Below are 56,910 nucleotides of genomic sequence, written 5' to 3'. Positions count from 1 at the left end.
AGAGGCAAACCGCTGATCATCTCCACTGTGGGGTTTCTGAGACCAAGGATGCAGACCCGGGGGTAGGGGGTGTTGCGTGGCCGCCCCTGACAGCCATAGGCCATGGGGAGGGTCGCCCTGACCCTGCAGTTCTCACCTGACCACAGGACAACGTGCAGGGCTGGTTGGCTGCTCTGCTCCGAGACTCAGTGCCAGCTACCAGGGGCTGGGCCCGCCGGCTCTGAACAGGGCGCTGGCTGAGCTTGCAGTCACTGCAGCCAGAGGGGCGTTCGTGGAAAAGGATGGACGTCGGCATTTGAAAGTCAACACCTGGGGGGCCTGGGAAGCCCCCCACCCTGGAGCGAGCAGTTCCCGCGCTGGTGGAAAGTCAGGAATTCCCTCCCATGGCCCTGCCCTTGATCCCAACAGGCTCCAGGCAGTGACCCTGAGAGGAGCCTGGGGACAGATCGCTTCCCCAGAGAGAGAGGAAGGAAGTCATGGTTTACATCCTAAACATTCTGGGGGATATTTGTGGACACTCAGCCGAGGCCCTGCCCTCTGGACGATGAGCTGACCTTGATCTGCCTGGCACCCCAGGGAGCACCAGGTAAACCCTGACCCCACCTGGCACCCTGCAGGCCAGTCCACTGAATGCCCTCCGAGTGGGGGGCAGGGAGTGGTTGGCCCCGGGTCCCCGCCTCTGCGACTCTACTCCCGGCTGGAACCTGGCTCTGCCGCCCAAGGGTGCAAGTCTGTCTCTATCTGGACGTGAGTCCTCAGGGCCCCCAGCCCTGCCTCACACCTGTTCCTCCTGGGCCTTTGCCTCTGACGCCCTGGGAGGGGTCAGCCGGGGTGACTCCGGGGGCCCAGGGCTCTGTCCTGTCTGGGGCCAGTGGGCCGGGCCGCAGGGCCGCCGTGTGCAGGGGGGCAGGGCCAGTGCCACAGGTGGCAGCGGTGCCTCCTCCCGCCCCTTACTCATTAGCCAGGCTGCATGGGGACCCGGGCCAGCTGGGCGAGGCTGGCAGTGCGGGTGCTCAGGCGTGCAGGGTGGCTGCTGGCCGGGGCTGGGAATGGATGGCCCCCAGGACACGGTCTCCCCAGGCCCAGGGAGCCGCTGCCCTGCCCTCCGCAGGCTGGTCCCCATTGGCTTTGGGTCTGAGGCGCGGACTCTCTTTGTCCTTTCCGGACCCCTGGTAAGGAGGCGGGGGTGGGGTGGCCGGCGAGGTGGGGGAAGCTGCCGTCCAGGCGTGACGTGGTGGAGACGGGGGTTGCTCATGGCCTTCCCCAGAAACCGCCCGTGTTGACAGTATCCAGGTGGCACCAGGGGCTGCTGCCCAGAGCCTGGTGGGGGTCTGACAGCAGCAGGCAACCCCCACCGTGCCCCCGTCAGAAGGGGCAGGTGTGTCCTCCTCTGAGAAGGCTGGGCTGAAAGGCCTGAGGTCCCCTGCTGTGGGGAGCCTGGGGGCGTCCTCCCACGGGCAGCATTTGCAGGGGGAGAGGGGCCTCTGCCTGTTTTATTTCCTAAGGGAAAATGGTTGCAGATACATTCTTTTCTGACCGTAAAGACTAATAAATATGTGCTCCCTCAAAGATGAGATTCAGGTGAAAAGTTACAAGAAACTCCTTTCTAATCCCACCGGCTGGACAGAGCCATTCCTAAGGTTTTGGTGTCTTTATTTTATTTTTTTAATTAATTAAATTTTTATTTGTTGGCTGCATTGGGTCTTCGTTGCGATGCACAGGCTTCTCATTGCTGTGGCTTCTCTTGTTGCGGAGCAAGGCCTCTAGCTGCGCAGGCTTCAGTAGTTGTGGCACGTGGGCTCAGTAGTTGTGGCTTGCAGGCTCTAGCGCACAGGATCAGCAGCTGTGGCACACGGGCCCAGTTGCTCCGCGGCATGTGGGATGTGCCTGGACAAGGGTTACAACCTGTGTCCCCTGCGTTAGCAGGCGAATTCTTAACCGCTGTGCCACCAGGGTAGCCTTGAGGTTTTGGTGTCTTTCCTTCCACTTCTCTGTCTGTGGCCTCATGAGGTGGTGACGACAGCATCCCCAGTGGTGTCTGCTGCAGCCCCCAGAGCTCAGGTTAACGCTGTCGCCCAGTGGGGTTGGGGCAGGACCCGGGCCTCCTGCCGCCCAGCCTGGCTGCTGCAGCGGCCCTGGCCACACGCGCGTCCCCTGCTGGGGACGACTTGCCCAGTGGCCTCGGGGGGCTTTTACAGGTCTTAGCTCGGCCCTACAGGGCCTGAGGAGCCTCTCGCATGGGGCTGGGCTGCGAGGGGTCAGCAGGTCTGAACAAGGGCCCTTGACCCTGGCCGCATTCTCCAGTTCCTCTTCCAGATGCTGAACTTCATGATCTACGTCGTGAGCACAGTGTTCTGTGGACACCTGGGCAAGGTGGAGCTGGCGGCAGTGACCCTCTCGGTGGCTGTGAGTACAGCCAGGCCTGCAGGGACCTTCTCCCCTGGGCTTGGGGAGAAGATATGGCCTGAGGGCACAGCTGGACCTCAGGGCCTGGCCCGAGGCACGCTGCACGCGCAGGCAGGGCCCCCCAGGTGCAGGGTCCCCCCGGGCTCAGCCTGACAGCCTGTGTTCTTTCCTGTGTGGCTCCAGTTTGTCAACGTCTGTGGAGTTTCCATCGGATTCGGCTTGTCCTCGGCCTGTGACACCTTGATGTCCCAGGTAGGTGGGCCTCCGGGAGCTGGGCAGGGACAGAGCCAGTCCCACAGCTGCTGCAGAGACGGTGGGGCTGGGGGCCCACTGGAGGCCCCCTTGGTGCCCCCCGGGCCTGAGAGCCTGTCAGACAGGCCTGGGGGGTGGGGTGGAGGGCAGCTGTCCCCCCGCACACCCACCCCCAAGGACCACGTGCTGTCAGGGACCCTCCCCTTGAAGAGAGTTTGGACAGCTGGACGAGAGAGTCCAGGGGGCAGAGGCAGTCCTTTGACCTTGAGGGTACACAGAGGGGACCTCCTGCCCTCGGGGGGGTCCCACAGCCCAGCAGGGCTCAGGTGGCCCAGCTGCGGCGTACCCCCAGGGAGACTTGGCAGCCTCTCTAGAGCTGGGGGGTCGGGGGGGGATGGGGAGGAGCAATGCCTCCCCCGTGAGGTGCTGTGGGAGGACTGGGCACGAGGGGCAGACAGAGGCCGGTGCTGAGCACACAGCCACTGCCGTCCCCGGGTGAGCAGGCTGACCCCCCAGCCCCACCGCCCGCAAAGGAGGCCCCAGAGCGGAGAGGGCTGCCCCGCCCCCAGGCCTTGCCCGTGTCTGTGGTGGCGGCCCATGCCCAGCCCTGGCGGGGCTGGTGGGGTGCAGGGTGGGGGCGCTGACCCCCTGTGTTTCAGAGCTTCGGCAGCCCCAACAAGAAGCACATGGGGGTCGTCCTGCAGCGGGGCACGCTGGTGCTGCTGCTGTGCTGCCTCCCCTGCTGGGCGCTCTTCCTCAACACCCAGCACCTCCTGCTGCTGTGCAGGCAGGACCCGGCCGTGGCCAGGTACCCCCGGGGGGCGGGGGGGCCGGGGAAGCCCACCCCAGACCCCCTGCTCCTCTGGGTCCCGAGCTGGCGTGAGCCGGCGCCTCCGGGCACATTCAGGGCTGGGGGCAGGTGGGCGGCCGGCTTCAACGGAGGAGAAAGAGAAGGGTTTGCGCGGTGTTTGCATTTGTGCCCCGCGTGTGGTTGGAGCTTTTGAAGAAGTGACGTGTGCACCACCCCATGTTCCAAATAGTGGAAACAGGACCAAACCCAATTTCTGATGAATAACGCAGTGTTATTAGTTTATAGAGATTCCTTGTGGGAGTACCTTGCTCGTTTTATGTTATGTGCACTTCATTTGGTTACTTCTTGATGTGATAGAACCTTTTCTCTGCCTTACAAGCCACACATCACCCTGAATTTAAGCTTTCCAGCCCTGGCTCCCGCGGTTGGGTCCTTGGGCCCCACCTCCTGCACTTTCCTAGCCCGTGGTGGCAACCCGCCCCCCACCACACTAAGGTTCCACCTGTCCTGGGGGTCCTGTCTTGGGGGTAAAGGCTGCTAAAGCCCCTCCCTGCACCTGGGGGTGCAGGCCGCTCAGCTCAGAGCCCTGGTTCTCCCGCAGGCTGGCCCAGGAGTACGTGCAGGCGTATATCCCAGCTCTCCCGGTGAGTCTTCTGCTGGGCTGGAGGAGGGTGGGCCCAACACTCCCTGAGATTCCGGCTTCTTGCCTGTCCCCCCATCAGCCGGGGAGGCCATCAGCCCTTGTGCTGGCAGCTGAAGGGGCCAGAGAAAAGTTCTCATTTCAGTGGCTGCAGATTGAACTTTTAAAAAGTAACACAGGGACTTCCCTGGTGGTCCAGGGCTTAAGATGCCACAGTTCCATTGCAGAGGGCCTGGGTTCGGTCCCTGGTTGGAAACTATGTTCCCAAATGTTGCCCAGCAGCGGTCCAAAAAAAAAGTTGGTACAATATTATTTTTTTTAAAAAGTAGCACAACATGTTTTTCTGATTAGAAAATCATTTATGGGAGAAATTCTGGAAAGCCTGAGGAGGAAGAATTTCAAATCTATAACCCTGCCACCCAGAGAGAATGCAGGTGAACGTCTCTCTCCAGGATGACTTCTCTTTGTGGGTGTGTGTTTGTGTTCAAACACACAGACACACGTGTGGTGTGAAACGGGGCCAGCGTGTGTGTGCTGTATCATAACCTGCTTTTTCCCTTTCAGACATGTCGTTAGTTTCTTGGTGTGGTTAACCTTCCACAGTATCCATTTCAGCGGGCACAGCATACCCCTGCCACGATTTATTAACCAGGCTTCTGTGCTAGGTGTTTAGGTTGTTTGCAGTGGGCAGTATTATTATAAGTTAGATGGCGATGAACATTCTTATAGAAAACTCTTTGTGAACATGTGGAATGATTTCCTGAAGGTGTGTTATTGGCATTGGAGTTGCTCTTCCGATGGCTTTTGATACCAGTTTGTACCAGTTCTGTCCCCAAGAGCAATATTCTCATCAGCGCAGAGTATTACTAAAGCTTTTCTCCAGTTAGAAATGAGTTGTTTTCACGTGCATTTTCTTGCTGATGGAGGTGAGTGACTTCCACGTATTTATGGGTCATTTGCTCTCCTTCTGTGAATTGCCCACATTGTTCACTTAGTTTAGTGGGTTAATCTTTTTTTAAATTATTTTAACTCCTGTTAAATAATGTTTTAACCTTTTGTCATGTCACAAACATGTTTCAGTTTTTCACTTCTAATTTTTTTATACTTTTGACTTAGAGTTTTTAATGTGTACATAACAGTCCCTCCAACCCCGCCCTTTATGATGTCTGTCTTTGATAGGCTTAAAAACAGTTAACCCATTAAAAGATCATAGGAAGGCGTCGCTGGTGGCGCAGGGGTTAAGAATCTGCCTGTCAATGCAGGGGACATGGGTTCGAGCCCTGGTCCGGGAATTTTCCACATGCTGTGGAGCAGCTAAGCCCGTGAGCCACAACTACTGAGCCCACGTGCTGCAACTACTGAAGCCCACGCACCTAGAGCCTGTGCTCTGCAATGAAAGCCTGCACACTGCAAGTAAGAGTTAGCAGCCCCCATTCTCCACAGCTAGAGAAAGCCCGCACACAGCAACAAAGACCCAACACAGTCAAAAATAAAGTAATAAATAAATTAAAAAAAAACAATTATAGGAGCATTTGCCTGTATTTTTTTTTTTCTTACGAACTGTTTTATTTATTGGCTGTGTTGGGTCTTCATTGCTGCACACAGCCTTTGTCTAGTTGACGTGAGCAGGGGCTACTCTATGTTGTGGTGCACGGGCTTCGCATTGTGGTGGCTTCTTTTGTGGAGCACAGGCTCTAGGCGTGCTAGCTTTAGTAGTTGTGGCACGTGGGCTTCAGTAGTTGTGGCTTGTGGGCTCTAGAGCGCAGTCTCAGTAGTTGTGATGCACGGGCTTAGTTGCTCCGCGGCATGTGGGATCTTCCTGGACCAGGAATGGAACCCGTGTCCCCTACATTGGCACGCGGATTCTTAACCACTGCACCACGTGGGAAGCCCCTGTCTGTGTTTTCTCTGAACCCTCTCATGATTTCTCTTTTACATTTAGGACTATAATCTTTCTAACAGAATTTTTCTAAGGCTTATTATTGAATATGCTCTCCTTTCTTTGTTAACTTATTAAATACTAAGTAAGCAGTCCATCCACTCAGTTAATGAGATTCAAGCCCTGCCTGGTGGTCCATGTGTCCACCCAGAATCCTCTGCCGCAGTTTGATTTGCTGTGGTTTGGTGCACGTGTCACCACGTGGCAGTGCCGTGTGGGGGTGGCCTTACCAGCTGGAGTCTGTCTCCCTGTCTCCACCCCCCTTATCCTCCTCGGCATCAGAACCGCGGATGGAGCTCTCGAGGAGGGGCTGGGAAGGGGTGGGTTGGGGTGAATGCGGGGTGCCCGTAGGGGATGCCAGGCCTGGCAGGGAGTCCCAGCCACACCCTCCTGTCTGGAGGGCCAGTGCCATTGACCCCTTTGGGGACTGGCCAGCTGCCGATTTCTTCTGTATCATGGAAACCGCCTGCGAAGTCTGGTCTTTCTCCTCCCAGCCTTTGGCTCTTTAGATCAAATGGAGGTATCTTGTCAAAAGGGGCACTGGGCTGGGTCAGGGGACACATCACGTTATCACTGTGGCAGCAAAGTGATAAACAAAGTCCCTCCCATACCATGGTGCTGCAAAATTTTAGCTACCTATGTAATAATAATGACTCTTAATGTTTACATAATGCTTATTTAACTCTTGGAACACTTAAATGTGCCAAATACTGTTTTGTAAGCACTTTGCAGTGTTAACTTTGCCTATAAATATGTGAGTAAATATTGAGGACTCACAGGCACATTGTTGTCCCCTTTATAGGTGAGGAAACTGAGGCACAGAGAGGTTAAGTAACCTGCCTAAGGCCACACAGCTCACGAGAGGCAGAGCTAGTATCTGAACCCAGCTCCACGTTCTTGCTGACTGTGCAGTGCTGAAGAGAGGTGGCGGGCTGCGGGGGCGGCAGGGGGTGCAGGCCCTGGGCCAGGCTTTGACAAAGGACAGGAGGGACAGGGCAGCGCCCCCGACACACACCCTGACACACAGGCCCTCTGTGTCCTCCAGACAAGGAAGGGCCCACCTTCTGCTCTGCGGGGCTACTGGTGGCTTACACCCCTCAGAGCCCCCCGCTCTCTTGGTCCAAGGCCTCTCCCTCCAGGTTCTTGTCTGTGGCGCCAGAGCCAGGCCCTGGGGTGGTTCCAACCTGTGGGTTTGGGCTCTGGTGACCCTTCTGTGAGCAGTCCTGGGTCTCCTTCCCCAGTGGATGGAAGGCCCGGCTGGCAGCCTGCTGGTCCTGTGCCCAGGGGCCTGCTCCCCGCAGGCCGGGCTCAAGCACAGGTCAGCTCGCAGCCCGCCTGCAGGGTCCCGGACGTGCTGTGGTGACGCAGTTGCCCAGACTCATCTAAGTGTCTGTAATGTTCATCTGGTGGTGTTTCGGTAGTTGCTTACTTTGTGTGTGTGTGTTTGTTTTACACAGGCGAATTTTATTTATGGCTTGCTGGCAAGATATTTGCACAATCAGGTAGAGGTCCCTGCCCCCCTCCCCCGCGCTGCCGTGTTCCATGGGAAGGGGTGCCCGGGGTGCCCATGCTGACCTCCGCACAGGGGCCCGCAAGGAGCTGCGTGTCCACCCCCCTGGGCCCACCCCCACTTAGCGAGGCCGCGTCTCACCTATTTCAGGGCATCGTGTGGCCCCAAGTCCTCAGTGGTGTCGCGGGCAACTGCGTCAATGGCCTGGCCAACTACATCCTGGTTTCCGTGCTGGGTCTGGGGGTCAGGTGAGTACCTGGTCGGAACCCTCCCCACGGAGAGCCACCGCTGATGGGGCAGGCCCGTCCCTGTCACGACGAGAACTGTGAAGGCTGCCGGGGCGGGGGGGATTGTGGGGAACTGGGGACTGCTGGTCCCTCGCATTCTGGGGACCCCCCACCAAGGAGATGGTGCAAGGAGCCACGGCCCACCCCTGCCCGGTCTGCCGGGAGAGGCCGAGAGGGGGGCCCTGGCCGGGGTGGGGCGCCCAGGACACTGGTGGCTCCCGGGTGAGGCCCATCCCGGGATGGCGCTGTGGGCGGCACCAGGCCTGTGGCCCGCCTCCCTCCCCTCCGTGGGCCGGAGCCGGCCGTTGCCCTAGCCCCGCCCGCCCTCCTCTGTCAGGGGCTCTGCCTTCGCCAACACGGTCTCCCAGTTCCTGCAGGCCGTCGTTCTCCTGCTCTGCATCACGCTGAAGAAGCTGCACCTGCAGACATGGGCAGGTGTGGGGGCCACCCTGCCTGGGGGCTGAGCGGGCGGGAGGTGGGAGGGCAGGGTCCCAGCTGGAGCCCGTTGGAGGAGCCCTGTCCTGGGCCTGCCCCCATGTCTCTCGTGGTCCCCTCCCCTTGGCCCGCACCCCCACCCCAGACTCCCGGGCTCCCCCATCCAGTGCGTCGCGGGGCGGAGCCCTGCTGGAGACAGGCCCAGGGAGCTTTCTGCCGGCTCCCTGGTCTCGGGATGGAGATTGGAGGAGCAACACAGGTGGAATCCTGGTGGCGGCAGCTGTGCCCACATTCTGCGGTTAAGCTTCAGGAAACCTCACCAGCCCCATTTATTTACGTGGAGGAAGTTGGTGCCGAGAGAGTTTATGTCGTTTGCCCCAAATACCAGAGGTGGTTCAGAGTGAGACCTGGACTCGAACCTGCTCCCAGGCCTCGGGTTCCGAGCTTTTAGCCCCTGAAACCCACCATGTAGACCGTGGGCTCCTCTCCCAGGTGCTTCAGGAACAGCTGAAGAATGTTCAGCTGGGCCCTGGGCCTTGTCCCTGGTGCCTGCACAGCCCCGTCTGCCTTGCGAAACCTTCCAGCACCTTGGTGGTGTGCTCCCCTCCTGACAGCCCTGCAGGGAGGCAGGACAAAGATAAAGACTGACATTTTCATTCGGGGGAACGGCCCAGAAAGGGCAGGCCGGTTACCCAAGACCCTGTGGTGTCACAGGCTCCCAAGCCGAACCTCCGGGGCGCCAGCCAGGCCGCCTCCTCCCGCCCGCGGCAGCGCTGGAGCTGCTGGTCGCCCCCTGCAAGACAAGTACCCGGGCCTGCTGCGCGGAGCCGAAGGCCGAGGCCTTGGGCCATGGGTGGGGTGGGCGGGCTGCGGGGCGGACCTCGGCTCAGCTGGCGGGCTTGTGCTCCTAGGCTGGTCCAGCCAGTGCCTGCAGGACTGGGGCCCCTTCTTCTCTCTGGCCGTGCCCAGCATGTTCATGACTTGCGTCGAGTGGTGGGCCTACGAGATCGGGAGCCTCCTCGTGGGTATGTGGATGGCAGGGCGTGGGCAGCCCCCAGCTCAGGAGCCCCCTACCCCGGATGGGCGGTGCACCAGCCGGGCCTGTCTCCCCGCCAGGCCGCGAGCTCCCAGAAGGCAGGCCTGGGCCGCAGCACTGCCCAGCGGAGGCCCGGCACTGCGTGACGCCCGTGGTGGTGGTCAGTCGGCCAGGGAGGAACAGTGAAGGGGCTGGTGCCCGAACGGGGGGGGGGGGGGGGCGTCACCTGGCACATCGCGTGCCGTCCACAGACTCAGGACAGAGTCCAGACAGCCAGGCTGGAGCGGCCCTGAGAGATCTTCCAGTCTACCCAACCCCGTTTACAGGTGGGAAAATTGAGCCCCGAGAGTAAGAGAGGCTGTCCGGAGCTCCCAGCAGGGTGGAGAGCTGAACTCAGGCTTCCCGACCCTGATCCGGTTTTTCTCTCCCTCGTCATGCCTCGTACACAGGAGAGACCTTGACCCTGACCCTGACCGTGTTACACCTGGGCAGGGGTCTCCTGGAAGGCTGGAGGCTGAGCGGGCACGTGTTTTGCTGCGTCTGCCCTTGGAAACCCCTTGGCCCCCAGAGCGAGGGGTGTGCTGTCAGCCCAGGGCTGGCGGCTGGCCGGATGCTCACTGTGTGCCCCTCCCCATCCCCCCAGGCCTGCTCAGCGTGCTCGACCTCTCTGCCCAGGCCGTCATCTACGAGGTGGCCACGGTCGCCTACATGGTAAGGCTCCCTGGGCGCACTTCACCACCTTCACCATGCCCTGCCCCTGGACCCGCCCCCCAGGAGCCTGGGAGTGTCAGAGGAGGAGGGGGAGGCTGTCCCCCCAAAGGCTGTCTCTGTCTCCTGGAGATCCTCCAGACCTCCTGTGCCCACGAGGCCCAGGCCCTGCCAGACGCGCACGTGGCCCATGGCCACTCCACCAAGGGTGGTGCGGAACTCACCATGTTGGAGCTGTTTTGAATTAGCACCACTTGAAATTGGGAGATGTCACGTCACAGTCTGGATTTTTGCATTTTCTTGAAGAGTGGGACATGCCCTTTAGCAGCGAGCCCAGGTTCCTGCACACCCCAGCTGGTGGGCCTGGGGGGCAGTGGCCTCCATGGGGACATTTCCTTGCATCCACTGTGGCCCCCCCAGCTCCTTCCTCTCCCCGGACACGTGGGTTGTCCCGTGTCGCTCGTGCAGCATCCACCAGCCTCCTGGGGCACGCAGCCTGTGACCCCAGCTTTAATTGAGGGCGTTGCTAAAGTCTACACGTTACAAATCTAGTTGATAAGGTGATTCTTATTTTCACAGATGGTTTCTGTTGAATCTTTTTTTTCCTACTGGAAACTTCTCTGAGTTACTTGAGACCACAGTCACCTCCTTGAAGTGTGTTTACTCATGAGTGTGTGGTGTTGACTTTGGTTGCCTGTAATGTCTGATGGCGTGACAGGGGTAGGGGAGGGGGGTTACCTGGCTGGCTCAGGGTGCCCCCATCTCCCAGCCTCAGATCACAGACTGTCACCAGCAACCGCGAGTGCCCTGCCTCCCTGGGATCCTTCCTGCCTTCCTCCCTCTTGGGAGGGGGCTCCGCCAACGGCACCTTCTTGTCTCTGGTCCCAGATTCCCATGGGACTCAGCATCGCGGTCTGTGTCCGAGTGGGGACGGCCCTGGGAGCTGCAGACACCGCGCAGGCCAAGCGATCGGCCGTCTCTGGCACCCTCTGCACAGGTGGGTGGGGCCGGGGCCTGGGCCAGGGAGGGCCTGGGAGCCAACGGTTCACCTTCCAGATCTGCTACCCCTGCCGCGTGGCCGAGAGCAGCACCTCTGACGAGCAGGGGGTGTGCTGTGCCCCTTCCTGCTCCGTCCCTGCCGCCGGGACGTCCCTTCCTCCCCAGGCTTCCTCCTCCGGCCCTTGGGTCTCCCTGCAAGCTTGCCTTCCTGGCAGCCCCAGGAGCCGGGGACCTGCCCACCCAGCCCTCAGAATGGCCTGTGTCCACCCTGCCTCTGCCGGATTCAGATCGGCTCTGCGTGGAGAGCGGCAGTTCTCAGGCTTCAGCCTGGGGTGGGGGGGTTGGGGGCGGGCAGTGTCACAGCACAGAGCCCCCCCGGCAGCATTTCTGATTCAGTAGGTCGGAGGCGGGGATCTGAGACGCCGCACCCCTAACCAGCGACGGTGCTGCCGCTGCTGCTGGTCCAGGGACCCCACTTCAAGAACCACAGGCGCAAAAGCTTCGTACATGGGGTCCTCCTTACGGGGCCGCAAACAACAGTCTTGGCGCAGATGAATGTGGGGCTGGGCTGGGTTGCGGAGGCTGGGCTTCCCCGTGGCTGGGGTCAGCCTCTCTGTGCCCTCGGTCTCTTGCAGTCGGCACCACGCTGGTCGTGGGCACCCTGTTGAGCCTCCTGAGAAATAAACTGGGCCACATCTTCACCAGTGATGAGTAGGTAACCAGTTCTCTCACGCCTTTCTGGGGCTGCCAGGTGCTCCCCAGCCGGTCCCCAGAGACCACATGGGCCGTGGTCTCCACCGCTCACCCGTCCACAGACAAGGCGCCAACTGAAGGGCAGGGCAGAGTTGTGGGGGCCCCTCGGGGGGTTAAGATGTGCCCCCCAAGACACAGGGAGACTCAGAGACAGGCGTGTCCGCTATCTGGTGTGGGGTAACCACCTGTGCTCGGAAAATTTGGGGGAGGGGTGGAACAGAAGGGACTCAAATGGAACCCTAAGGGCGTGGGCACGTCTTGCTCCCGTTTCTCCTGCAGAGAAGTGGTCGCCCTGGTCAACAAGGTCCTGCCGCTTTACATCGTCTTCTACCTGTTTGAGGCCATCTGTGTGAGTCCCGCTCTGACCCCCCGCATTCTGAACCCTCCCTGAGGCCGGCCAGGGCCGTGAGCTTACCTCACAGACAGGGCTGCCCAGAGAGTAAGTGGGCACAGCTCACATTGGTTCTATTAGTATTCAAAATAAGCCCCCCTCCCCTTGTTTTCTGCAATCCCAGCACTCCCAGACACGTGCAGATTAGCAAAATACTGAACACTCGCCCCGAGTAAATTCGCAAATCCTTTCCTTCCTGATTCCCCAGGATCAGGTCCCACCTGGCTGGGAGCAGCCGCACCATGCCGGAGCAAAGGGACGTTTCTGAGGAGTGAGTCAGCCCAGGGTACAGGGGCCTGACTTTCTGCTCCTTTGAACACTAAAGGGCAGGTCCCATTTAGTGCAGGTTTACGTGAATTTTTAGAAGTGTGGCATAAGAAAAGAAACCACTAAAGTCTTATTTGACAAGCAGAACTTGAAATTCTGTGTTTTCCACCTTACACCTTGGTCACATGAGTTCCTCAGGAAGGTGTCCCGAGCATAAAATCCACCTCTCTGCCTGGAGTGTGTGCTTAGCTAGCAGCACAGAACACGGGGCAAACGCCCGCACAAGAGTTGTTATCAACTCTCACGGAAGAAAATAACCTTGGGAGAAACCGTATTTGTGGAGGACTTTTCCAGACGCCCCGGTGCTCTCTGCCCCTTTCCCCGGGTGTTGCAGGCCTGGGCTGAGTTTAGCCGCACACACGTTTGGAGCACGTTTCTGACCGCAGCAGGACTGCTTGCTCTGGGCTGGGTTTTGTCATCAGATCTGTAGCTTTTACTGCAAAACATTAAGAGAAACTGTCTCATGGATTCTGTTATTGCTTTTGGCATGGGATAGAGTTAAGGACACTGTTATTACTTTTTCTCTAGGTCTGAGGTGAGGCCACAGCTGAGAAATTCCTTCTGCAATGTGAGGTCAGGTAGAGCTCTGCGTTTCTGAGTGCTCGGAAGGCAGCACCTCTCCATTTCGCCCACCAGGGAACCTGAAGCAGATTTACAGCTAGCAGTTGTGACAGGCCTTGTAGCTTGTGTGTCTGCATCTGCCATCTTTTCTCCCAGCGAGATCTTTTTTATTTTATCATTTTTTGACTGTGTTGGGTCTCTGTTGCTGTGCGCAGGCTTTCTCTAGTTGTGGTGAACGGGGGCTACTCTTCATTGTGGTGCATGGGCTTCTCAGTGCTGAGGCTTCTCTTGTTGCTGAGCACAGGTTCTAGGTGCGCATGGGCTTCAGCAGTTGCAGCACGAGGGCTTCAGTAGTTGTGACTCATGGGCTCTAGAGCTCAGGCTCAGTAGTTGTGGCGCACAGGCTTAGTTGCTCCACGGCATGTGAGATCTTCCCAGACCTGAGATTGAACCTATGTCACCTGCATTGGCAGGCAGATTCTTAACCACTGTGTCACCAGGGAAGTACTCTGTTATTCTTAATTTTTGTTTTCCATGGGCCTAATTTTTATTTTATGTTTTTATAACTTTCTTGAGTTATAATTTATATACTATAAATTCATGCATTTTAAGTGCACAAGTCAATCCTTTAAAATAAATTTACATTTGTGCAACCAGCACTGCAATCCAGTTTTAGAATATTTTTATCACCCTCCCCCCCAAAATTCCTGGGGCCTGTTTTGAAGTTATTCCCTGCTCCCACGGCCAGCCCCAGGCAATCCACTGACTCGCTTTCTGTCTCTGTGAACTTGCCTTTTCTGAATATTTCGTGGATATGAAATCATACCGTATGTAGTCTTTCATGTCTGGTTTCGTTCACAGTGAAATGTTTTTGAGGTTTGTCCACGTTGTAGCATTTTTCTGGACTTCATTCCTTTTTGTGGCCAAATGGTAGACCATTGTGTGGCTGTAACACGTTTGCCCTCCATTCATCAGGTGAGGGACATCTGGGTTGTTTTTAGTGCTGGCTGTTGTGACTGAGGCTGCCGGGAACATTCACGTTCAAGTCATTGTGTGGGCATATGTTTTCATTCCTCTCGGTAGAGTCCTAGGAGTTGAATTGTTAGGTTGAAGCATAAATTTATGTTTAACTTTCTAAGAAACCATTAAGCTGTTTTCCAAAGCAGCTGTGCCATTTTACATTCCCATCAGCAATATACGAGGATTCCAGTACCTCCCCCTCCTTGCCAGTTCTTGGTCTTGTTTCTCTTAAAACCTTAAAAGTAGGTTTTATTTTTAAGAGCAATTTTAGGTTTACAGGAAAATTGAGAAAATACAGAGTTCCCATAAACCCTTCCCTCTCTTCCTTTCCACTTTTATTTACCTCTTATATTAGTGGGGACGTTTGTTTAGTTGATGAAAGAATATCGATACGTTGTTATTAACGTCCGCAGTTCATATTAGGGTTCATGGTTGGTGATGTACATTCTGTGGTTTTGACAAATGTGTAATGACATGTACCCACTATTATAGAATCATACGAGATACAACTACTATATATAAAATACAAAGTGTATAAAATAGGTAAGCGACAAGGTCCTCCTGTATGGCACAGGGAACTGTATTCAATATTCTGTAATAAACCATAATGCAAAAGAATAAGAAAAAGAATATGTGTGTGTGGATAACTGAATCACTTTGCTGTACAGCAGAAACTAACACAACATTGTAAATCAACTATATACCTCAACTTAAAAAAGGAATCATGGGAGTTCCCTGGTGGTCTAGTGGTGAGAATTCAGTGCTTCCACTGCTGTGGCCTGGGTTCAGTCCCTGGTCTGGGAACTGAAATCCCGCAAGCTGCACAGTAGGGCCAAAAAGGAAAAAAAGAAAAGAATCATATACATAATTTCACGGCCATAAAAATCCTCTCTGCTCCTCCTCTTCTCCCGGTGTCGCTGTCCCCTACCCCCTGGGCATCACTGACTGTTTTAGTGTCTCTGTAGTTTTGTCTTCTCCAAAATCTTATAGTTGGAGTTAACATGTGGGCTCTTCAGACTGGCTTCTTTCACTTAGTCATATGCACGTAAGGTGCCTCCGCCGGGTCTTTTCATGGCCTGATGGCTCATTTCTCTTTAGTGCTGATGCTTCATTTTCTGGACGGACCACTTTGGAGGCCACTGTGGTTGCGTCCAAGTTTGGGCAGTTGTGAACAAAGCTATGAACATCAGTGTGCAGGTTTTTGGGTGGACATAGTTTTCAACTCTTTCTGCAGATACCTGGGCGTGCGATGGCTGAATAGCGTGATAATCTTGTTTAGCTTTGTAAGAAACTGCCCAACTGCCTTCCAAAGTGGCTGCATCGTTGTGCGTTCCCATCAGCAGTCAACGAGAATTCCTGTTTCTCCACATCCTCACCAGAATTTGGTGTTGTCAGTGTTTCGATTTTAGTCCTTCTAATAGATGTGTGATGGTATCTTGTTGCTGTTTAGTTCGTAACATCTGAATGACACAAAACGTGGAGCATCTTTTCATGTGCTTATTTGCCATCAGTATACCTTCTTTGGTGCGGTGTCTGTTTAAAATTGGCTTGTTTTCTTATTGTTTTGTTTTAAGAGCTTTTGTATATTTTGGGGTTTTTTTGTTTTTAGCTTTTGTTTTTATTGGAGTATAGTCGATTTACAGTGTTGTGTTAGTTTCAGGTGTACAGCAAAGTGATTCAGTTATACAGATGTATATCTAAAAATATATTCTTTTCCATTGTGGTTTATCTCCGGATATTGAATATAGTCCCCTGTGCTATAGGGCCTTGTTGTCTATCCTTCCTGTAGATAATAGTTTGCATCTGCTAACCCCAAACTCCCAATCTGTCCTCCCTTCCTCCAAGAATTCTTTATGTGTTCTACATACAAGTCCTTTATCAGATATATGATTCGCAAGCCCGGTCTGTGGCTTGACTTTTTATTTTCTTATCTTTTGAGCTGCAAAAGTTTGCACTTTTAACATAGTCCAGTTTCTCATTTCTTTTCTTTTATGGTTCACGGCTTTCACTGTCATGTACGAGAGTGAGTCAAAAATGCTCCGCACTCCGCTTATGTTAAAACTTGTGTTGGCCGCACTGTCTCATCAGTGCTTTCTGTTCAAGGCTACTGTCTCCCCAGTCACTGCTGTGCAGGTGGGAACGTGTTACATCAGTTCATGTGTAACTGCGGTGCGAGCAAAAATAGATGCCCCGTTGTGTGATTTGCATGAGAGAAGAGCAGTGTGCATTGGTTCGTTTTTTTGTGGTCTGAGGGTGTACCTGGTGCCGTTATTTATCGAAGACTTTGTGTGCAGTATGGAGAAAGTGTTTTGTCATGAAGAAGTGTATATGAATGGATAGAGAAGGTCAAGGAAGGTCTCACAAGTGTTAGCCATCAAGAAGGAGCCGGAGTCACTTCTGAGGAAGAAGTGAAGACAGCGGTGCATTCGTAGCTTGCAGCTCAGCCTAAAACATTTTTTAATGAGGGAACACGGAAGCTTGTTGACAGATAGACAAAGTGTATTGAAAAGCAAGGAGATTGTGTTGAAAAATGATGTATTTGTCTTTTCTAAAAGTTAATTAAAATAAATTCTACAGCCAGAGTGCAGATAATTTTTGACTCACCCTCGTATAAGAAATCTGTGCTTAACCCAAGGTCACAAAGATTTTCTCCTATGAATTCTTCTAGACGTTTTGTAGTTTTAGGTCCTACACTTATGTTATGCCTCATTTTGGGCTCGGTTTGTGTGTAGTGCGAGGGAAGGGTCTGTGTGGTGCTCACCTGTCCCAGCGCCATTCTTGGTATGTGAGAGGCTGTTCCCTCCCCAGTGAATTTTCTTGGTACTTTGGTCAAAAATCAGTTGATTATAAACGTAGTGGTTTATTTATAGAATTCACAATTCCATTCCATTAATCGATATGCCCATCCTGTGCCAATACTACACTGTCTTAATTACTGTAGCTTTATAGTGAGCTTTGAAATCAGTTAGTATAAATCTTCCAACCTTGTTCTCTTTTTAAATTGCTCTTGTTCTTCTAGATCCTTTGTATTTCCATATATATTTTAGAACCAGCTTGTTAATTTCTACTAAAAAGCCTGCTGGGATTTTGAAAGGAATTGTGTTAAATCTATAGAGCAATTATGGGAGAATTGTCATCTTAACAGTATTGTTAAAACGGACATGGAATGTCTCTCCAACTATTTAGATCTTCTTTAATTTACCCCAGCAATGTGTTGTAGTCTTCAACGGACAAATCTTGCACTACTTTTGTTAAATTTATCCCCAAATATTTTGTTCTTTTTGATGCTGTTGTGAATGGAACTCTTAATTTCATTTTTAGGTTGTTCATTGCTAGCTTATAGAAAGATAATTGACCTTTGTTTATTGATCTTTTATCCTGTGGCCTTGTTAAACTCATTTTAGTACTTTCTGGTGTGCGGAGGCCTTAAGATTTTCTACATATAGGATCATGTCATCTGTGAACAAAGAGTTTTACTTCTCCCTTTCCATCTGGCTGGAACCTCCAGTACGACGTTGACTAGAAGAGGCAGGAGCATATACCTGTGTCGTATTCCTGATGTTAAGGGGGAAGTATTTAGCCTTTCAGCATTAAATATGTTATCTGTAGAATTTTTACAAATGCACCTTATGAGGTTGAGAACGAGCCCTTCTCCTAGTTTGCTGAAACATTTTCTCATGAATGGGTGCTGGATTTTGTAGAGTGCATAATCATATTGTTTTTGTCTTTTGTTAATATGGTATAATTACATTAATTGTTTTTCAGATGTTATACCTTGTATTCCTGGGATAAACCCCTCCTGATCATGGCATATATCTTTTCTAACATATGTCACTGAATTTGGTTTGCTAATATTTTGTTAAAGATTTTGAGTGTGTGTTCATGAGGGAGATTGGCCTGTGATTTTTATCTTTTCCTTGTAATAGCTTGATCTGGCTTTGGTATCAGCATATCATTGGCCTCACAGAATGATTTTGAAAGGATTGGCATTATTTCTTCTTTAAACATGTGATAGACTTCACCAGTGAAGCCATCTGGGCCTGGGCTTTTGTCGGCAGATTTTAAATTAATTCAGTTTATTTACTTGTTATAGGTCTATTCACTTTCTATATCTTAAGTTTGTTTTAATAATGTGTGTCTTCCTAGGAATTTATTCACTTCAACTAAATTGTCTAAATCTTTGGCATGAAGTTGATCATAATATTCCCTTACAATCCTTTTCTTCATGGTCAGTAGTAATGTCTCTCCTTTCATTCCTGATATTGGTATTTCGTGTGTTCACTTTCCAGTTTTCTTGGTCTTATTTTACCAAGGCAAATCCTTAGTGTTTGTCGGTTTTGTGGATCTTATCAAAGAACTAGAATTTTTGGTTTTTCATTGCTGTTTTCTGTTGTCAATTTCAGTGATTTCCACTGCAGTCCTTAGTATTCTCATCTTTCTCCTTTATTTAGGCATAATTTGCTCTTCCCTGGTTCCTATGGTGGAATACTAAGCAACTGATTTGAGATCTTTCTTTTCTAAAATGGGCATTTAAAGCTATACATTTCCCTCAGAGTATTGCTTTAGCTGCATCTAATAAATTTTTTTTTTTTAGGTCCTCTTTTTTTTTTTTTTTTTTTTGGGGGGGGGGGGGTACACCAGGTTCAATCATCTGTTTGCACCTAATAAATTTTTTTTTCATTCAAAATATTTTAAAATTTCTCTCGTGATTTATTTTTTGACCCACGGCTTGAGAAGTGTGTTGTTTACTTTCCAAATATTTGGGGGTTGTTTCCAGATTTCTCTCTGGTAGGCATCTCTAATTTAATTCCATTGCGATCAGAGAACACATTTTTTATGAATTCAGTCTTTCTAAATGTATTGAGACCTGTTGGGTGACCTAGCATAGGCCCATCCCAGAGAGTGCCCTTTTCTCAAGGACTGCTGTTTTGTTTGTTTGGTAACTTGCCTGGACTATTTGTATGAATCCTGCCTCCTCCACAGACTGCAGCTGCTGTCTCTCCTCAGTTCTGTGTTTTGTTTTTTTCTTGTTTTTATTTTTAAGCGTAGCTCCCTAGGGGTCACCCCTATGTCTGCATAGCTCAATCTTCAGCTAGTTACTGTTTAGAGGGGATGCTCAGGCACCTCTGACAGCTGGGAGGGCTTCCATTCTCTGCCGAAGGATCTGAGTGTCGGCAGGGCACATGCAGAGTTCAGGCCGTTTTCAAGTCTGCCCCAGCTTTTACTTTCTTCCGGGGCCTCTTGTGTCTCTTCTGTCCATGTGCATGGGCTCCACAGTCCAGGATGTGTGGGAGGCTTGGGCCTGCTCCAGCCTCAGCTCCATGCATGCTCAGCCACTGGTCCACTTGGGATAGAGAACTTACCAGGCATCCCGGCCCTGGCTGTTCCGTCTCATTGGAGCTCCCTGTGAAGTCCCTCATCCCCTGGTCCACTGCTTCTTACACACAGCCCGCAGCCTTAGGCTGGTGGGGCCGCCAAAATTGTGGCTGTAATCCACAGTGCTCTGAAGGGCTGCTCAGCCTTGGCACTGCTGACATATTAGGACGGGTAATTCTTGGTTGTGAGGGGGCCGCCCTGTGCATCCTAGGATGTGTAGCAGCATCTCTGGCCTCAGCCCGCTAGATGCCAATGCACGCCCCCACCCCCCACCCCGAGTTGTGACAACCAAAACCAGCTCCAGACGTTTCAAGATGTCTCTGGGAGGGCAAAACCACTCCCCAGATTGAGAAATACTGGCCCAGAACACATCAATAGTAATTTCGGAGAAGTCTTTTTTTTTTTTTATCTAAGAACTTTTATTGAGATACAACTGACATACAATAAACAGCATATATTTAAAGTGTACAATTTGATATTTTTTTATTAGTAATGTATATATGGCAATCCCAATCTCCCAATTCATTCCTCTCCCCCCCGCCGCTTTCCCCAATTGGTGTCCATATGTTTGTTCTCTACATCTGTGTCTCTATTTCTACCTTGCAAACTGGTTGATTTGTAACATTTTTCTATATTCCACACATATGTGTTAATATACGATATTTGTTTTTTTATTTCTAACTCACTTCACTCTGTATGACAGTCTCTAGGTCCATCCACCTCCCTACAAATAACTCCATTTCATTCCTTTTTATGGCTGATTAATATTCCATTGTATATATGTATCACATCTTTTTTATCCATTCATCTGTTGATGGACATTTAGGTTGCTTCCATGTCCTGGCTATTGTAAATAGTGCTGCAATGAACACTGGAGTGCATGTGTCTTTTTGAATTATGGTGTTCTCTGGATATGTGCCCAGGAGTAGGATTGCTGGGTCATATGGGAGTTCTGTTTTTAGTTTTGCAAGGAACCTCTGTACTGTTCTCCATAGTGGCTGTATCAATTTACATTCCCACCAACAGTGCAAGAGCATTCCCTTTTCTCCACACCCTCTCCAGCATTTACTGTTTGTAGATTTTCTGATGATGCCCATTCTCATCGGTGTGAGGTGATACCTCATTGTAGTTTTGATTTGCATTTCTCTAATAATTAGTGATGTTGAGCAGCTTTTCATGTGCCTCTTATGTCTCCTTTGGAGAAATGCCTATTTAGGTCTTCTGCCCATTTTTTGATTGGGTGGTTTGTTTTTTTGATATTGAGCTGCATGAACTATTTATATAATTTAGAGATTAATCCTTTGTTGATTCATTTGCAAATATTTTCTCCCATTCTGAGGGTTGTCTTTTCGTCTTGCTTATAGTTTCCTTTGCTGTGTAGAAGCTTTGAAGTTTCATTAGGTCCCACTTATTTATTTTTGTTTTTATTTCCGTTACTCTAGGAGGTGGGTCAAGAAAGATCTTACTGTGATTTATGTCAAAGAGTGTTCTTCCTATGTTTTCCTCCAGGAGTTTTATAGTGTGTGGCGTTACATTTAGATCTTTAATCTATTTTGAGTTTATTTTTGTGTATGGTGTTAGGAAGTGTTCTAATTTCATTCTTTTACACGCAGCTGTCCAGTTTTCCCAGCACCACTTATTGAAGAGGCTGCCTTTGGGAGAAGTCTTTTTTTAACCAAAAAGGATCATCTTTATAATAATATATATATATATATATAATATATATTCCTGAGAAACATGTCTGCCATATTTTAAAGTTCAAGAGGCACACATCTACCCCCAATGCATTTACCTCTTTGCTCAAATGTGGAAAAGCAAACCACACAATACTCTGCCTCCCTCGTCTTTAACAAAGTAAAAGTCACTATTGATTGATAGTCCTAACCAAGCGTGCCCTAGGCCCGCAGCTCTTCCGCTCATGTGGTCTGGGCTCCAGCTGGGAGGGTGAGACAAGGAAAGACAGGTCTCACGGGAGCGTCATCACAGGGGCGGCGGGAAGGCTGCCTCTCCCACGTGGAACCGGACGCCTTCACCCACCGGCGTGGGAGGCTGATCCCCAGACCTGTGGGCGTCACGTGCCCAAAGGGGCCTTTGCAGATGTGGTTAGGCCGAGGGTCTTGAGGTGGGGAGACAGTCCTGGATTACCCAGGCGGCTCAGAGTTTTCACAAAGGTCCTCAGAAGTGAGAGAAGGAGGCAGGGTCAGAGGAGACATGATGAGGAAGCAGAGGTCAGAGTGACGTCTTTGCCTTCTGGGGCCCCTTAGGCAGGAAGGCAGGTGCCTCCAGAAGCTGGAAAAGGCAAAGAAGCAGATTCTCCCTACGGCCTCGAGGAGGAACCAGCCCAACCTTAGCACAGTGGGACTATTTCGGCCTTCTGATCTCAGCAACTGTAAATAATCCATGTGTCTTGTTTTAAGCCACTGCTTGTGGTAACTCGGTGCAGCAGCAGGAGACCTACACACACTCTGTGTGCAGTGAGTCCCATTCCCAGGCTGTGGTGGTCGGTCACCAACCTTATCCTCCCCCTCCAGGGAGGCAGTCACGCTGCAGAGATGGAGACTGGGGCCCTGGAGTTGTGTCCGAAGCGCAGCGGCTTCTGTGGACCCCGGGCAGGTCCCCCGGGAAGGAAGGGGGACAAGGGACCTAAAAGAGGCCGTGCCCTGTAGGTCCCTGAGGAAGCTCCCGCTGCTGAGACCCCCGTCGGCCTCAGCGTCGCCAGCCCTGCCCCCCTGCCTCCCCACAGTGTCTCTACGGCGGGGTCCTCCGGGGGACCGGCAGGCAGGCCTTCGGGGCCGTCGTGAATGCTGTCATGTACTACGTCGTCGGCCTCCCGCTGGGCATCGTGCTGATATTCGTGGTGGGGCTGGGGGTTGCGGGTAAGTGTGCGGGGGGAGGCGGGGAGAGGCCCGGGGGTCGTCGGACGCTCCCACTGTCCCGTGTCCTGCAGGCCTGTGGCTGGGCATGCTGGCCTGTGTCATCCTGGCCGCCACGGCCTTCATCACCTACACCGCCCGGATGGACTGGACGCGGGCTGCAGAGGAGGTGAGAGCTGCTCCCCTAAAAGGCCAGGGGTGCGCCCAGCCCCAGCAGTGCCCTGTGCTAGGACTGGGGGCGTCAGAGGGGCTCCCAGCCTCAGTATCTACCGTCACTGCGATCGGACCCCAGAGGGTACAGGGCCAGCGGCGCCCCTCCAGTTCCCTAAGGAAGCCACACCAAACACACACAGGAAACCTCAGCAGCCCGGCTGCCAAAGGCCAGACTAGAGCAGAGGGCTCAGGCAAGCTCGTCTGAACCCAGATGAGCCCCAACGGTGCTGTGACCTTGGAAGAGGTGATGGCAGCACCCTGTCACCATCCCCTTGGAAGAACTGAAACAGGGCAGACTGGCATTTGCTCGTTGGAGCATTAAAGCCACAGCTCAGGCTGCAGGCTGAGCGCGGAGGGTGCTCTCAGGGCCCAGGTCCGGCAGGGTGTGGGCTCGCCTGTGTGTGTGGGTCCTGGCCTCCTGAGGTCGGAGACAACAGATTAACACAGACCTCAGGCAGCACCACTGCACAGTCCCCCAGAGCTCTGACCACGGCAGACCTCGCCTTATTACCCTTCACAGATGCTGCGGTTTTTACCAGGTGAAGGTCTGGGGTGACCCTGCATTGAGCACGTCTATTGGTGCCATTTTCCCAACAGCATTTGCTCCCTTTGTCTGTGTCACATTTTGCTAATTCTCACCATATTTCAAACTTTCTCATTATCTCCTTAATGATGAGGTGTGATCACTGACCTCTGATGTCACTATTGCGAAAAGATGGAGACCCGCCGAAGGCCCAGATGATGGTTAGTGTTTTTTAGCAAGGAGGTATTTTTAAACTGCAGTAAGGACAAGGTTTTTCAGACATGATGGTATTGCACGCTTCACCGACTCCAGTATCGTGCACATGTAACTTCAGTGTGCACGGGGAAGCCACAGACACCTGTGACTGGCCTCGTGGCGACACTTGCTTTACTGCAGTGTCTGGAGCTCCGAGATGCCTGTGTGTGAACCTGTCCCCTGCGCGGCCCAGCCGAGGCTGGGGGGTGGGGGGTGGGAGGCTGACCAGGCGACCTCTTTCTCCTCCAGGCGCAGAAACACACGGGGCTGCCGCCGCAGAGCACTGCAAGCACGGCCCCCAGACCCAGACCCGGGCCCGAGAAAGCCGTGGTATCTTCAGGTAACTCTGCCCCACGTGCTCAGGTGAGCGGGAGCAGCACAAGCACTGGCTGCCTTTCTTCCTCCTGACGCCAGGAGGGCGACCCTAGCATCCACTGTCTAAGAGGCCCCGACAGCAGGCCCCATCCCCCCCAGCTTGGCAGGGAGCAAGCCCCGCTCCTGTGTCAGATGAGGAGGCAGGTGAACACGTAGGTCTCTTTCCCGCCTGCAACGGCAAAGGCCAGGGATTTGGTTGGACCCTAGAGCACACTGTCCACGCTCACCTCCAGCCCAGGGCCGGAGGCCTGTGGCCATGGGTCGGGCAGGTCAGCCTGGCTTGACTACCCAGCGTGGGGGGCACTTCCTGCCCACCCCCTGCACCATCAGACGGCAGCTCTGTGCCCCAGGGCTGGTGTGCCTATCATAGCCCCAAGCCCTGGCATCCCAATGCCCGCGACCTGGGCTGGGCCTCAGAGGGTGCGGTGGGCAACCAGCCAGACTCCAGGGCTCCAGCTGTCACAAGGGAACATGGAACGGCAGCTCGGCTGAGCATTTCACGCGTGCCCTGAGGTCACTGGTGAAAGGTACGTGTCACGCGGGCTCAGGCACACGCGTGGGATCTCAGCAACAGCCTGGTCTGTGCACATTTACAGGGTGCTTTCCCACAGAATCCCCTCCTCTGGTTGTGCCTTAAGCATGGCGGTGGAGGCGGGGGGGTGAATCCCGCAGCTCCAAGGCCCCCACCCCCCCGGTGCTGAGCTGGCCCGTTTGCCTCTGCAGTGGCCACGGGCAGCTCCCCTGGCGTGACCCTGATGACGTTCTCAAGGCCCGAGGGCCGCCTGCACCTCTGCAGGACTCCGGATGCAGCCCAAGCCCTGCCAGCTGCCCCTGGCAGACTGTCAGCCAAACAACTGGCCATCCGCCGGGGGGCTGCGCTGGGGGCGGCAGTGGGCACACTGGTGGTGGGGCTTGCCCTCAGGGTCCTGACCGCCAGGCCCTAGCAGGACAGTGGAGACGGAAAGGAAGTCGAGAGTGGCCCCCACCCCACGGCCGGTGCAGACGGGCACCTTGGACCACTCCTCAAAAACAGACCTTCAGCTGGTGCCTCGTGGGATGTGATGGGTCTGAATGGTGGTGAACGGCTCTTCAGAAGACCTCAGCCGACCAGACAGTGAGGCTTCTGGGGTTGCTACCATTACTCAATAATGTAAACTGGAGATTTCAAATCGAAACAAAATGGCAAACGCCACTGTTATATTAAAAAGTATGTATTTCTGGATCGAGTCTGCTCCCCAGGTCTGTTTACAGAGCTTTCGGAAGCTCTGGAAAGAGCCAGTGGGCCCTGTGCCGCAGCCCCGTTCGCCGAGACCCCCGTCTGCGTCCTGCACACGTGCCCCCGCAGGTGCAGGTGCAGGTGCTGTGAGGCCCCGACCAGGGCAGGGCTGGTCGCCTGTCCTCCCTCCTCCCGCGGCGTCTGCATGTTCACTTACCACAGACCTCGAGAAACACCTTTCTTACCGTAGCGGTAAGACATGAGCCAGGGCAGCAGAGCCCAGGTTGGACTCTGGTGCTGACCCAGACTCGGGGATGCTCTGGAGGCTGGGCCCTGGTGACCACTTCTGGCTCCAGGCTGCGGGGGCAGCCTGGCCTCCATCATCAGTAGCTATAAACACACCCACAGACAAACAGATGTATTGATCAAGGTCAACAGGAAAAAAGGATGCAGAGTGCAAAGCCCGGTGCCGAGTCAACACGTGTGGGCCCCCGCTCCAGCCTCCTGCCCACAGGCAGGCGGCAGCCTGCATCCTCACCTGTGACATGGAGACTCAGGGAGCATCTGCACCCAAACAAAGCCACGAGGTGCAGCGCACAGGAAAGTCGCTTCACTTGCCCTAAGGTTGAGAGGTACTGAGAAGAAAGGACTCCATGCTCAAGTGAGTTTGGGAAACCACACACGCCCGCACCGCCGAGGCAGCGCGGGCCTGCGATCTCTGTGAGGCTGATGTGGTTCACACACCCCTGCTGCACTGGATTGGCAGGGGGGCCGGTCTCGGTGTAAAATCTCATGGGATTGGTGTCTCCTGAATGTGCTTACAGAAATACTTGTTTCAGGCCAGCAAGTGGGGAAGGGCGATATAGTTGGGAAAAAAATCTATTTACTATATAGATGATTTTAAAAACACACAAATGACAAAGTAAAACTTGAGAAAACCTTTTTGGCTGAGAATTTAAAATGAGAAAGAATCAAAGAAAGCTGACCACCACCACCTCTGATAAGGCAAAAAGTGGATCTATAGTTGGAGAAAACTCATGTTCAAAGAATTGTCTCCAACAGGCCATATCTGAAAACTAAGACTATTATTACAATTCATGGCAATTTTATCAAATATAATGTATTTATTTTGAAGCAGAATATACTAGTAGGCAAGCCAATTTTAATTAGAAAGTATAATGTACAATATAGCAAATGAAAACTCCATACTGAAATTGAGATATTTTATGACTGATAATTAAAGCCATGGTTTAAGCAGCTGTCTCCTAACCTAGCCTCAACCCCTCACCCTGTGATGAGGACGTAACGCATTGCAGACAGCCTAAAGGAGCAGACCCATTCAACGGAGGAGCCTGTGTTCTAGAGAGTCTTCCCAGATGTGGGGGCCCCCCGCAGCTGGGAGCCCCCGCCCCCGGCCGTGCTCGGGAGTCCCCTCCCTGTGTCTTCTGCCTCTTCTGTGGACCAGCCTCTGTGCTTCAGAGCGTCGTCCTCCAGGTGACCCCTCGCCAGCCCCCGAGGCTCTCAGGCTGCACAGTCCTGAACACCAAGGCCTCCTGTCCAGGACAGGAAGTGGTCCCCACGTTAAGTTCTATGGACCAAATCCATTCAGAAAGGCCTCTCTCTCAAGTTTATAAGAGAGACATTTACTTGCCTGTGCTACAGGAGTAATTACAAACACTAAAGATTCATCCTTGAAGAGCCACTAACTTGCAACCTGAAGTTCCTACCTGAGGGTAAGTAGTTACGAGCACTTTCATGACAGCAGCAAAAAAATGCCGCTTGGGTTTTGTAAGACACAGAACTAACTCCTACACCCTACCAATGACAAATGATACTTGCATGAAATTGGCGACCGTCTTCCAGGAAGCCCTAGGATTTACAAGGTGCTCTGAGTGATCAGTCACAAAGCCACGTGTGGACGGCCACAACGGACTGTCACGAACCAAGCGCAAGACAGGATGGAGAGTGGATGAGAAAGGAGGGCCGGCTCCCGGAGGTCAGGTCTTCAAGTCCCAACGGGTGAGGGGCAGGGACCCCCCATGCCCGTTCTGGTGCCTCGAGCCCTGGAGGGGTGGCTGGGAGACCTCGCCTCCCTTCTCTGGACTGCGACCTGGAAACCTGGGTGGGGCCAGGCCCTGGAAGGTGTCACGGGGGGATGCCCGAGGGGGTGGGGGCAGGGTGTTCTGCGTCCCTGGAGCAGGGAGTGGAGGAGTCACTGAGCAGGTTCTGGGAACTTGGGTTCACCCCGCGTGCTCTCCCCTCCCCTGGCCCAGAGCTCAAGGCAGGAGGGTTCCCTGAGTGTCCTCAGTACTGGGTGGGGAGTACTGGGCTTTGGCTGAAACACGAGTTTTATTAGTGGCGAGTGGCAATGACTTTTAGTTTCGATGATGGTGCATTTGCATATTTTCTTACAATTTTTGGTAGGTTTTAAAAGTTACTGGTTCATTAACTCTTGAGTAGAAGGATAACTGAGTAGAGAGGAGGCGGTGGCTGCACGGGGTCATTCTTCAGTGGTAGCAGGCCTGGGGGAGGAGAAACGAGTCCAGGTTACCCGCGGTTTAGAGCCCCCCGCCAGCCCTGGAACCCAGGCAGGGATCAGGCCATGACAAGCCCCTCCTGTCCTACGCGCCTCTCAGTGCCCGTGTCAGCAAGGCCCATAGAGTCTAAGTGCGGCTGGGCTGAGGACAAGAGGGCCGCCCTCCCCCCAAAACAACAGCAACAACGCAGGTGGTGCTGGAGGCGGTACTCTGTCCAATGTCAAGGAGGCAAGAGCAGAGACACGCATTGCAAGTACTCACTTCCCATCCTGGCTCTGCAAGGAGGAAGCTGACTTCCCCCATGAACCCTGAAAGCTGGTGGACAGCTCTGCTTCCCCAGTTCCAGGGCAGGGACGGATTTCCATCATTGCCCGCTTAAGGCTCAAAGCCCATGGCTGTGACCGCACAGTTCAAACATCGGGTTTAATTTTCAACAGCCTGATGACATTGATTAATTTTACCCTTTTATATTCCTCGACTTTTAAAAACCCCTACAATGCTTTCCGTGGCTTATGTTAAGCTTTTTTGGAACTTTACTTTGTGTAACATGTGTGGGAAGACATTCGGGAACCTTTCTGAAACCTTGAAAATGTTAAAGTATGTGGGCCGAGCGATGGGATTCAGAATGTCCTGCTTGAGCAGTGGAGGAGCTGAGGGTGCGGGGCGTGGAGACTAATATCACCCTGTTTGGCCCTGAAGGATGGCTGGTTAGCCAAAGACGGGTAAGATTCCTCAGAGGAGGAACAACCTAAGACAGGCACAGCCGCAGAGGGGCCAACAGGGGTGGTGCATAGAGCCTTCCTTATATCACCGTGTTTGGCCCTGGAGGATGACTGGTTAGCCAGAGACGGGTAAGATTCCTCAAGGGAGGAACAACCTAAGACAGGCACAGTCGCAGAGGGGCCAACAGGGGTGGGGCACAGACCCCCAATATCTGAGAGAGGTCTCCTGCCCCCAGGGCTGTTTTGCTCTCCAGGCCCAGCTCAAATCTACACCTGCTCAACTCGGACCCAGGAAGCAAACAAAGATAATTGCCTCAGTCATGTGAGGCCTTTGATTGTTTATGGGTGTAACCTGAGAATGTTAGCCGAAGAACTCAATAAAAGCAACCTGGGACGAGTCAGCAGGGCTCTTGATCCCAGAGGTCTTGAGCCCCCCCAGGTCCCACTTTTCTCTTCAGTCTGTGTCTGTGTCTTCTTCAAGCTTGCGGCACCCGTCACTCACCTCGAGTCGCCGAGCTGGTCTCGGCAAACATGCACATAAAAAACTCCCCCACTCTGAGACCCTGACACGCTCCTTTTACATTGATAATTGCGGCTTTCCATTCCCTATTTTAAAATGTTCCAAATATTCTAATTCTGGTAAATTATTAAAATCATATCCAAGCCCATAACAAAATAACTACTAAGTGCAAAAAAGCAATTTCAGAAAAATGTTTGCACTTGCCACCAATAGATTCCTCAAATAGATGGACAATTTAGGCTCAGAGTCCTTTGTTTAAAATAAAAGGTGATTTGATAAAAAGCAGGTAAAAGCTCAGAGAGAAGAGCAGAGAATCAGCAAAGGGGGACGATCCCCCCAGATCTTTACCCAATCTCACTCTGAATCCAAAATGATCGGGAAAATGAACAGGGCAGCTCCCGGGAAGGAGAGCAGAGCTGTGGGGCTGGAAGCAGCTTGGACCTCTGGGGGCCCACGCCCGCGCCCTGCACGCCCAGGAACGGCCTCACCTGAAGTCATAATTAAGTCGCTCTCAGAGCCCTAAGTTGAAACCATACTTTCTCGTTCTGGCTAAATAAGCGTTTTTATACACGGGTGCTTTTCTAGTCCCTACCAGAGAAAGGTTTGTCTGCCAGACCCTTTCGGGAACTCTGAGTGTGCTACCTGGCCGGTCCCAGCCTGTCTGGCATGGGCGATGCACCTGGGAACCCTCCTGAGAATACGGGAGCCCCCTGGGGCGTAGTCAGCCTGCACCTCTGAATTTTCCACAAGGCCAAGAAGAAACTCCATCCCGACCAAGAAGACAGCTGTCAGGCTGGGGACCCACGTCTTGGGAAAAGAGAGAGTGACCAGAGGCCCAAGCACACCTAACCTCAGGAAGATGCAGAAGGAAAAACACAGTTCTACGCCCCATGATATGTTTTGATTCACTAAGTTTACTACGTGAATTCTAAAGTCGAACTTTAAAAAAAAAAAAACGGGAATAACTCAAAACCAAAACAAATAGTCACCTCCAGCTTCTTGTAAGATTTTTCTCAAATTCTGGAACAAAGAGTGGTGATCAGGTCAGAATGGGTCAGTGGGCACGTCCCCCTGGACAGCTGAGTGCACGTGCCTGTCCTTTTCTGGAAAAGATGAGTGCTTCATCCAGACCTAGCTAAGCCACGGCCTCTAATCCTAAGGGTCTAGCAACCCTACCTCACCCTTGAAAACCTGCAGCTAAGTTAGGTTCTAACACTCTGATGCTCTGGGCTAAGGTCCACAATGTCTGGAACAAATAAGTTAATGTTCTTTTTTGCAATATAACATAGGCCTCCAAGTGCAGAAAAACAAATGAATGGAAGAGAACACATCCCTAGCAGACCCACTTTACAGAAAGGAAGGAAACAGCCCTACCTGCTCTCAACAGACAGAGCTCGGCTCTGTGCGCTGCTCACGGGACAGCAGTCTGTGAATCCCCAGAAAAATCACCAGGGCCTTTCTCCTCAGCACAGCCTGGTATTTCTGAGAAAACCCAAATGATTTCAAATGCAACTGACATCTCCAATTCCACCAAAGCCATGACACCATAAGGTAAGCGGACCCCCTTTTGACATTTAGATACAGATGTGAACACAGCTGTGTCCACTACATGCTTGAATCTGGCTTTGCCCCAAGGATACGACTGTCCTGGGAAGCCAGCTGTCATGAGAGCCTCTTAGCAAGTCCATGTCTGCAACGACCAGTCACCAGAGACAGATGCTACAGGTGACCTCTCAGTCAAGCTTCCTCCACCAAAGCTGCTTCCCTGCCAACCCTGCCACCACAGCCCTCTCCTCCACCTGCAGGCACGCCGGCCTCACGCACATCCAGGAACCAGACTGACACCGAAGCACCAGCAGCAAGAGGATCAGGGAGCTGGGCGCCCTGGACGTCCGCAAGCACGCTCTGCGGGGCTTTAAGCGCCCAGACCAGGGGCCAGCACACGCCTCCCGTCAGGGCTGAGGCCTGTGGGCCAGACAGTCCCGGCCACGCGAGCACAGAGGCAGCCACGGATGCTCAGAAAAGCAGGGGCCGCCCAGCAGCCTGTAGGTCCCTGACCCTTAGAGCCTTCGACGCTGAAAGTCAACATGAGAGAGAGCTGGTTATGAGATCAGAGGCGCTCCCGAGACACGAGAGATGCAGCTGTGGCCATCGGGCGCCCGAGCCCCGGGGACTCACCTTGATGAGCACGGCCACCACGACGCCCAGGAGGGCGAGCAGCAGCAGGCTGAGCTTTCCCCTGCTGAACCGTTTCAGGACGAGAAGCTTTGCCCAGTCCACCTTCGACTGGCTGTTGGGAGGATATCGGAGTTTGTTGACACTTTCTCCCCTCAGGCTTTTTAACAGACAGGGACGTTGATGAGAAAAAGTATCAAAACTGTATTTTCCGTGATACGCCCCCATCCCACTGGACCCTGAAACAAAGGAACAGATGAAACCGGCTGTGCTGTGGTGACAGCGCTCCTTCTGTGCGCACACGGCATCCCCACCGCCCCTCCACAGTGGACCCCCAGCACGGGACCCTCGCCGGGAGCAGGGCAGCGACTGGCAGCTCCCGGGTGCTGGCTGTCACTGATCCCAGGGACCAAGCTCATTCTCAGCACAGCCTCACCCCCCGCGATGGAAAGGGGGCTGGGCAGGGCCTTCGCGGTGAGCCATGGGCGCCCCTCCCCACTGTGGCACGTGGCTGAGCCCCTGCTTCCTCCAGGCTCCTGGGAAGTAATGATGGCCTGGATGGCAGGGTCACGCGGCTGGGGAACGACGCGCCCGCGGACACCTCTGCCCTCTTAGCCCTGTGCTCACGTCTCTACTCGGTCACGTGGGCTGGGCAGACATGCGTGCGGCATGAGGCACCAGGCACGGGTGACCGGGAGCTGGGCCGCTGGGGCATCACTTAGGTGACAGATGAAGATGCAGGGAGATTTTGCAATATGTACCAAAAGACGTGTATTTTAAAGAAAAAAAATCTAAACTACAAGCCAAAATATTAACAGTGTTCATGCCTGGGAGGTTACTACACTTTCCCTTATAACTTTCTATAGTGTTTTGTTTGGTTTTGCCCCTTTTCCCCAAAAAAGCAAAAGGACCTTCAAGCCATCGGCTGCTGTCTGCTTCTGGTGCTGTGAGCCCGCCACACACTACCTCATTCGATAAAGGACACAGCGTGCTTATCAGTTCTACTGAGACCTGATTTTTGGCCCAAGAAATGCCCCGAGGGCTTCCCTGGTGGCACAGTGGTTAAGAATCCGCCTGCCAATGCAGGGGACACGGGTTCGAGCCCTGCTCTGGGAAGATCCCACATGCTGTGGAGCAACTAAGCCCGTGTGCCACAACTACTGAAGCCCGCATCCCTAGAGCCCGTGCCCTGCAACAAGAGAAGCCACGGCAATCAGAAGCCCTCGCACCATAAGGAGGAGTGGCCCCCACTTGCCGCAACTAGAGAAAGCCCTCGCAGAGCAATGAACACCCAACAAAGCCAACATGAATAGATTAAAAAAAAAAAGACAGAAAAAAAAAGAAATGCCCCAAATCTGGGAGAAGCATGAACCAGTGAGGCAACAGTCGTTACAGACAGAGAGGGAGCGGGCAGCGGCCTGCAAAGCCGTGACCAGGAGGGCCTCACCCACGCCGCCGAAGGGCAGGGAGCTGAGCGTGAAGTGCATGATGACGTCGTTGCCCACGACGCCCCCGCTGGACGTGCCGTCGATCATCTGCTTGATGAGCTGAGGACAGAAGGAGCAGAGGCTCTGGGTCAGCCCCCCACCTGGGCCCCACGTCCTCCTCGAGGCTGGGGGCCGCGAGCCCCCCGAGACTGCAGTCAGGGCCCTTCTTACAGGGACGGTTCCGGCTCGAGTCCAGTTTTAAAAACTGTTAGTATTTCTTTACCTCTGCTCTAAATGACAGTGTGCGATTAACAGATATCACTTCGTGTTTATGAAATGCAAAAAACACTCAAGATTTCAGAGGCAGCATCCTAAGACTGAAGGAAACGGCTGGCTGGCCCAGGACCCAAATGGGCACCATGAACTTGACTGGGAGACGTCACCTCCCCTGGCTGCCAACCCGCCAAGTCCTCTGTTGCAAAGGTCATAACTGACCGTGGGACCGAGCCTGACCCACCACCCCATGCCCAGGCCACAGACCTCAGCTTCCACTCCGTCCACCCCTGCCTGTGGTCATCTCAACCGCCAGACTGCTGTGTGCTGCTAACCCGTTCCTGAGCCCCACACAGCCCGTCTCTCTGGACGGTGTGTAGAGGTCGGTGCCCGGACAGCAGCGCCAGAGTCCCGGGGCGCCCTGCCCAGCCCCAGCAGAGGCTCTGCAGAGAACACGTGCCTTGGGAATTCCTCTGTCTCACCTGGCTGCACCCTCCCCTCCGAGCTTCCCCCTTTCTTCAGAGGCTCCTGGCCTCAAGGTCCCTTAGCAGCCAGTCACCACAAGGTGTGGACAGACGGGCTGCACAGAGAGTGGCGGCAGGGCTGCCGGGCCTGGAGTGACGCAACGTGACCTGCCAGCCCGGCTGGGACGGCAACACGGCTCCAACCACAAAGTCACGTCGCTGCAGAGACCCGAGTCCGAGGTTTCCCAGCCGCTGCCTCAGCAGCCCCAGAGACCCACCCCGTCAGGCCATGTGGGCACGGACACTGCGTGGGTGAGGGGGGCTCCGCCGCGGGAGCCCCACAGGCACAGCACAGGAGCTTCTGATGCTGGTGTGTGAAAGCCTCCCGGTGACAAGGCAGGAGTTTGTGAGTCACCGGATGGGTGACACCCGCCCCAGAGACTCAGCTCTGGCCCCAGGGAGTGAGGGGAAGGTCACAGCAGTGACCCTGGGGCCTCATTACCCAAGAGAGCAGCCTGTGAGAAGAGCCTCCCCAGGGGCCCCGGCACCAGATGGAACAACTCCCACCTGCTTCCCAGCAGAGGTGGAGCACGGCTTCCGTGAGCGGGCTGCGTGCCATGAGGCCTACCTTACTGTTACGGGAAAACACGTAGAGAGTCAGGGGCTTCTCGCGCTCATTTATGAACCGGGTGGCTGCCTCTGCACTCTGCACGGGCACGATTGGGAGAATTGGTCCAAAAATTTCTTCTTGCATCACCTTGGTTTCAGGATCCACATCAGTGAGTATTGTCGGGGCTGAGGAAGAAATAAGCAGGATGAAACCCTCCAGCAAAGACGGAAACGCCCACTCTCAGCCACGCTGGGCTCACTGGGTCTCCCACACCCTTCCCCTCCCACCAGAGGGTCACCTGCTAAGACAAGTCCCGCGTACATGGATGAACTGTGAAATTACTACACGTCTCCACATGTGTGTGTCAGGGATCCTTGTGCAAACCCAGGGGAGATACAGGCTCGAGTCAGCCCTCCGCCTGTCTACCCCGCCCAGCACCACGTGCCTGCGTCTGTCTGTGGACAGGCAGGCTTCCCGGGAGCGCAGACGGCCCCGTCTGAGGGTGGATCAAAGCAGCACCGCTTAATTCAAGTGCGTTCCTGCCTGTGATTCTTTGACCTCGATGTCAACCGCGTTAGGTTCAGAAAACGTCATGAAATGTGGGGATTCCCTAAGCCTTAGCTCAGCGCCCCGTCCACTCTGGGGAAGGATGCAGAGAGGACAATTATGTGGATTCTGAAGAGCTCTGTGGGGCGTCCGGCATCCACATCATCGAGTCCCCAAGCCGCCGCGCTTGGGGAGACCCTGTGGACAGGCTGGAGGGTCGACTCAGGGAGAAGAGCCGGGACAGAACAAGCAGCTCGCCCCTCTGCCCACGCGCCCCACCAGGTTGTTCGGCCGTGAGGCGGGGCCGGCGCTCCCCTGCACGCCCCCCAGGTACCGTAGCGGCTGCCCCAGCGCCCCTGCCTGCGGCTTCCCTGCCCACCCCCACTGCAGAGCCCCACACTCAGCAAGGTGACCCTGCCCAGGTCAGGGGAGTTCCTAACTCATCTGAGCTCACCATGGCCGACTTGCCTCCCACTGCTGCGGGCTACAGGTGGGCCGTCGCCGTGCTGGGCGGCAGGACCCAGAGACGAACCCCCGGGGGCTCTGGGGGCGTCCCTGAGCTGCTGAACGAATGGGCCGAGAGCACACGTTTCCCCGTACTGTTTAAGTCCTTTTAGTTCTGGTTTTGAAAAGCTGGGATTTTTAGGTGATGGGCAGCATCCTCTGATAAGAGGAGACAGGTGCAAAGACGTAGAGCAGCTTTTTCACCAACTTCATGCGTAATTCTTCTCTCACCTTAGGTGCTAGTTTAGATAAATGTGTTTACAATTCAAAAGTGATGCACAGTCATGGCGAAAAACAAAGAATGTGAAAAGACAGTAAACAGATCACGAGGTCGAGCACAACAGGTGGAAAGCTCTTTCTGAGGGCCCTGCACCGGCTGGCTGCAGAACTGGGGCTGAGCTGTTTCCTCCTCTGGGCCATTTTCCCAGCCTTAAACTGGAAACAATCACAGAGAGTTTGGTTCTGCTTCTCAAGGTTGCCAGGAAGAAAAAAATTAAAATATGTGTGTAAATACTAACAGCTAGGTAGAGTTATTCAACATATATATAAAATCATCTTTAAGTGGTTTGTGACAAAGCCATATAGCAGAAGCAGTATTTAAGTTTCTCAAACACCCGAACCCTAAAAGTCTATTCAGGGTCAGTAAACAGTGCTAGTAAAAGCGGTTAAGCTGCCCCTCCCCGCAGGGCAAGGCGAGGCTCGTTACCTATGTACCGTGTAGCCTCATCCATTTCTCCACCAAAAGCTATCTTCTGTCCTTCAAGCAAACCTCGTAGCCTCTTAAAATGACGAAGATTGATGATCCTTTCATAGTCAGGGGATTCTTTTATATTTTCTCCATAAAATTCCTGTTTAAAACAATAGAATTCACTTGTCACCAAACACCCACATTTTAATTTAATAATTAAAAAATTCACTCATGCCCCCGGATCTGGTTTTATATCCTCACAGAATCACAGCCCGCAGCCCTCAAGCACTTCATCGGTAGTAAGGTTAAGCTCTCTGACAGGTCAAGGATGGGAATTAAAGCACATACATAAATCTCCCATTTTCCAAGGTTTCGGGGGTTGGCACGGGGCCCTCCTGGGGGTGGAGTCTGAGGAAGTATGGGGGTCTTGCCCGTATCAGGGCCTACTGGCGCTGGCCACTCTCCCTCTGCGAGGAGCTGGGCGGTGGCGGGGGCAGAGGCCCTGTGGCCTGCAAAGCCTGAGGTACAGACGGTGTACCCCTTTACAGAAAGAGTTTGCTGAGTTTCGTGCTATGTCTTCTTCGTGTTGTATCTTCTCTGGACTGAAATTTCCACTAGTCACAGATAACCGTGAAACCACTCAAAAGATCAAAACACTTTTGATAAATCAAGCAGAGTAAGAGACCCTCGGAAACCAGGCAGTCAGCCCCGTGGGAGCCCTCCGTCAGCTCTCCAGCAGGCACAAGCACTGTCCAGCCTCAAGTCTGGGTGGGAAGCAGGTCCTGGGCAGCTCGCTGACATGCAAGCTGGGCCCGAACGCCGGAGCCACGAGCGCGGTTTTCAGTGCTGGCTGCGCCTCAGAATCACCTGCAGACCCCAGCCCACCTGAACCACGTCTCCGGAGAGCGAGGACTGGAAACTTCCCTCACACAGCTCCCAGTGAACCTCAGTGGAGAACCACGGTGACGAGAGAACGGATGCCCCCGGAAACCCGGCTCATCACCACACTCACCGAGCACATCTCGTGCAGCCCCAGCCTCTTCCCGGAGTCAGGCCACGTCCCCTTCCACGCTCCCCTCGTCTGGCCCCATCGCGGTCCCACCATGGAGTCCAGCTTCCACATCAAGACCCCCAGCACCCCCTGCTCACGTACGTCGCTCCTGGGTGTTCCGGAGCCTTCCTTTCTGGGTTCGGTCAGCACCCAGGGAGTGAACAATAGCTGTTCCAGTAACTCCTCCAGCTGGGGGGGGGCTTCACGACCCGCTCCCACCCCCGAACGGTCACAGCTTCACCCCATCCTTTCTCCCGTCCAAGTCCTACATTCCTTCTGGCTCAGCTCAGGACACCAGCATGCAGCCTTCCTTGGTCCCCTTGCTAGAGATCGCCACCTGAAACGCCCTCAAAGACTGATGGCCACATCAAGAGTGCACCACAAAGAGGCGTGGATTCACTGGCTCCTTGAAACCACAGGCCTCTCTAAACCTCCTGCACAGCCAAGATAACCTTGATCGGCCGCGGCCACGTGCCAGGGGCCTTGACTGCACTGCAGAGGCCTGGCAACTGCCCCCCAAACCACGGAATAGCTACTGGGCTACACCTAACCCGCTGGTGCCACCAACAGATCACACAGACAGTGTCGGCATGTGTCACACCAGCCTCACTCCTCCCGCAGGCATTCTCCCAGAGTGTTTCCCGTTGGCCAGGAAACCAGTTGGGCCGTGTGTGCTGCTGGAACGTGTGGGGGTGGGGGGAGGCTGCCTGCAAGTGGCTGACTTCACTCCGTATCCCAGTGACAGCAGTGGACGCAGAGGTGGGAACCACGAACCTTCACGGCCTCCTTCACCTTCTGCACAATCGCGTCCTGGAGGGACGGCTCGCAGAGCACGTAGTCGGGGGCGATGCACATCTGACCGCAGTTCATGTACTTGCCCCAGGCGATGCGTCTGGGAAAAGCACCAACACCAAGTTCAGACCCCACACACCTGCCACGCACCCCTGTGCTGTCTGTACGTCTTTCAACCAGCCGTACTCACTGATGCACTTGGTAATCTTGATAGAAAAAAAAGTTTCAAAAACTCATCTCTAAATCGGTTGGAAATGGGAACGCACTTTCAATTGTCAGAGTATTTTATGGACATTCTATAAGCCTAATGCCAGTTCATGAGAAACACTACTTTATACGCAGGGAAGCTACTGCCTGTGGCAGGAAAAGAGAGAAACAGCCTCCTGACACCCTCTTCCTCCTCCCATTCCAGCCAAGAGGACACATGGGAGGACAGGGGTTCCACAGACGCCACGGCTCCTGACGTGGCTTCAGGGCCGGCTGCAGGCCGCCAGGTGCAAGCGGGACCGGCAGCCCTCCCCGCTCTGGGCTGTGCCCGCGCTGGGGTGGAAATCCACCAGCTGAGGGTCTCCTGTTCCACTAGCAGACGTCTGCCTACGGAGCCACCCCGCCCCCGCCCAGCCCCAGCCCCTCCCTGCTCCCCTCCTCTGAAGGCGAGGGAAAGCCACGTCACCCCAGCATGTCAGTTGTGGGTTTGGGCACTTCCTGTCAGCTAAACTGATTTAGCAGAAACAACCCGAAACCTCCCATTTTCTAGTTCTCAGATGTAAGATGCTATTCTCAGTTAAAAGATGAGGATTATTGGTTTTCTTAACAAAGGAACTCAGTGAAGAGATCAGCGTAACGCCCTTTCTTTGGGAATTTAAAGATGCTACGAGGCTCACACAACACGTGGCGTTATCTACTTCCTGGACCAGCCACCAGCAGGACAGTAACACTTCTTGCCAGGTCTGTGATCTCAGGAACAGAGAGAACTCTTCCCTCACTGCTAAGGACAACCGTGTGACCCCATGCTTACCTCTTCTGGCCCTGGCACCAAGAGCTCTGTGAAAGAGCTCTGCTCCCTGTGAGGACAGCACCCACCCCCACGAGGGCCCTGGGAGCCAGGAGAATCCAGGGAACCAGCCTCACCTGCAGGCAACGTCCAAGTCACAGTCTCTGTCGACGTAACACGGGCTCTTCCCTCCCAGTTCAAGGGTCACAGGGGTCAGGTGCTTGGCAGCGGCTTCCATGACAACCTTCCCCACGGCGGCGTTTCCCGTGTAGAGAATGTGGTCAAATCGCTGCTTCAGAAGCTCCGTGGTTTCCTCGACACCACCATTCACAACAGCATACAGGTCCTCAAAGACACACACACACGCACTGCGTCACGGAATGAACCTGTCATCTGGCGTAAACATGTCGCATTCGGTACAACCAGGGAAAGGTGGAGACTGGCAAGGGAGAGGATGGGGACGTCGGGGAGAGCCTGATGGCACCCGAGAACCACGATCTGCAGCGAGGCTGGCCAGAGTCCAGCGTTTCCTGCACAGCCCAGCAAGGACAGAGGAGAGGAGGAAATGGTCAGATCTGACCCAGGAAACGCACGAGGGCCGCTGTCAGCGACCACAGGACAGGCCCCAGGCGTGTCCACCTGGACGTCCTCTCTGCACTCACTCAGCGCAGGGCTCAGGCCACGGGGGTAAACCAAGGAACTGCTGCTGAATATGTGAGGCATGGCTGGGGGTGGGGCCCAGGGGCAGGCCCGTTGCCACTAGCCTCCTACGCCCACTGGCCGCCACCCGACGCCTCCGGGGCTCAGCCCCGGCTCCTGATGGGGCGGTGGCACAGGGCTCTGCACTGAGCCCCGACGTGCGCTGTGCGGACGCCAGAGCTGTCACAGTGCTGGAGAGACCAGTAACAGCGTGAAGAGCAACAGCAGAGAGCAGACGGCAGAGGCAGATGTGGGCAGACCCTGGCACCACCCGAATGCTGCGCGGTGGCCACCGACACGGACAACACAGCTCCTGCGAGAGCCCGAGGTGGCCCAGTGGGTGGTCATCAGAAAACGCGTCCGACTACAGCGCTGACGCTTCACGGTGGCCTCTCCCGGATGCGCACCGAGGATGCCTTCCTGCAGGGCCCACGGCCGAGTTCATGCGGCACCGCGACCTCCTCCGAGAGGGGGGGTGGCAGACCTCTGCTTCAGAGCGCGTTTCCTCTCCGCAGCGTCCAGTACTTTTTTTTTTTTTTAAGATTTATGTATTATTTATCAGTTTATTTACTCTTGGCTGTGTTGGGTCTTCGTTGCTGTGTGTGGGGTTTCTCTACGTGCAGCGAGCGGGGGCAACTCTTTGTGGCGGTGAGCAGGCTACTTACTGCGGTGGCTTCTCTTGTTGTGGAGCACAGGCTCTAGGCATGTGGGCTTCCGTAGTTGTGGCTCGTGGGCTCTAGAGCACAGGCTCAGTAGTTGTGGTGCACGGGCTTCGCTGCTCCGCCGCACGTGGGATCTTCCTGCACCAGAGCTCGAACCCATGTCCCCTGCACTGGCAGGCGGATTCTCAACCACTGCGCCACCAAGGAAGTCCCCTGTACTCTTAAATACCAGCTGGCACTTTAACTCTGAGTGAGGGGCCATGCTCTGGGTCAGGAGGCCTTTTCCTTTCTGTAGTTTCCAGGCCACAAACACGCCCACTTAAATGCAGATGTGCGTAACCCTACCTTGTTAGGAGCGCCCAGCACAGCACAATCCCTGGTTAAGTAACTCGCTAAATGGACACACCTAAAACCACGGCAGATCGAACAAGGGTTAATTCAATAATGCCAGAGGGCAGCGGAGGCTTTGCAGATAGCAGGGGTGCCGACACACACCACAGTTTGTTTTGGAACTAGGCTACACATGGAGGCTGAGAGAAGTGGGCGTGGAGGCCTGACCACCAATGACATGAGCCAGCAAGAAGAGCAGCGTGTGTTTCCCACAACGGACAGACAGACGCATGCCCCAGAGAAGGGCAGGCACTCTTACCTGGTCTAAGTACTGAGGGAGCAGCTTAGTCAAGACCTTGGCTGTATTTTCACTCACTTCAGAAGGCTTGACAATTGCAGCATTTCCTAAACAAAGCGAAGAGCAGGACAACGCTGTCTGTACTTGAGGGACTCTGACGTCCACCAAGACAGTGCTCGCGTGGGGAGCATAGGCTCAGGGTTAACGTCTCCGGTTACTTCTGGCTCTGCCTGCCTCACCGCGCGCGTGCGCACCCATCCCACTGCCTCTTTCCCAAAGGCTCGCTCCTCAGTTCTCCCCACTCAGGTCCTCAACAGGAGGCCCCATCGGCCCCGGCGTTCCCTCCCTGTTCTCGCTCCCACCCTTGCATTTCCTGTCTGCCCCGGGATTACTGCACAAACAAGCCTGGTGAACATAAAGCTGTTCGTCTGGATCCTGGGTCACTGAGAAACGAATCCCGTGGCACCTGCTGTGCCCAAGCGAGCATTACTCCCAGAGCCCTTACTTGATTGAAGAAAGGGGTCAGACAGAATCGCTCAGTTCACCTAAAGCCAGAGGTGGCAACGGAAACCACCTGAGAACATGGACGTCTGCCTCCTGGCCCAGCCTGGCGCACGCCTCTACACCCTCACAGGTTCACTTTCCAGGCCTCCGGAAAGCCGTCACTGCGCACAGCTCTGGAGCCCACTGCAGAAGTCACAACGACCAGGAATTCTCCATACCCTGCTGCTGTAAACCAAGGTAACTGCCACAGCAAGTGCACTTAGCTAACCCCCATCCCTAACGTACAACCAACGGGAGAGACTACGCCCTCGAAGACGGCAGAAGGACAGACGCTGACACCAGACCTGCAGCGATGGCTCCAATCAGAGGCTGGATGATGAGGAGAAACGGGTAGTTCCAAGCTCCAATAATCAGCACGACGCCCAGGGGCTCTGGCTGGATGTAGGCCTCGTCCAGCATGGTGAGCAGATTCTTCTGAGCTGGTTTAGCAGCAGCCCATTCAGGAAGCCTCTCCAGCACGAGATCGATTTCCATCAGCACGGTGATGACTTCTTGACTGTATCCGTTCAACTCACTCTGTTATGAGAGGGTCACAGTGGGTGTGACACACTTGGCCCTGAATGTCAGAAGCGACGGGCCAGGGTTAGGACTCCGTGCTTCCACTGCGGGGGGGCATGGGTTCCATCCCTGCTTGGGTAAGATCCTGCATGTCTGGTAAGAATGCTGCAGCATTGCCAACAACAAAAAGTGTTGGGCCAGACTAGCTGGTTTGCCATGCAGATTCCTCTGCACCCTCCAAGCCCACAGGGAGGAGTTGCTAATTCCCTTAATATATCAGTCCCTCTAAATCCTTTTTTTACTGATCTGAGCCATTTAAAGTCAGGCTTAAACATTCACTCCTTCGGGAAGACTTCCCTAATTAACAGTGGTGTGCACCACAGTCATCACACTTTCACCTCTATGTTAACACTTCACCCTTAACACACAGGCTTACAGCTACACTCCCGCTTTATCCGTGGCCGTTTTGTCTCCCAAACTGAAAACCCTCAAAGGCGAGGAATTTATTGTTCTTCTCCAGCAATCCTCTATACACGCTCAGAAATGCCTGCAGAGTGAATGATTTAAGACTGTTCGGGTATCCTACTTAAATCCACTTTAATTATTTGACATCACTGTCCCTCTCCGCCAAAAGTGCTATAAAGGAAATTTCATAGTTCCTGCTGTTACTACTGATGTAACTACCTCTCAAAATAATCTTTGGGGGGAAGTGAGGGACGGAGTCTCTCAATGCGGGAGCAAGGCCTTGTCACCCCCTAGAATGAAGGGAAAAAGTAAAACCAAAATGGTGACAATCGTACCATAAAACACAGGGGTCTCTATTGAGACCCTAAACACTCCCCCAGAACCCGTCTACTCCAAGCGTGGTTCTAAAACAGGGCCGCTTGGTATCGCCTGGGAGCCTGTTGCAGACTCGGGCTCTCATACCCCCTCCCAGACCCCGGAAGCACCGTGTGCCCCGAAGGGAGGTCCCCGGGTGACTCGCGGGGGAACGGATCTAACACGTAACGCCGCGGGGGACAACCTGAGCGCAGCGGCGACCGGCAAGATCCCGCGTGTGCGCAAGAAACCCCGCGGTCAGAACCAGGTACCCGCCCCGGAGGAAGAGGCCTGCGGCCCCCGAGGCGGGTGCAGGAGGCAGGAGGCAGGAGGCAGGAGGCAGTGGGGGGGGGGAAGGGGAGGGAGGGAGGAGGAAGGGGAGTGGGGGGGGAAGGGGAGCGGGGGGGAACGGGGAGCGGGGGGGGGAAGGGGAGGGGGGAGGGGAGGGCCGGGCGCACCCTGCTCAGGTCCGCGGCGAGGGCCGCCAGGATGTCCCGTTCGCGCTCCTGCACCATCGCGCGCAGGGCCTCCAGCTGCCGCCGCCGGAACGCCAGCGCGCGCGAGCGGCCGGAGCCGAAGGCCGCGCGAACCCGCTGCACCTCGCGCTGCATGGCCGGGTCTGCGGGGACAGGGGAGGTCGGGCTCCGTGGAGGGCGCCGGGCGGTGCCGCTCCTCCGCCGCGCCGATTGGCCGGGCGCGCCCACGTGACCGCCGCCGGGCGGGCGCCGCGCTCCCCGGCCCCCCCCCCCCCAGCCCCGGGCACCGAGCCGCCCCTCGGCCCGCCCGGCTCAGCCAGCCCCGCGGCAGCCCGCCCAGCGCATCCTTGCTCCGGGCCCGGCGGCCCCCCGCTCGCCCCCCGGGACGGGCCCGCGCGGCGCTGCCCCCGGCGGCTGGGGTCCCGGGCGCGGCGGGACCCTCTGGCCGGCGCCTGCCGTGGCCGCGGCGCCCTCTGCCCGCCCCGGGGTGTCGGCCACGCGCGTCCGCCGTCACCGCGCAGGAGAGGAGCGCGTCGTCCTGAGGCGAAGGACCCCCCCAAGGTGGCTGGCCGCCCCCGCGGCGCGCGTGCCGTGCCCCGACGGGAAGCAGCGCCGGGCCGCGCGGGGGGAGGCTGCGCTGCGGGGCTGCAGGCCTCGGCTTGGCCTCTCGGGGGTGGACAGGTGGTCGCCGGCTGCTGGCCTCCGCGGGCCGCCCTGCGCGCTTCTGGTTCCTTTCCCTCCCGGGCCGAGTCCCCTGGGGTTTTCCCTGCCGGGCCTCTCCTCCCCTCCCAGGCCTTCTCAAGGGTTCGGGTGCCCGCGGGCTCAGCCCTTGGGCCTCTTCTCTTTCCACGGTCACAGCCTCATCGAGTCCGTGGAGGGCGGTCCGAGGTGCCACATTCCTCTGGTCCCACCTTTCCTCCCAACTCCAAGGGGTACGTTCAGCTCCATCCCGTTCACGCTGGGATTCGCAGCAGGCACCTTAGAGGCGTCTCTTCATCCACTAGACGTGCACAGTGCGCACCTCCTCCAGCGCCCCCAGTCTCAGTGAAGGGTACCATCCGTGGCCCCACTCTCGGGCCAGAGTCCTTGGGGTCTTCCTGACTCTCCTCTTTGGGCCTAGCTGCAAAGCACCGTTGGATCCAGCGCCTTGCGCCCTGTTTCCACCTGCACTTCATGCAGTGTGGCCCTGCGGGCCCCGCCTCTGCTGTGGACCCAGGGAAGGTTGTTGATGGGTCATTTCTCAGTCCTCCACTTGCCCTTTTGTGATGCGTCCTGCAGACTCCAACCACGTGTGAACTGCTTTCCCAGCGTCTCCTGCCAGCTGGCTTCCAGTGCGTTCTTCCCGTAGGAGCTGGAGGAGGAAAGCCGTCGGGAGCCTTCTGGACAAGCCAACGCTGTGACAAGGTCACCAGGGTCCAAGGAGGACCGCAAGGTGAGAACTCCTTGGAAGGGCATTCCGGAGCAGGAGGATCCGATCCGATCCGATCCGATCCGCACGGACAGGCCCCAGACCATCTCCACCCATTTTCCATTCTGTTCTTTGTTTCTTTATAATACTATGCCTACCACCCACTTCCCCTCCCTGTTTCTGTGTCCTCAGGAAAGAACCAGGGTTTGACACATTCTTTCTCCGTGTCTGCCCCACCAAGTCCCCTCCCACCACTCCCTGGTGGAAAAGGCAGGTACCTCAGGCTACTAAATGCTGGAGAAAAGGGAGGGGTGGCTCTTTTTGTAATGCTCATGATTGCAGCAGACATAAGTATAGGCGTAGACATTAGGCATAGGTATGGGTGCTAAGGGCTATCGTTTGCTTAGATATAAGATTAAGAAGTTATTTACATATGTTTACCTCAGAGTCACAAGGTTTGCAAGCCAAAACTGATGAAAGAAAGAAACTGGTAGATGCTGAGGGAAGATAGGCTCTGCCATAAAAGATTTTTTCTGAGATATGTTTACTATATAAACACACAAAGCTCTGACAATAAAGAGAGATCCTGCATCGCTGACACAGGCCTCCTCGTTGCGCCGACCCCACTCATCCCTTGGGTACTCCTGGACCCGCCGGAGCTGGACTTCCACAGAAAGCCGCTTTCTGCCCTGGAGTCAACAGGGTGGCGGTTGCTGGCCGCTGCTATAGTGTAGAAGGAGCTAGGATGATTCCTTCCTTGCTCGAGGTGGCCCCTCTCTAGTAGGTGCAGGATGACCGTGGCAGCATCTCTGGGTGGCGCAGGTGCAGGTGCAGCCCCCCGGGTTCCTTCCAGCCAGGGGTATCTTTAGCAGCTTCTCATCTTTGATATCACCCCATTCGGCCTTTTGACGTCTCTTACTTTTCAGATTCCCGCCACCTGCAGTAACTGGAGTGATTTCTCTTTTCACGGCTGATACCCTGCTGCAGCCGTTCCCTACTCAGCTGTCAGTGATCCTTTCAACAAGACCCTTGACCCTGTTATTTCCCTGCTCAAAGGTTTCCACTGGCTTCCTGCAACGTGTAGGATGAAATCCAGGATATCTGAGAAGCCCTATGTGTCCTGGCCTGCAGCCTCCTCTCCACCGTCAGTTTGTGTGATTCTCCCACTTAGTGGAGTGCTTGCCTTGCTGTTCAGAGAACGGGGAGCACACCCCACCTTAGGGCTTTTGTACTCTGCTGTTTCATTGGCCTGGAGTGCTCAGCTAACTTCATTCCATCTCTGCTTAAAGGTAGCCTCCTTAAAGAAGCCTTCACGGACCGGCACAGGTGAAGTAGCAGGCTCTGCCGCTCTGTCCCTCCCTCGTTTTAATTTATTTGTTTGTGTCTGTCTTTCATGTTCAATGTAGTGTCAGTCCCAAGCATAGAATCTGGCCAGTAGCGGGTACTCAGTAAACATTTACTGAACTAGAGAATTGTACATTCTCAAATAATCTAGTCTCTGTGTCTCGCATTGTCCACGTTTGTGGCTTTCCCAACAACCACAGTAATTTGAGTTATTTAAAGAGATTCTTGGTGAAGGAAGGAAGGAAGGCGGCACGGCCAGCAGACTCTCCTTCACCTTCTCCTTTGCCTTCTTTTGGCCAAAAAATGAGGTCCACGTGGAGATACCATGGTGAAAGGGGAGGTTGCTGGTGAGCAGGCCTTTTACTTTACCAGGAAAAGCTGTAGCCTCCAGCAAGTACCAGTGTCTAAGTCAACTCCAGACCCGAGGGCCCAGCAGGCACCCAGGCTAAGGTCAGTGGTCTGAGGTCAGCGTGGGATTCTCCCACTGTCCCAGAGGAGAGCGTTCCTATGAAACCATCCCTGAGCTGAAATGAAGTAAAGCCAGGAAGCAGTTACAAACGCTGAATGCTGTTTTCACTGTTTGCTGTCTCTGGTAAAAGTGAAAATCCCCTTTGGAGTTCTTCCCAGCAAACAGGTACTAATGTAAGTCTTTAGTGAAAGCACAGTGGTGTAAAGCAGACTTTCAAAAAGTGGAGGAAACTGGTTTCTTGAACTCTGTAGCAATGTTTAAATTGGCTCAAGGTTCACCATGGCGTATCCCCGGTTACCTTATCATTGTGATCTACTGTGAGTAACCATCTAAAACTGTGAGCTGATAAACATTATGTGAGGGACTAGGTAAACTGACATATGACTCATGCCCAACTTTTAAGAATTCCAGCAGAACTCCAGTGTGAAAATAGAACTGGAACCAGTATCATCTAAGGCAGGTTAATCTGAGTAGCAAGGGGCTGATTCTCCTGCTGAGGGTTAGACGTGAGGATCTTGAGCAGAACCTGCTTTGCTCTAACGGCAATGTCACCAGGAGCTGGCTCTTCACCAGCTCTTAAACATTTTTTTTCTTAATTGGAGAAATCAGTTGATGGCATTTTGTTGGGCATATTTTAAAACCACGTCCAAACTCTTTTTTTGTTTTTTGGAATTTTTAAATTGAAGTATAGTCGACTTATGATGTGTTAATTTCTGCTGTACAGGGAAGTGATTCCATTATAAATACATAAGCATATGCTTTCTCTCTCTCTCTCTCTCTTTTTTTTTTGCTGTGCAGCTTGTGGGATCTTAGTTCCCAGACCAGGGATTGAACCCGGGCCCTTGGCAGTGAAAGCACAGAGTCCTAACCACCACTGGACTGCCAGGGAATTCCCTGTATACATTCCTTTTTAGATATTCTTTTCCATTTTGATTTATCACAGCATACTGAATACAGTTCCCGTGTTGTCTGTCCATCCTGTACGGAATAGTTCGCATCTGCTAACCCCAAACTGCCAGTCATTTCTCCCCCAACCCCCTCCCCCTTGGCAACCACCAATCTGTTCTCTGTGTCTGTGCGTCTGTTTCCATTTCGTAGATAGATTCATTTGTGCCGTATTTTAGCTTCCACATAAATGTGATATATGGTGTTTGTCTTTCTCTTTCTGAGTTACTTCACTTAGTGTGATAATCTCTAGTTGCAGCCACGTTGCATTTGAATTGAATTTTTTTCCACTTGCTGCCAAGAGCATGATAGAGAGATTTGCGCGTTGCACTTAATTCTGTTATCCAGGTCCTCAGACTGAATCCACTGTGGGGCAAAAGGAGTCTAAAGATGTTAAAATTTTAAAAAGTATGTACGCAGTCAACGTGGCACACGTGTGGCATAAGCTATGAGCAAATCATCCAGCTTTCTAGGAAACCAGGTTAGGGCCAGAAGGAAGGACGAGGTCCTGGGCACACACTCACAACCTTCCTCCCTGGAGGAAGGGTGTCTTTTTACACTTGCCTTTAGGAGAGCTCTTCCTGCTGACTCCTGAGGGGACCCACACGTTTGAACCTTGCATGTAGCCTAGCATATTTTTTTTTCGGTAGTAAACACTACATTTTTATTGGATATGACATAGATACAAAACAGTGCAGGAATTTAAAATGTATACAGTGAATTATGACAACGTTATTCCACCTGCACATCTGCCACCCAGAGCTAGCCAAATCCCCCCATGCGCCTATGTCTAGTCACTGCTGCAGAATTTTCGGTGAAAGCAGATGCACGTGTAATTTTCCATTGTGCTCGTAGCAGTTCATAGTCCCGGCGTGTGTGTGTGTGTGTGTGTGTGTGTGTGTGTGTGTGTGTGTGTGTGTGTGTGTGTGTGTGTAGTGAGACGTGTCATATGCACAGGGCTAGAGTTAGCAGTAGGAAGTCTTCTCAGGGGCGGTGTATGCGTTGTTCGTACGGAAACGGGGAGGACGCTCGGCGCCATGGGAAGGACAGTGTTAGTGGCGGTGTTCTGGTGATGAGGTTGGTTGTGTGTGGTTCTGGTCTGCATGGGTTGTGGAAATGCCCCCAAGGATAAAACTGCTGTAAGGATGGATGTTTGTTATGATGATGTTGGCGTGTTCTGCTAGGAGAAATGTGGCAGATGGGCCTGCTGTGTATTCTCCACGGAAGCCTGAGACGAGTTCGGATTCCCCTGCTGTCAGAGAACAGGGACGTGGCTGGTTTCCGCCAGGGCCGAGATAAATCGCATCGCAGCCAGCGGTCGGGATGGAAAGATCAGCCACAGCTGCTCTCGTGCTGCAGCGAGGTTGGCGGAGGGCGGCTGGAGGAGTACTTGCTGCAGTTACTCCGTTTGCGGTCGCCTGTGCTGCCGCGCGTAGGGCGCCCGTCGGTGCGCGTCTCGAGTTGGAAGCTCACCTGGATGATGAGGGGGAGCTCCTGGCTAGACGTGCCGCGGGTCACACCCGGGCGCGTGTTGGTGAGGGGTGGGGCGTGGCTCAGGGGAGTCCTGGGGCTGAGGCCGAGGTCAGGGCTAGGGTGGGTGCGGTAACAAACACGGGCACGGAGGATGTAGCTAGTCTCGTAGGCCGTACGGCGCTACAGCGTTTGGCACTTCTCGGAGCTGCGTGTCGCCTAGAATTTCCCGTTCGATTCATGTCAGAAATGCTGCGGCTAGAAGGGCAGGCATGAGGAGCAGCAGGATGTTAATTATAAACCTTCTGTTACAGGGAGGGTCTGACCCTCTGGGTATAAAGGTTTGAGTTTTACGCAGTTAACTGGGCTCTGCCACCTTAACAAGCTCTGTTCTAGAATAGTGATTTAGTATTTGTTAAGATTACATCATTCATTATTTTTAAGGCACGTATTTGAAGCGCGCCTCATTTCTCTTGTCCTTTCGTACCGGGAGAAATAGATAATAGATAGAAACCGACCTGGATTACTCCGGTCTGAACTCAGATCATGTGGGACTTTAATCGTTGAATAAACGAAACGTTAATAGTGGCTACACCATTAGGGTGTGCTGATCCTACATGGAGGTGGTGACCCTGTGGTCGGTAGGAACTCTAGAATAGGATGGCACTGTCCTCCCTGGGGTAACTTGTTCCATGGATAAGTTTTGTGGATCAATAAGTAATAATATGTTCTGACTGGTAAGTCTAGACTTCAGTCACACGGAGGCTTTTTTATTCTCCAAGGTCACTCCAACCAAAATTGCTGATCCATGTAAAACTTTGCTATCCCTGGGTGGTTTCATTCTGGGTTTTTTTGGATTAGTTAATTAAAGCTCCACAGGGTCTTCTCATCTTATTTTGTTATTCCCACCTCTTCACGGGGAGGTCAGTTTCACTGATGTGAAAGTAAGAGACAGTAAAACCCTCGTGTGGCCATTCGTGCAAGTCCTTATTTAGAGAACAAATGAGGACGCTACCTTTGCACAGTCGGGGCACCACGGCTGTTGAACAGCTGTCACTGGGCAGGCGGTGCCTCTAATACTAGTCTTGCTGGAGGTGATGTTTTTGGTAAACAGGCGCAGTTTGTGTTTGCAGAGTTTCTTTTGCTTTTTTAAGATCTTTCCTTGGGTGCACACCTGTATTGGAGTCACAGTGTGTCTCATAAATAATTTAGTGTTGGGTTGTGTGTATTTACTGTTAATCATCAGTTTATTATAAGTTGCTGATGTAAATTCATGCCAGGAGAAGTATTTCTTGTTACTCATACTAACAGTATCTCTTCTGTAATTTAATAGACTGGTCCAGTAATAGAACTAGGAGTTAATTTGCTTCATATTGGTATTAAGGTATGTTTATTGTTGAGCTTGAATGCTTTCTTAATTGGTGGCTGCTTTTAAGCCAACTATGGGATTGTTTTTACTCTTTAGTTAAGGTTGTACCCATTTCTGAAAAGTTCGACCTTTTTAGACTAACATTTAAAAATACATTAAAACTTTCAAGGGGTTTTAGTATTTTTAAAGTCAAACTGAAATTCTTTTTCTGGACAACCGGGTTCTTTAGGCTTGTCGGCTCTACTTATAAATCTTCTCACTGTTTTGCCATGTAGATGAATTTGTTCTCATAAACTGTTCATAAGTAGCTTGTCTGGTTTTGGGTAGTTTGAGCTCTCTTTGTCAGTTTTGCTAGTTAGATCATTATGCAAAAGGTGCAAGGGGTATGCTTGCTTTTTATTCCTTTTAATACTTCTAAATTTCTATCTCCTGTGCTTTGAATGTTGAGTGATCGTGTTAATATGGTGCGAGGGTGTGGGGCTGGACTCGGCTCATGGGGTATGAAGTCTAAGTGTAAACTAGGTGCTTTAAGCTATGCCTTGATTTACCCAAGCACCCTTCCCAGGAGGCTTCCCTTGTTACGACTTGTCTCCTCTCACATGGTTAGTATTTGTTAGTAGACTGTGAATTTTATTATAACACTTGAGGAGGGTGACGGGCAGTGTGTGAGCTTCATTGCCTTGTTCAATTAAGCACTCTATTCTTTTTTTTTTAAGCTTTTATTGGAATATAATTGCTTTACACTCTTGTACCAGTTTCTGCTGTACAACAAAGTGAGTCAGCTGTATTTATACATATATCCCCATATCCCCTCCCTCCTGCGACTCCCTCCCACCCTCCCTATCCCAGCCCTCTAAGTCATCACCCATCATCAAGCTGATCTCCCTGTGTTATACAGCAGCTTCCCAGTAGCTATCTGTTTTACAGTTGGTCGTGTACATATGTCAATGCTACTCTCTCACTTCGTCCCAGCTTCCCCTTCACCCCCCACCCTGTGTCCTCAATTCTGTTCTCTACACCTACATCTTTATTCTTGCCCTGTCACTGGGTTCATCAGTACCATTTTCTTTTTTAAGATTCCGTATATATGAGTTAGCATACAGTATTTGTTTTTCTCTTTCTGGCTTACTTTGCTCTGTATGACAGACTCTAGGTCTATCCACCTCACTACAAATAGCCCAATTTCATTCCTTCTTATGGCTGAGTAATATTCCATGGTATATATGTGCCACATCTTCTTTATCCATTCCTCTGCTGATGGGCATTTAGGTTGCTTCCATGTCCTGGCTATTGTAAATAGTGCTGCAGTGAACATTGTGGTGCATGTTTCTTTTTGGATTATGGTTTTCTCTGGGTATATGCCCAGGAGTGGGATTACTGGGTCATATGGTAGTTCTGTTTTTAGTTTTTTAAGGAACCTCTATACTGTTTTCCATAGTGGCTGTACCAACTTACATTCCCACCAATAGTGCAGGAGAGTTCTCTTTTCTCCACACCCTCTCCGGCATTTATCGTTTCTAGATTTTTTGATGATGGCCATTCTGACTGGCGAAGCACTCTATTCTTAATCTACGATTAAATCCTCCTTTGGTTTTTAGATTTCGTAAAAACTTTCATATGCATGAGGAACATTCTTGAGACAGAAAATGTAGCCCATCTCTTCCCATGCTGTGAGTTGAACCTTGACCTGACGTTTTCACGTGTGGTAGTTATACTTGCTTTTGTGCCTGTTTAGGGTTTGCTGAAGATGGCGGTATATAGACTGAATTAGCAACGTGGTGAGGTTTATCGGGGTTTATCAATTATAGAACAGGCTCCTCGAGAGAGTGAAGTACTGCCAAGTGCTGTGAGTTTTAAGCGGCTGCTGGCAGTACTCTGACGAAGACTTTTGTAGTGGTGGCAGGAGCAGAACCGCACAGAATCTAAATGGGATCCCCATTTCCACCCACAGGTCCCTGGTCCGGGCTGATGGTGCGTGTCTTCTTTCAAACCGTCTTCTACTTGGTGTACCTCTGGAGGATAAACTGGCACCGAGCGGCAGAGCAGGTAACAGAGGGCGGGTCCTCTGAGAGACGGGGCCCTCTTGATCCCGGGGCAGGTGAGGAGTCTTTCAGGGTGAAAATGGTAAGAAATCCACTGGCCTCACGACGCACTTTCACTCGTGAAATGCATGGGACGTGAGAGCCGGGGCAAAAGGCAGTCCTGGGTCAGCACGGTTTCCTCGTCACGTGGAGCTCATTTAGTGTCTGCTGAGCAGGGCTCAGCCAGAGAGAGAGAGAGAATTAGCTTAGGAACTCTTTTGCTGTTCTGGTGTGGTCGTCTTAGAAAACAGTCGTGTTTCCTGTTTTCCTGATCTGTTGTCTAATTTCAGGCGGTCTGTGGTTCCCTAAGAAGCCGAATGCCAAGTGTCTGGGATCAGGGGAGCCCTTGGGGGCAGCAGCCTGTCCTGCGGGTGGAGGACGGGCATCCTGACCCTCCAGGCACCTGTGTGTTGACGTGTGAGCCCTGCTGCCTGGGTCAGGGTTTGAGGCGAGACGGGTGGGAGGTCGGCTGAGGGCCGTGTCCTGGGTGAGGAGACGTGAGGGGGGGGTTGAGGTGTGCAGACCGCCAGCATCTGCGTCTTGACCACCCTTGAGGTTCACGGCCCTTTGACCCTGCTTACGGTGACGTGTCCTGCCTCCCTTCAGCGTGAGCCACGGAGGCAGTGAAGTTGGACCATAAACTACCCCTTAGGTGACTGTACCGTTTATCTCTAGGCTTTGCTCCTTTTATCGGGCTTTAGGGGCAGTAAAGGGCACAGTGCAGAAAATATGCTCAGTTTGCACCTGTGGCAACACATAATTTTCCATTATGGAAAATTGTTGCTGTACTTTTTTTTTTTTTAATTAACTTATTGGCTGTGTTGGGTCTTTGTTGCTGCACACAGGGTTTCTCTAGTTGCGGCACGTGGGGGCTACTCGGGACTGTGGTGCGCCAGCTCCTCACTGCTGTGGCTTGTCTTGTTGTGGAGCACGGGCTCTAGGCCTGTGGGCTTCAGTAGTTGCGGCACATGGGCCTAATAGTTGCGGCTCACAGGCTCTAGAGCACAGGCTCAATAGTTGTGGCGCACGGGCTTAGTTGCTCTGTGGCATGCGGGATCTTCCTGGAGCAGGGCTCAAACCCGTGTCCCCTGCATTGGCAGGTGGATACTTAACCACTGCACCACCAAGGAAGTCCCCGTTGCCGTACTTTTAACATAAATTTTAGTAAGGGTTTTCAAAGACCATAACTAAAACAGAAAAATTGTCACCAGGCTGCACACTGGAAATGATAATTTTTTACCATTTATGAAGCGTGTTAGCTAACCTTGTCATAGTTTTCTGTCAGCTTTGGGTGGATAAATGTTAGGGATGTTTCCTGAGGTGTTTGGAAGACCTGCAGACCAAGAGACCTGCAGACTTGGAGATCAAGAAGAGAGCTACAGCTTTAAGTCAAAATTTCTCTCCACTGTCAGCTCTCTCATGGGTTTTAAATGTGTAAATCTGATGATCTCTTTTGGAGTTCTCTTACTCTTTCTTATATTGAATATTTCTTCTTCCATGGAAACAGGTCATTTTTCTATAAAATATTAATTGCTGGTCTAGTTTCATTTGTATTTCCCTCTCAGTGGATTTATCTTATCAATGAGTGTATATTAAGGGCCTTTTCAAGCTCTATTACTAGTAATGCCATGTCAGCTTTTCTCTTGTGGTAAAATACATACAACATAAACTTGACCATCTTAACCATTTTTAGTGTACCGTTCACTATGTTGTGACACCGTCTCCCCATCCGTCCCCATAGCGTTTTCATCTTGTAAACCTGGAACTCTGTACCCATCGAACAAGAGCCCTCCATGTCCCCCTCCCCCCAGCCCCTGGAAACCACATTTCTGCTTACTCTCCTTAAGACTTTTACTGCGCCAAGTACCTCACATAAGTGGAATCACACACTATTGGTGTTTTCCTGAGCAGATTATTTTACTCAGCATAACATCCTCACAGTTCATCCACGTCGTCGCAGGTGCCAGAGCGTCCTTCCTGTTTGAGGCTGAGCAGCCTTCCGCTGCATGTGCCTCGTCTTCTTATCCGTTCATCTGCTGGTGGAGACCTGAGTTGCTTTCATGTGTTAGCTCTTGAGACGGATGCTGCTGTGAACACGCGTGCATTAGAGCTGTCTGCGTCTGTGCTTTCAGTTCTTCCCACTGTGTGCCCAGAGTGGAATTGGTGGGTTATCTGTAGTCTGTTTTTAATTTTTTGAGGAACCGCTATACTGTTTCCCACAGTGGGTGCACCATTTTACATTCCAGCCAACATTGCACAGGGGACCAGTTTTTCCCCATCCTTGTCAACACTGTTATTTTCTGGGTTTTGTTTTCTTTTGTTTAATAATAGCCTCCCTAATTAATGGGTATGAGGTAGCATCTCAGTGTAGTTTTGATTTGCATTTCCTTTTTTTTTTTTTTTTTTTGGCACACGGGCTTAGTTGCTCCATGGCATGTGGGATCTTCCTGAAGCAGGGATCAAACCCATGTCCTCTGCATTGGCAGGCAGATTCTTAACCACTGCGCCACCTAGGAAGTCCCCAGAAATAATTGTTAAAAAGACTGTCCTTTCCCCACTGAATAGTCTTAGCATCCTTATCAAATATCATTTGACCATATATGCAAGGGTTTATTTATTCAAGGGCCCTTTGTTCTATTCCATTGGTTTGTATGTCTATCATTATGCCAGTACCACACCATTTTGATTACTGTAGCTTTTCAGTAAGTTTTAAGATCAGAAAGTGTGATTCTCAAGCTTTGTTCTTCTTTTTCAAGATTGTTTTGGCTATTCCAGGTCCCTTGAGATTTCATGTGAATTGTAAGATGGATTTTTCTATTTTTGCAAATAAATATTGGAGAAAGTAATTAAAGAAGACATAAATAAATGGAATTACACCTCATGTTTAAGGATTGGATGCCTTTTTATGTTAAGATGGCATTACTGCCTGAAACAGTCTACAGATTCAATGCCAAGTCCTATAAAAATCTCAATGGCATTATTTGAAAGGATAAAATATTCTGGATGCAGAAGCAAATCATCATTAGTTGTTCTTTCCTTTGTTTCACCATTTACCCAATCAGGCCCCAGGTTTTAACAAACATGATCCTAACCCATCTCCCTTCTTTCCCACTCCATCCCTCCCACCCCAGATAATGCACCAGTAATAGCCCAAAACTACACACATGCTACCCTGTAAAAGTGCAGAGTTAACACTGTTGGGAAGAAGGCTGTGAGTTGTGGAGATGCTCTTTGAATATCTATAGTATCTTTTGCTCTCCCACACCCCATTCTGCAAGTTTTGTCCTTCACAGAAGGACAAACTTTTCTCAGCAAAGTTCAGAATGGGTTGCCTTGAAACACTGACCCTCCTCTTCCACCAGGATGGGTGTGCAAACTATACAGCATGGAACTGCTTTAAAGCACTTGGGCTGCTGTACGCGTGGAAACTATACTGGCTCTTCAAAGGACCTCTTCTGAAGCCACCTCTATGGTGTCAGGACAAGTAGAACGCCTTCTTTCCTCACTGGAAACCCACAGTCAGATGTGACAGGGGCTGGTACTCAGGAGAGTTCATTCTTGTCATCCTTTTTGTCATCCTCCTCCGAGGGGCAGGAACGCCACGCCAGCCTTTGCTCATAGAAGTGTATGACAACCTGTGGGCACTCAACATTGGCTTCCTTGGCAGGGACCAGGTCAGCCTCATCAGAGTCCTTGCACTTCATCAGGAACAGGAGTTCTCCCCTGACGTCCGTAGCTCCCATAATCCGCTCCGGTTAAATACCCAGGCAAAGCCCCATGGCTTTTCTGACTCTTCTTTCTTCTTCTTTGCTTTGCTCTCTTCCCCCATATCTCCCACACCAGAATCAGCTTTGTGCTTGCCTACCTCTGATTTATCTGTCTCGTGTGCTGTTTTCTGTGGCTGCAGGAACTCGACCATGAGGTCGGGGCAGTCCAGGTTCTCCCCTGGCTCCCATGTGGTGTCCTCACCTGAGAACCCCTTCCACTTTGCCCTGTACCACTCGATGGTCGAGAACTTTTTCCACCATGTATTCTTCTTCCTCCTCTTCTAGCACCTCCTCCGCTTTCTTCTTGTTTTGTTTTTTCCCCAGAGTGCCCGCCAGCTTTCTGGTATATAGGGTGGTGCTGCTCAGAGCAGCACCCCAAGCCGGAGAGGAGTCGGTGCCGCGCTACTGGCACATGTTGGCGGGCTGGCCAGGGGAGTGGCGACCAGAGGAACAACAAGCCTTTGACCGCGGTTGAGTCCCTCGCTGAGGTGGTGTACCACAGGCCCCAGCCAACAGCCCTCCCTCCTGTTTTTCTCTTTCTGACTCACTTCACTCAGTATGACAGTCTCTAGGTCCATCCACATCTGAACAAGTGACCCAATTTCATTCCTTTTTTTGGCTGAGTAATATTCCATTGTATGTATGTACCACATCCTCTTTATCCATTCGTCTGTCGATGGGCATTTAGGTTGCTTCCATGTCCTGGCTATTGTAAATAGTGCTGCAGTGAACATTGGGGGTGCATGTATCTTTTTGAATTATGGTGTTCTCTGGGTGTATGCCCAGGAGTGGGATTGCTGGGTCATATGGTAACTCTTTTTTTTACTTTTTTTAAGGAACCTCTATACTGTTCTCCATAGTGGCTGTATCAATTTACATTCCCACCAACAATGCAGGAGCATTCCCTTTCCTCCACACCCACTCCAGCATTTACTGTTTGTAGATTTTCTGGTGAAGTCCATTCTCACTGGTGTGAGGTGATACCTCATTGTAGTTTTGATTTGCATTTCTCTAATAATTAGTGATGTTGAGCAGCTTTTCATGTGCCTCTTGGCCATATGTATGTCGTCTTTGGAGAAATGTCTATTTAGGTCTTCTGCCCATTTTTTGATTGGGTTGTTTGGTTTTTTGATATTGAGCTGCATGAGCTGTTTGTATATATGTATTTTTCCATCTTTATTGGAGTATAATTGCTTTACAATGTTATGTTAGTTTCTTTTTTTTAATTTGTTTATTGGCTGCATTGGGTCTTCATTGCTATGTGCAGGCTTTCTCTAGTTGCAGAGAGCAGGGGCTACTCTTGGTTGTGGTGCAGGGGCTTCACTGGCTTCTCATTGCAGTGGCTTCTCTTATTGCGGAGCATGGGCTCTAGGCTCATGGGCTTCAGTAGTTGTGGCACATGGGCTCAATAGTTGTGGCTCATGGGCTTAGTTGCTCCGCAGCCTGTGGGATCTTCCTGGACCAGGAATCGAACCCGTGCCCCCTGCATAGGCAGCTGGATT

General features: G+C 52.8%; 2 protein-coding genes across 6 annotated transcripts; one reads left to right on the top strand and one right to left on the bottom strand.

Moving 5' to 3' along the window:
* The first annotated feature begins 1,046 nt into the window (after positions 1-1,046).
* SLC47A2 (solute carrier family 47 member 2) lies at positions 1,047-24,906 on the top strand. 3 transcript variants are annotated; one of them, XM_057715457.1, is made up of 17 exons: positions 1,050-1,172; positions 2,305-2,406; positions 2,590-2,658; positions 3,318-3,466; positions 4,071-4,113; positions 7,506-7,550; positions 7,709-7,806; positions 8,183-8,280; positions 9,192-9,305; positions 9,960-10,027; positions 10,913-11,021; positions 11,659-11,734; positions 12,056-12,125; positions 22,195-22,327; positions 22,399-22,493; positions 23,565-23,655; positions 24,414-24,906. In XM_057715457.1, exons 1-17 carry the CDS (start codon positions 1,050-1,052, stop codon positions 24,632-24,634), a joined length of 1,704 nt encoding a protein of 567 aa, XP_057571440.1. In that variant the 3' UTR covers positions 24,635-24,906. The 3 variants fall into 3 exon arrangements, with proteins under 3 accessions (XP_057571439.1, XP_057571440.1, XP_057571438.1); XM_057715455.1 differs by lacking the exon at positions 9,192-9,305 and having other exon boundaries at positions 23,565-23,678; positions 24,414-24,515; XM_057715456.1 differs by lacking the exons at positions 9,192-9,305; positions 24,414-24,906 and having other exon boundaries at positions 1,047-1,172; positions 23,565-24,121.
* Positions 24,907-25,846: 940 nt separating this feature from the next.
* ALDH3A2 (aldehyde dehydrogenase 3 family member A2) lies at positions 25,847-42,738 on the bottom strand. Of its 3 annotated transcripts, none has more exons than XM_057716103.1 (11): positions 42,538-42,738; positions 41,047-41,278; positions 40,220-40,305; positions 38,347-38,555; positions 37,198-37,315; positions 35,391-35,532; positions 33,653-33,819; positions 32,308-32,407; positions 30,864-31,099; positions 30,060-30,167; positions 25,847-27,428 (listed from the first exon to the last, which is right to left on the bottom strand). In XM_057716103.1, the coding sequence occupies exons 1-10, from the start codon at positions 42,688-42,690 to the stop codon at positions 30,066-30,068; spliced, it is 1,545 nt and encodes a 514-aa protein (XP_057572086.1). In that variant the 5' UTR covers positions 42,691-42,738; the 3' UTR covers positions 25,847-27,428; positions 30,060-30,065. The 3 variants fall into 3 exon arrangements, with proteins under 3 accessions (XP_057572086.1, XP_057572088.1, XP_057572087.1); XM_057716105.1 differs by having other exon boundaries at positions 25,849-27,428; positions 41,047-41,318; positions 42,538-42,675; XM_057716104.1 differs by lacking the exon at positions 30,060-30,167 and having other exon boundaries at positions 25,990-27,428; positions 42,538-42,734.
* Positions 42,739-56,910: the final 14,172 nt, after the last annotated feature.

The sequence above is a fragment of the Hippopotamus amphibius genome, chromosome 17, assembly GCF_030028045.1.
Source record: "Hippopotamus amphibius kiboko isolate mHipAmp2 chromosome 17, mHipAmp2.hap2, whole genome shotgun sequence".
Taxonomy (NCBI): Eukaryota; Metazoa; Chordata; class Mammalia; order Artiodactyla; family Hippopotamidae; genus Hippopotamus; species Hippopotamus amphibius.
This window is presented reverse-complemented; position numbering and strand designations above follow the sequence as displayed.

Bases quoted from the DNA above. Each gene is read 5' to 3' on its own strand.
- SLC47A2 (XM_057715457.1), top strand. From the start codon at position 1,050: ATGGATGGCCCCCAGGACACGGTCTCCCCAGGCCCAGGGAGCCGCTGC. The intron at 4,114-7,505 runs GTGAGTCTTCTG...TGTTTTACACAG, and splicing joins CGTATATCCCAGCTCTCCCG to GCGAATTTTATTTATGGCTT. The intron at 7,807-8,182 runs GTGAGTACCTGG...CTCCTCTGTCAG, and splicing joins GTGCTGGGTCTGGGGGTCAG to GGGCTCTGCCTTCGCCAACA.
- ALDH3A2 (XM_057716103.1), bottom strand. From the start codon at position 42,690: ATGCAGCGCGAGGTGCAGCGGGTTCGCGCGGCCTTCGGCTCCGGCCGC. The intron at 37,316-38,346 runs GTGAGGCTGGTT...TGCTTTTCCCAG, and splicing joins GACTTGGACGTTGCCTGCAG to ACGCATCGCCTGGGGCAAGT. The intron at 30,168-30,863 runs GTGAGTCCCCGG...GGGTTTTCTCAG, and splicing joins TGGTGGCCGTGCTCATCAAG to AAATACCAGGCTGTGCTGAG.